This window comes from Malus domestica, chromosome 14 (assembly GCF_042453785.1).
Source record: "Malus domestica chromosome 14, GDT2T_hap1".
Classification (NCBI taxonomy): Eukaryota; Viridiplantae; Streptophyta; class Magnoliopsida; order Rosales; family Rosaceae; genus Malus; species Malus domestica.
The window spans coordinates 18,888,350-18,960,438 of NC_091674.1; the positions used below are offsets into that span (position 1 = coordinate 18,888,350).

General features: G+C 38.0%; 2 protein-coding genes and 1 long non-coding RNA gene across 3 annotated transcripts; 1 reads left to right on the forward strand and 2 right to left on the reverse strand.

The window, feature by feature from the left end:
• Positions 1 to 5,413: 5,413 nt before the first annotated feature.
• Positions 5,414 to 7,053, reverse strand: LOC108171481 (uncharacterized). The gene is given in 2 exon segments (XM_029098154.1): positions 5,414 to 5,419; positions 6,967 to 7,053. Coding segments are annotated over 2 exon segments (93 nt in total).
• Positions 7,054 to 39,901: 32,848 nt separating this feature from the next.
• LOC108172462 (uncharacterized) lies at positions 39,902 to 40,921 on the reverse strand. Its single transcript, XR_001789010.3, has 3 exons — positions 40,801 to 40,921; positions 40,397 to 40,460; positions 39,902 to 40,162 (listed from the first exon to the last, which is right to left on the reverse strand). It is a non-coding gene; the product is annotated as an uncharacterized lncRNA (long non-coding RNA).
• Positions 40,922 to 65,111: 24,190 nt separating this feature from the next.
• LOC103418646 (uncharacterized protein At5g41620-like) lies at positions 65,112 to 68,909 on the forward strand. The gene is made up of 3 exons (XM_008356750.4): positions 65,112 to 65,709; positions 66,378 to 66,512; positions 67,047 to 68,909. Exons 1-3 carry the CDS (start codon positions 65,245 to 65,247, stop codon positions 68,574 to 68,576), a joined length of 2,130 nt encoding a protein of 709 aa, XP_008354972.3. The 5' UTR covers positions 65,112 to 65,244; the 3' UTR covers positions 68,577 to 68,909.
• The last annotated feature ends 3,180 nt before the right edge of the window (positions 68,910 to 72,089 follow it).

Consider the following 72,089-nt stretch of genomic DNA (forward strand, 5'->3'; position numbering starts at 1 on the left):
TGTTCTTCATGAAAAGAATTCCTTTACTTTGAAAATGTGATGAATCTTTTCGGTACAAGTGAATCATAACACTTTCATTTCTGGCAAGCCATCTGGATTTCCATTCTTCAATGCACAAGTTATCTAACAAATAAGTATAATACAATATAGGTTCATATACAAGTCATCTAACATCACTCTTGGAAATTAGCTTCATCTACAATATAGGCATAATGTGATAGTTATTAATTTTGAACAAATAAGAATTAGACTCCGACAAAATATAATAAAGAATTAATCATCTTTGTTTATTTTTTTCTATTTTTTTATTTATGGAAAAGTAAATTTAATTAAAGAGGGAAACCTTTTGTACAACGTTTAGTACAACCAAACAAATAAACATTTCAAGCAATAGTGAGTAAGGACCCATCCAAAATGTTAGTGTCCTGTATCGAGTAACCAACACTAGTAATGACATCGACAAGAAAATAGGTATTGTATGGGTTTAAAAAAATATTTATATTTAATATCAAAGGCAAGTAGTTATACCAATAAGAAATAAATGCAAGATTATGGTTTAAATTGAAATTGCATAAATGTTGAGTTAAACAAAAAAGTAGCCCCATTACGTATTATTGCTAACCTATTGTGAGGTTAAGTCCACTCCCTCCTTCTTTAGTGTAGATAATATCGTTTGTAGGCAAGTAGCCCTTTTGCCAGAGTGATGAAAATGTGTTGAGCCCTTACATAACGGTATGGGTTCAAACTCCGTTGGTGGCTAATCTAACATCTATCTAATAAAACCTATCGTTTGACAAAATTAAAAATTAAAAAAAAAAAAAAATCGTTTCTGCCAAAAACAAAAACAAAAAAGTAGCCCCGTTACACAAGCTAAAAAAAAACCATAATTTTACAATTACAAACAAATGAAACCCATCGTGTGGGTATTTTTTAACGAGGCTTATTTATTTTTACGTTTTTTAATTGTCTATGATACTTTTCAAACAACATACTGTTTTTACTAAGATGCAATTCTTTTGTGAGGTGTGATATCCACACAATCCTTTTTACTTCTTTCACACATTTTTGGTTTTCGGCCGTCGGATCGGATGAATTGAAGAAGATCAATGGACAGAAATTAACAAGGGGTGTGTGAAAAGTAAAAAGAGGTGTGTGGATAGCACACCCCTTCTTTTTTATGACATTCATATTGGCTTTTAGATAGTTTTTTTTACATTTTTTTTTAAACAAAGGGACTGATTGACACACCCAGACCTAAAATCAAGGCGTGCTGGTGTGACAATGTGGTGTCGGCCAGCATAGCTCGATTCGGAGTCTTAATGGACATTCCGGGTCAAGGTGTGTCACTAATAGCCGGATAAAAGAGAAATTACAAAATAATGTAGCGTGGTTGAGAGACCTTAGAAATATCAAAAAATAATAATTCCTTACAAGAAGATGGAGCTTACTCAAAGTAGATCGGACTCAAAGGATGAGAGAGGCTTAGGTTGGCCAACTCATCCGCTACAAAATTCATTTCACGATAGATATGCCGAATATTACATTCTTAGTCATGTAGTAACATAGCATGACAGGCTTAAATCAATTCAGCAATAGAATGATTGTCAGCGGCACCATGTGATATCAGCTAGATAACAATTGCAGGATCATACTCCATCAAAAGGCACTGAATACCTTTATTCCAAGAAAGTTGTAAACCCAAAAAGATGCCCCAAATTTTAGCGTTGAGAATCTAACCACACCTAAGATTAACACAAAAACCAGTATCCCAAGCTCCAAAAGAGTTCTTAAGAACACTACCTGCTCTAAACAAATTAAGAGGGCCTTTTCTGCAACCATCCACATTTAGTTTAAACCACCCCTTTGGAGGCAGTTCCCAATGAAGGAAAGCAAGGGTTCTAGGTACCTTATGAGAAGTAATAATATTTGCTTGCAGCCATTCACGACAATAAGAGAGAATAATAATTTTGAGATCACTTGGGAAGACAAAATCACTTTTAAAAAAAAAATGCTCTTATTTCGCTTTTGCCAAATGAACCAACAGGTGACACAAAACTCACAACGCTAATAATAATGGTCACGGAAGAGACCCTTCGAACAAAAAAAATATTATGCAGACAATTAAAACATCCCCAGGGCCAAAAAAAAATTAATTTGGAACATTAAGACTATGCAATACTTGAATAGAAATAATATAATATCTACATATATGTGCATCCGCCTCTGATGATGGAAGTCACTCATCCAAATATGTGTGTGTGTGTGGATACATATAGAAGAGCCCAAGCACTAACTAATTAGTAATTTAATATGGCGCCAAACATTCGTGCAAGCTCATTTTACAATGATCAATCTTGCAAAAGTTTACTTAAATTCGGAAGTTTTATTGTTTATGTACAATACTATATTCGTCTACTTATTTGGTCACAGTCTAAGGGATTCCTATATAAGTGAAATTACCATATTTATCTATTTATTAGGTCACGGTCTAATAGGAACTTAAAATATTGACAATTCGAATCATAAAATTACTTCGTAGAGATGGCACAGTTGAGTGATTAGTTAGCATGGTATTACAATATCAACTAGTTAACACTCAAGCACTTATATGTATATTGAGTTCAGTAAATGTTATTGTGGATTTATGAGATTAGAGTTTTTAAGTTTTCCAACAAACTGTCATGTATGGAGTTTGACTAAAAATTAAAGAGTAATATACCTATCATGCATAACCCATAAAGTTTGGAATAACATAATTTTAACAATTAGGCTATTACCAGTAACATAATTTATCATATTGTTAAAAAAAATGATCGTTTATGACTATTCAAAGTCATCCGTTAAAATGAAAGGGAAAAAAAAGAACTGGGGAAGATATTATTTCATATATCATCCCTTCCTACACGGTCTCACTGGAGCAACCTATATGGACGGGCGCCGCCTTCTACCCTCTGCACACAAAGTCTTGCACCAAAAAAAAAAAAACAAAACAATAATGCCGTTTGACAACTTGACATGTCGGTCAGTATTACGAGAGCGACTTATACAGATCATGTTTACTGTAATTGTTGTGATTCAGTTTAGTAATTCATGTCATAGTACATGATAATATATACTTTATTAAACTGAAACACACATGATAGAAAACACTCTATACAAATCATCTTTTAACACGATAACTGCTTATCTTATTGTCTTTAAAAATTTAGACACAAAATTAACATTGCAAATATGTGACAGCATTTTAACAAATTTTTGATCGTACCATATGAATCCTAAAAAAATGACACTAGTTATGACCAAATAAGATCGTACCATATGAATCCTAAAAAAATGACACTAGTTGATATCAAGATTATATAATAATCCAGGGTCTATGGAAAACATAGACAAGTAAGACAAGTAGTTTAAGAGAAGTGGGATGAAAACGAAAGAATGAGAGGGGGATAGATCGAGAGAGTTCAGTTTTGAACTCAACACGACCCATAGTTTATTATAATTAACTTGGCTCAAATGTAGGAGTTTCTCCTTAATTTATTACATGACCAATTTACAGAACTTTATGCTTATTAATTGAAATCATTCATATTATCAAACATTTTATAAAAGTGATTTCTGCAAAAAAAGAATAAAGTATGAGATGTTTAGTCATCAAACTGTAAAAAAAAAAAAAACAGATGAACGAATTCTGTAAAAGCAATAAGAACCATATATTCTATTTGTTACAATTGATTGACTAAGCAACCTTAGTTTTAAGTATTTTTTTTGTAGAGATAATCTTTTTATAAAACTTTATAATTACAACAGTTCCAATTATAAAGATGAAGTTTCGTAAATCGGCTAATAAGTGAATTGAGGAGCCAAGCATTGGTCTATTTTATATGAGTTTGATAAATATCTAAGTATTGGCCAGTATGCAATTAAATTATCAAACATCATATGGAATTATTCTAGTTTGTTATTTTTTTTAATTAAAAGATGGCATTTTGTATCTCATCAAAGGCCAAAAGGCTAACTTGTCATAAGCAAGACAAAATCTTGGAATTGGATCCTCTCCTGAGCTTGGGCTCAGGAGCCTCCTAATCAACACATAAAGATCTTTGGATTTTGATCAAACGGCTAGAAATAAGGAACTCTACTAAAAATTATAATAATTATAATTGTTGGATCAAAATCCAACTGTCCTTATGTGTTGGTCAAGAAGCTCATGAGCCCAAGCTCAGGAGGGGATCCAATTCCCAAAATCTTAACATTGAGAACCTAATCATCTGTGGTAAATATTCGGTAGACCCTACCCGATTCACCTAGTTATTTTCTAATTGGGCACTGTGAAGGAATTATAAACTCCAAGGTCAATGATACGTAGCTGGGTTGGCATGGGACAAAGTCGTGCTTGGTGCCTTAGCATATGCACATTCACAAAAAAAATTCGTCCGATTTGATTATGCAATTAAAACTCGAGGAAGTTTAGGCTCTCTAAGAAACGACAAGTGCGTGGATAATCAGTCAAAACAAAATTCCTAACTAGGAAAGCGAATCTAGATTCACATTGGCATTCAAGTAAACGTTATACATGCATAAACGATATTGCTTGATAAAATTTGAATATATGATTTTCTTCAAGTGGGGTGCTACGAGATCAATGACCATAACATAAATATATATTGTTTCCATAGGCAACATTTTTATACCAGTTATATATGTAGCCATCTTTATAGATATACATCATGTTTTTAATGAGGTGTAACAATTTATAACAATTACAACTAGACGAGAGAAGTTGATGGCAATGTAAGAGGAACTAAATTTGTCATCTATATCTGTAGATATATTATATTCCACGTGCTTAGGCCAACTATAGGGAGATTTGAAAAAGAAAGCCAATCAGTAGATGATATCAAAGCTTTTAAACGTTTGGTGTTTATCATGAAACACGATCTTGTCCACTTTCTTAGGAAACGACTAATGATTTCACTAGAGAAATACAGTTCCTAATGAATGGCCAAACTGCAGGTTTGCTTTGGTGCACAAATATTAAAAATACAGTAATATGATTTATATATATTTTTAATAAGAAACATATATCCTATGATTTCCTAGATTATGAGTCCTAAATGATCAGAAGCTCTTCAAAGCGGCCTTTCAGATTATTATTAAGAGCAATTTGAAAAATACGAAAGCCATAAGTACACGAAGTATTATTAGTTGATCAGTAATGTTGTTTACATACATACATACAAGTTTCACCTCTATCAGGGAGTTTATCAATAAATGTGTCAAGTTGCGTGTACATATAGAATTATTGTCGATTTTATAGCTAGCTCATATAATTTGCATCAGTCCCCTCACATGTATAAAGGGTCCCTCAAATAAATGACCCAAGTTGTCTATATTTTAAATCACCACTCAAAGATCATATCTACAAGAACAAAAAAATTATTAAAACATTCAATTATAAGGAGGAAAATAGACGAATAATTTGAGTGATTTTTATAAATTAGAGAGACATTTAAAGATAATTTTTTAAGGAATGCCAAAAAATTAGCTAGTTTGGCTCGTTAAAATATAATGATAGGCACTATAAAGCGTTCTTCAAATAACTTAATTGAGAGATCTCTTAGCTGAAGCTGATGATATACTATATTGTCAACTTATAATATGAGGATGTCCATTTTCAATAAAAAGAAACGATCTTATTGTTAAGAGTCTATTGAGCAGCCCCTCTACAAAGAACACCGTGTTCATAAGGAAGATTCTTACAAAGATGCCACCGAACCGTGAAGACTCATTACTATTTGTCGAAGGTTAAGGCTTTCTTAGAGAAGATGGGATACAACTTGAGGCAGTTTTCATTTATTTTAATATAATGGTAAGCCGGGTCAATCCGTTATTCAGTTAAAAAAAACCTTGAATTATACTTTCTTAACTTTTCGAATTGAAAAAAGCTAAGAGACCATGCCCAACAAGACAGGGACAGGCGAGGTCTCTGGTTCAAGTCCAGGATGGCCCAGCTACGCCAAGGAAAAGAATAAAAGACGCATTTGACTCCTTCACACATGCTCCACTTGGCTCGGGGGATATAGTTATTGCTAGAGCTCCGCTCTTGCAATTGGGTTGTTGCGATTACGGGTTGAATTTCTAATTGTCCAGACTATTTTAATGTTATCTAATAATCTAAAATGTTTTTTTTTATGCAACAATCTGAAATGTTCAATGTTTAGGGATTTCTTCAGGAATATCATTTATGTTAGTTAAATAAATTAAAAAAAGATGTTTAACTCGTCGAATTGTAAGATAAACCATGTACATTAATTTAAGTTGGAAAGCTGTCGCTACGTACCCCACGGCTGCATATAAAGTGGAACTTCCCTCAAGCATGCATTCATTGTCTAGCAATTGTAGCAACCAATAAATTATATATATGAAGCCTTTAAGGGAAGGGAATCTTATTTTTTCTTATAAAAATGGAGATTAGTTGTGGGGTTCATATCGCATTGAATTTTAACCGTCTATTTTTCAAGTTGTACCTCATAGATCAGTGAAATTAAGACTTTGTTTCACCAATCAGCATCAACACATTCTCAAAACCGTAATGTGATCTAGTTCAAAGTTTTCACGAATCCACGAGCTAAGCCGGCTTTGTCTTTTAGGTCAATCCACATGCTTTTTCATTATAGCCGTTGTTGGTAGTTTAGGCGTAGAAGTTAAATCATAACCTTAACATTCAACAAAAAGTAAACTTTGGCTGATCAGTTTTGACAATTCATGGTTTCAATTTGGATTAGGAGCTTAAGTTGTTAAAGATGTATACGTACTAGAATTGTTGGTTTAAATATACATACATACCATAATACACACACACACACACACACACACTCACGTTTTTACACATATTTGACACGCATCTTAAAATAAAAGTATATCCTTTTCGGCCCTATTTTGTGTAACCTCAATTTTACCCTACACCCAGGGGAAGTCGAATCCCCGCTGCCTCCTTGAAAGAGAGATGTCCTAAACCGCTAGACGATGGGGGCAGACTTACATGACGGCCATAGTATCGTACATGGACGGTACTTGTAGTCGGCGGCTCTCCTAGGGTTCTCTCATCTGGGATCCCTGGGGAAGAAGATCAAGTTGGCCCTTACGAACAACTTGATGCACTATCTCCCTTCAACTCCTTGAGTTAAATGCAGCAAAAGGAAGAAAATTTCATGGGCCGACCCCATCGTCTCCACCCCGTAGAAATAACTACGAGATCACTTCAAATCATTTTATCGACATAAGTGTTTTATATCGAAAAAAATTCCAACTATTTGTTTTGAAACTATTTTTGTCTAAACTTATTAACTGACATTGTAGTAGAAAGAATACCATGTTGCATTTGAACTTCAAACGGTTTAGCTTTAACCCTGTTAATGGTTTACATTATTGGTTGATAGAGAATCAAAGTGGGCTATGCAAAATTGTGCTCAATTTCATATGCGGTAATTCCGCGAAGATCTCTTCTTTAGTTAGGGAAGAATCCACACAAATCGGATTTTTTAAGGAACATATCGAAAGAGAATTGGTTAGACAATGTGTGATTGTTAAACAATGATCAGCTTTTTAGCAAGGTACAGATTCAAATGGTTCTTGATTGTTTACATGAAGTTTTCGTATTTATACATGTATGCCGTCCTATGTTTATATTCGTCAAGTCTTTTATTCAATTAGATGTTAAGTGCCAAATAAGTTATTGGGCGTTCTTTTAATGGTTTCAATACCTGTGGGATTATTAACAGTACCTTTGTTGGAGAATGTTAATAAATTCCAAAATTCATTTCGTCGTCCCGTAGCGACAACCGTCTTTTTGATTGGTATTGTAGTAGCCCTTTGGTTGGGTATTAGAGCAACACTACCTATTGATAAGTCCTTAACTTTAGGTCTTCTTCTTTTTAATTGATTCAACTATGAAATAAAAAAAGAGTATATTATGATGTGTGTATCTAGAAGATTTAGTTTGTATGAATCGTTATTGGTTTAATACCAATAATGGCAGTTGTTTCAGTATGGTAAGGATACATATGTATCCGCGATTGAAAATTCATTAATGGTACATTTTTCCTATATTTCCCATACCATATCTGGTCTATGACGACAAAGAGATGCACGCATACATTGTTTTACATTCCATTTTGATACATGATACTAATTCAATGACATATCAATTAGATCTAGAATGAACAAAATTTTATTATTTTTGGTCTAAATTTTTATCTTTTTGTGAGTGAAGAAACCAAACCATACTTTTGTATCCCCTTTCAAATGAAACCAAGAAATATAGGCATGCCTACCATCCACACTAGAATAAATGAAGTTTTTCGAGAAAACTTGCTAGTGGAGAAAGACCACCTAAGGATAAGAGACATAGGGCTAAAGAGAGAGCCAAACAAGGATCCTTTGTGTAAAAAGCCTTGTTCTTCGGAAGATCTATCTCGTGTTTGGTATTGCATGGTTTCACTCTGCAAGAACTCTTAATCATTCTCTTGAAGCCCATCCTTTTCTTCCACTCTGCACCATCGGATCACTAAGGTTGACTTTCGTCCTTGCTCGACAGGTGGGTCTTGCAATCAAGCTCCCTTCTGCCTTTGAACTCGAGGGCCAATCTCCATTTGGCCGGAGGAAACCTTTGCACCCCTATGTTACCTTTTGGGAGGCCTACGCCTCATAGAAACTGTATACCTGAGATTGTCCTTTGGTCCGTAGGTTATGACACGAGATTAGAATTCTAGCTTTTCTAGAGGGGTATCTCACTTTAGCCAATGATCCAATCAAAGGAATAATTGGAACTATTGTATCAAGCTTCTTCGTAACATTATCCATTATAAATGAATTTTCTAACATTTGACTTCGTACCACCGAAAGGTTTGGTCACATACTAGTGAAACACAACGTTTGAATACTTTTGGTAGAAAAGAAAGTAGTATTCCTGATTATTCAGAATTTAATCGAATCATATATACGGGTCATTGTAATGTCATACTTCTTACTCTCCAAGCACGTTAAAAATTCGTCATAGAGTCGCTCTGCCGACTGGAACACTTAGAGGAGCTTTGGTGTCAATCACTTCCATTCCTCTCTTTAGACCATCGTGTACGAATAATCATTGAGTCCTCCTCTTTCAAACAACACATACAAAAAGACCCGCCAATAAAAAGCTAAGTAATTAGTGAACTTATGAGAGATGCTGAGAAGGAAATAAAGATATAAAATTCCTACCAAAATAACTGGACGTTCCAACCAATAAAAACCCTAATGAACCTAAAAAAATAATGAAGCCCAACAGAAATTACTTGTTTTTCAAGACCAGAGAAACCCTGGAATTAAAAATGGCAATCCTGAGCCAAATCTTGTTTTATGAAAATAAACAAGGGTAAACCGAAAATAAAAAAAGGATAGGTGCAGAGACTCAATGGAAGCTGTTCTAACAAATAGAGTTGGTTGCATTGTGTTAGTAAGGGAATCCTTCCATCGAAACTTTAGAAAGGATAAAGGATAAACCTACATATATATGTATAGTACTAAAATACTATCTCAAAATGATTAATGAAGACCCAAATATATATATATATATATATATATATATATATATATATTTTTTTTTTGGTTAAATTTTATTTATATGACTTGTTGTGAATTGATTAAAATTTGAAAAAAGGATCGAATATTCATTGATCAAACCATTCACTCCACCGTATAAAATTTTCCCATGAGTGGATTATAAATTTCTTATGAGTCCTAATTGTTAGCTATTACCCATTATGAGGTAGAGATAAATGTGTAGAAGAAGGTAGTATATTGATAAAGATTTTTCAAAATCAAAAGAGCGATTGGATTGAAAAAATAAATGACTTCTAACCATCTTGTTACCCTAGAATGAACATATATCAATTAGATGGAAACTTTTATGAAGTTTATTTCTTTGCTACAACTGATAAAAATCGTTATTTTGAACGATACATATATAGAAAGCCTACCCTTTGTTTCTAGTATTTATTAACGAATTTGCTCCTTGTCTCAGATCTTGCAATTGGCCTTTATCCCCTAAATATCGAGACAATTTACATATAAAGTAAAGGATTTACTTGTTACTAATATAGTCTAGCCTCTGTTCTTCTTTAGATCCTTTGTTTCACTCCGACAGTATCATAAATTGAGTCAATGCAGATGAAATGAATACATTTCTATACTATTTATTTGGATTGGAAAAATAAATAAAAATAAAGAAGAGTTAAGTAAAACAGTCGCCTTCACAATATACTATGACCAAGAATGCGGTATTAAGTAATTCCCGAAATCCGGTAGAATAAAGAATATAAAATAGCAAAAAAATTTTGATCATACATAATTCCCAACAAAAATTTGTTGATTTTTAGAGCTTGATGTTGGTACAAGTTATCCCTTTCATCACCATTTTGTGGAAAATCATTAGGTGTGAATATGTAAACATCTGTAACTCGATTGGGGAAATAGTATCTCTCTCCAAAAAAGCTTTTTTTTTTTTTTCTGCCACACAAAGAAAATATTTTGTTGCAAATGAACAAGATATTGAGATTTGAAAGTCAAAGAAATTATTTTATCTACTAATAGTGGACAAATTGGCGTATTACTGGGGCCTATTCTATAATGTACTTCAACGTTCCAACCATATGAACATTGAATTAAATTTAGAGTTTCATTCTAGAAATGTATTTGTCTATTTTCTTCACTACAAATGAATGTCTTAATGCTTTTGAATTTGTTTATTTTTTGGCAATGATGATTTAAGAGTGATGATGTTCTAAAATATAGATGATTCAGATTGTTGAAATACATCACCAAGTGAGTTCTACAAAAGGAGTGTCAGAATGTGTGTGAAAAATGTTTGTCCCCGAATTAGAGAAGTATTATTGGTACTCCAAAAATCTCATTCTACACTCCTCACAAGTGTATTTTTCTTTGGAGTGTAGTATAAGAATTTTAAAGTGCCAATAATAATTCCCCTAAATTATATATATGTATATGTACATGTATAGAATAATAATTTAATATGACAGTAACCACGCATTTGAGCCCACTCCAGAATATTATCCGCTCATCCGAACTATTCAATTTTTAAATTTTCATTCAAGAATCATATCCAGAAAAGTTAGCCGCCTAGGATAGTTAGGTCAACAATTATATTGTCTTAGTTCGAGCATGTGAGATGAGGCGATTGAACTCCTTGGTTTCTTCATAAGGAAATTAGTTGGGCATTGATGGTGCTTTGCTCAAAGAAGCATGCAAAATTCCTATTATTGCAACTAAATATTTGTATTAATTAATGAAATTATTTTTGTCAATTAAAAGAGAGTGAAAAGATTACTTAGTCTTCTATCACAAAAAAAAAAAAAAAATGATAGGCAATAATGTAATTTCACAGGTTCAAATTTTACTATTTTTTTTATTGAAGCCTCACCTACAAATGATGTTAAATTAGACCCGGCAGTTTTTGACACGACACCAAAACGACACGAAAATAACGGGTTTCGGGTCAACACGATAACTTATCGGGTGACCCGTTAATAACGGGTTCTTAACGGGTATACACATGGGTAACACGTGGGTGACCCGTTTCGACCCGTTAAGAAAAAAATTAATTTGATAATTTTAAAGTTTAATTACTAAAAGATTTATTATAAAATACAATAGCCATATTAATATATACAATATATTCTATATTAAATATATAGTTTTGTATTATTATTCTATATAAGTTATAAAAAAAAGTTTTAGTCATTATTTATTTTTAGGGGCTTTTAGATCTAGGTCCAAAAATATAGATGATTTTTAGGAGTGAGTCTAGTTATATAATTACATGTTTTTATTTCTTTTATACTCATTTTATATTTTTCAAAATATTAAAAATCAATTAAAATCTTCTAATATGAAGCATTTTTCAACTCCAAAAAATCTAATTAATATCTTATAACAGAAAAAACTAATATACTAACATAAATTATCTACAAAACATTCTACCTTAACACAAGCAACAAGTATATGAATATATATTGTACCTGTAAGCGAGATATGAAACCTAACTAAAAAGTAGGAAAAACATAATATACCTACAAGCGAAGCAAGACACATTAATCTGTAACACGTTAATTATAAAGAAGAATTTGTCATATAGATACATAAAAATAATTAACCTGTGATATAGGTTGATTATAAAAATTAAAAATAAAATCTAATGAGGTTTAAAGAGGGAGGAAGAACAAGAAATAACAAAATAATAATAATAATAATAAAAAAGATAATTAGGAAGAAATTTGATTTTTATAATAAATCTTATTATTGAATAGATAATTATTGATAATAAAATAATTAAATTTAAAGAATTGGACTTATTTTAATAAATTGGACTATTCCTACTATTGGCTAAAAAAATTGGACTTATATCAAGTTTCCCCTTATTTTTATTATGAGAGTTCTGTAGACATCGAAATTTCGGTAAATAAATGTTGACCGATAAATCAAAGTTTCAGCGCTCATGTATTACATAAATTTTACACGTAGCGTGTGTCTAAACAAAAAAAATCGAGAATCATCAGAAAAGTCATCAAACAGGTGTCAACACCTGGCAGAAATGACTTATTTCATCTGGAATATTATATTCAAAATTAGGCCTTGGAAAATTCTATAAATAGAAGCCAATTTCATTCATCTAAAAAAAAAAAAATTCATATTACACTTTGAAGCTCTGAAGCTCTGAAACTCCGAAGCTCTCAAGCATCCAGGTTCCCGAAGAATCAAGAAAGCCTTCTTCGTTCGTCGTTCATCGTTCTTCCAAGATCAAGCCCCGACGACCCTTGAAGAAAGTGTTCTTCGTTCTTCGTTCATTGTTCTTCCAAGATCAAGCCCCGATGGCCCTTGGATTAACAATCACCAACCCAAGATCAAGCCCCGACGGCCTTTAGATCAATAATCACCAACTCAAGATCAAGCCCCGACGGCTCTTGAAGAAAGTGTTCTTCGTTCTTCGTTCATCGTTCTTCCAAGATCAAGCCCCGACGGCCCTTGGATCAACAACATCAACAAATCCACACATCTAACCGTTCTTCAAGATCAAGCCCAAAAGCCCTTGAAGATCCGTTCATAACCGTTATTCAAGATCAAGCCTTAACGGCCCTTGAAGAAACACTCATCCTCAAGATCAAGCCCCAACGGCTCCTTGAAGATCCGCTCAAATCCACCTTCAAAGATCAAGCCCATGGCCCCCTTGAAGAAACTTCCTACAGTTTATCCAAGATCAAACCTCGACGGCCCTTGGATCAACGAAACATCCACAAATCAATACCTTACGGAGATCGAATCAGAGGATCAAAATAGAGAGAGATTGTAACCCTAAATCATCAAATACAAATATTTTGTTTGTGCACGTTCTTGTCGCTTTCGTTTCAGGAAATTTTCGTGTTCACAAATTGGCACGCCCAGTGGGACCATCTCTACCTCTCATCTCTTTCTCCGTTCAAGAAATTCGAGCACACTTCCAAAATCAATGGCATCAAGGAAGGCTCAAGCTGTTCCCACAACCAACACGAAGAACAAAAGCATCCTTGCCTCAGGTGGCGCCATTTCAGGCATCGTAACTCCAAGCAAGGCAAGAGCTCTTGTTGCCTCCTCTTCCACCCCTACATCAACCCTGCCAAAGGAACAAGAGTACCCGAGGTATGAACCTGTGATCACCCTGGCCTCGCTAAGGGCACCAAGGGAGGAAAGCCCGAAGAAGTACTCCGAGTCTTTGTTTTTCGATGCTGACTCAAGCGACAGCACATCCATGCAAGTTATGGCTACCAGAACAACTTCAATCGATGAGCAGCTGGCTCAGATGAATGAAACAATTGCAAGGTTAACCCGAACTGTGGAAGAAAAAGAATTACAAATTGCAGCACTCGTCAACCGACTGGAGACGCAGGATGGCGAGAAACCCAACCCGAAGATTGATCATCTAAAGAAGGAAGACGACGAAGAAGACGAGCCCCCGTTGAAGAAAATCGATGTGAAGCCGGAGCCAGACCAAGCAGCGGCACTCATGAGATCTCTTTCTATCCAGCAGCTGCAAGAGATGATCACCAACACCATCAAGGCACAGTATGAAGGAAGCTCTCATGCCTCCACGTTGTACTCGAAGCCTTACTCCAGGAAGATCGACGTCTTAAGGATGCCGAAGGGCTATCAACCGCCGAAGTTTATGCAATTTGACGGAAAGGGAAACCCAAAGCAACATGTCGCACATTTCGTCGAAACCTGCAACAATGCAGGGACGGAGGGAGATTACCTCGCCAAGCAGTTTGTGCGCTCGTTAAAAGGAAACACCTTTGAGTGGTACACAGACCTGGAGCCCAAGTCCATCAACAGCTGGGAACAGTTGGAAAGGGAATTCCTCAACCGCTTCTACAGTACCCGCCGCACTGTGAGCATGCTGGAGCTGACGAGCACAAAACAATGGAGGGAAGAACCAGTTATGGACTACATCAACTGATGGCGTAATCTAAGCCTCGACTGTAAGGACAGGCTCTCTGAGATTTCTTCAATCGAGATGTGCATCTAGGGCATGCAATGGGGTTTACAATACATCCTTCAAGGTATCAAGCCACGGACTTTTGAAGAATTAGCCACCCGTGCCCACGACATGGAACTGAGCATCGCCCACCATGGAAAGAAGGAGCCAATCACCGATTTCAAAAGGGATAAGGTGTTTACTTCAAGAGCAGACAATCATGGGAAAAAGCCCGCCAAGGAAGCTTTTACCACCAAAACCATCCCTATCAAGACCTTGTCCGCACCCGTCAAAATCTCCTTTAATAACAAAGCAAAGGAGATAAAAAAAAGTGAGCCTTCCCACACCCAAGATAGGTACAAAAACACTTTGAGGGAACTGGAGCAGAAGGTATACCCTTTTCCGGACTCTGACATAGATGCAATGCTGGACGACTTGCTGGAGAAGAAGGTGATTGAGTTGCCTGAATGCAAACGCCCTGAAGAGATGAATCGTACCAACGATCCCAAGTATTGTAAGTACCATCGTATCGTAGGTCATCATGTGGGTAAATGTTTTATCCTAAAAGAACTCATCATGAAGTTGGCACAGCAAGGGCGGATTGAGCTCGACCTAGAAGACACAGCCGCAACGCATACCACTACGATCGTGTTCGGGTCCTTTGATCCCGTGCCTCTTTAAGAAATACCCGACCATTCCTATCAATGCACAAGCTACACGGCACCTTCTGCACAACCATCATTGGGGGCAAACGACCAGGATGCACCTATCGATGATGAAGAAGGGTGGACATTGGTGACCTATAAGAAGACGAGGAAGCCAAGACCACAAGCTATAAAGCCAAAGGGGGAGCAAGCGAGAAAGCATCGTCGCCGCAATAATAGGAAGCCTAAAAGAAGTATAAGAGCTGCTAAGTCAACATATGCTGGGGAACCTATGGAGCAAGAGCCACGTATTCCTGTCTCCTTGCACGAATACTTCCCAGAGGACTTCTTCCAACAGTGCACTATCACTGCATGTCACATGGTCGAAGTAGAAATGGAAGAACCCTCAAAAGGTAAAGCTGTCACCACTGAGGGGGAAAAGACTCCTACAACTGAAGAAGGTCTGCCAACACACTTTAGCATCGAGGGAGCGCTCCGGTTGCCAAAAAAGATGAGAAAAGCACTGGCAGCGGTCTTGGCAAGTTCCGACGACCATAAAGTGCAAGAAAGCAAGAACGAAAGCTTGAAGCTTCAACCACATGAATGTGCCACATGCTGTGCCGCCGAGGACGCAATCCACTTCACCGACAAAGACTTGCTGCTAGGATCCAAGCCTCACAACCGACCTCTCTTCATCTCTGGTTACGTAAGGGAGCACAAAGTCAGCCGCATGCTTGTGGATGACGGATCAGCCATAAATATCATGCCAAAGTCAACAATGACCACAATCGGCATCAAGGTGGATGAACTATCCCTAAGCCATCTACTAATCCAAGGTTTTAACCAAGGAGGACAAAGAGCGATGGGCATGATTCAAGTAGAGATGACCATTGGTGAACTCAAGTCAAGCACAATATTCCACGTGATTGATGCAAGAACTTCCTACAGTTTGCTCTTAGGAAGGCCTTGGATCCATGCGAATGGAGTAGTACCGTCCACCCTTCACCAATGCTTAAAATTTTACCGAGAAGGAGTAAATGTGATCTATGGCGACACCAAGCCATTCACCGAAGCCGAATCACATTTCGCAGACGCCAAGTTCTACATGGATGAAGACATGGTGCCCGAAACTTTTCCAAAAGAGATCAAATCCATGGGCAAAGCAACACCTAAAAAACAGAAGTGGCAAGCCGTGCCTAAGAAGCAAGAAGAAGAAGCTATGCCATCTTCAAGCAAAAACGACGATGAGCTTGCTAAACCTGCAACAACCAGAGGGAATAGGACGCCTTCAAATGGACCAAACATACCCATTTTCTGATACATCCCAACGTCGAGAAGAAAGAATGGTCAATCCCCATTTGAAACTGCAGCAAGCAAATCCGATACACAGCGGCACATGGATAATGTAAAGTTGCTCAAAACAAATGCAGTTTTGCCTCTGACACAGCTAAGCGACATTAAGGTTGCAAGGTCATCACAAGGCTTCATAAAAGGCCTGCCAAAGGGGGTAGAACCAAGCTTTCTCCCAACCCAGAGGACCGAAGAAGGTTTTGATCCAAACGCCTACAAATTCATGTCGAAAGCTGGGTACAACTTCACCTCCTCTGCAAATTTGGGAAAAAAGGATTTGAACACCATCAAAGACAACGAACGTGATCTTACTAAAACTCAGAAGAAGTTGGATGAGCATGGTTACGGGGTCAACAACAACAAAGCTGAACTTGGCTTCACACTAAATGCACCGGTGAAGATCTCCAGCAAGGCAAAAAATGCTAGCGCTCAACACATCAACGTGAGCATTATACAAGATAAAGAGGAGCCTCGAACTGCCCCTCAGACGTCAGTATTCGATAGAATGAATCGTTCAAGGACCAGAGTTTCGGCACCTAAACTCATTGGCGGTCAAATCAGAACTTCCGTCTTCAAAAGGCTTAACACGTCAGTATCTCAAAGCTCTGTTTTCAAAAGGTTATCGAAACCTAAGAAGCAAAGCGATACGACTAGCTTTCCTCCACGACAGTCAGCTATGGAAAGACTTGGAGAAGCCAAAGAGCCTTCAAAAAGGAGAAAGACAACACCAGAAGTAGAAAAGATCGATCGTATGGCAGAAAAGGATGACGTTCGAAGTTCCATTCCTTCAAGAATGAAGCGCCAAGCAATTTTAGAGGTTAACACAGTTGGATCACTGAAAGTGAAAAGGCATACCATCATCCACACTGGACAATCTTCATACCAACAAGCTCGAGAGGTCAACACTGAAGAAGAGGCCCAAGACGTCTTCCACATCACAATCCAAGAAGGTGAAGAAGATGAAATCCTCGAGGAAGATGTCATTGCAGCACCGTCACAACTCAAAGATGGGGGGCAAGCCATAGTTGACGATCTCAAAGAACTCAACTTAGGCACAAGTGAGGAACCAAAGCCTATCTTCGTAAGTGCATTACTAAGTGCAGACGAGATAGAGAAGTATTACCAGCTGCTATTAGAGTACAAGGACGTCTTTGCTTGGACCTACAAGGAAATGCCCGGCCTCGACCCGATCATTGCTGTGCATCATCTTGCAGTCAAGCCTGGAACGCGACCAATAAAGTAAACTCAAAGACGCTATCGATCCGAGCTCATCCCATAAATCGAGGCTGAGATTGACAAGTTGATCGAAGCAGGCTTCATTCGAGAGGTGCAATACCCTAAGTGGATCTCTAACATCGTCATAGTTCTTAAGAAATCTGGACAAATACGTGTTTGCGTAGACTTCCGAGACCTCAATGATGCTTGCCCAAAGGATGACTTCCCATTGCCAATAATTGAAATCATGGTGGACGTGACCACTGGCCATGAGGCACTATCATTCATGGACGGCTCTTCTGGATACAATCAAATTCGTATGGCTCTTGAAGATGAGGAACTAATAGCCTTCCACACTCCAAAAGGTATCTACTGCTACAAGGTGATGCCCTTTGGCCTGAAGAATGCTGGAGCTACATATCAACGCACAATGCAGAAGATCTTCAATGACATGCTACACAAAAATGTAGAATGCTATGTAGACGATGTGGTGGCCAAGACAAAGAAAAGACCAGATCACTTGAAGGATTTGCGAGTAGTGTTCGAAAGGTTGCGAAAATACAACCTCAAGATGAACCGTTAAAATGTGCATTTGGCGTCACATTTGGAAAGTTCCTCGGCTTCATTGTCAAGCATCGTGGCATTGAAGTTGACCAATCAAAGATCAAGGCCATTCAAAGCATGCCCGAGCCAAGAAACCTACATGAGTTGAAAAGTCTACAAGGACGGCTAGCCTTCATCAGACGCTTCATCTCCAAGCTTGCAGGGCGTTGTCAACCGTTCAGTTGACTCATGAAGAAAAATGTTCCATTCGTATGGGACAAAGCATGCAACAATGCTTTTGAAAGCATAAAGAAGTATTTATCAAGTCCACCTGTCCTGGGGGCACCTGTACCAGGGGAACCGCTCATATTGTACATCGCTGCTCAGGAAAGTTCAGTTGGAGCACTCTTGGCACAGCAAAAACAAATCCCAGAAAGAAAGAGCGCTCTACTACCTCAGTCGAACGCTCACCGGCGCTAAGTTGAACTACTCCCCAATAGAAAAAATGTGCCTTGCCTTGATGTTTGCCATCCAAAAGCTTTGACATTACATGCATGCTTACACCATCCACTTGGTTGTTAAAGCTGACCCGGTCAAATATGTCATGTCCAAGCCAGTTTTGACAGGATGACTAGCTAAATGGGCATTGCTTCTCAATCAATACGAGATCATCTACGTCCCAGCTAAATCCATCAAGGGACAAGCGCTAGCAGACTTCCTTGCCGACCATCCAATCCCAGCCGATTGGAAAATCTCAGACGACTTGCCTGACGAAGAGGTGTTCTACATCGACATATTTCCGACATGGACGATGTTCTTCGATGGATCTGCACGAGCAGACGGAGCGGGGGCAGGAGTAGTATTCATGTCGCCACAAAGGCAAATACTACCTTATTCATTCTAACTAAGCAAATTATGCTCCAACAACGTCGCTGAGTACCAAGCACTGATCATCGGGCTCCAAATGGCAATCAACATGGAAATCATAGCCCTTGAGATATATGGCGACTCCAAGCTCATAATCAATCAACTCTTGAATGAATATGAGGTTAGGAAAGATGATCTCGTCCCATACTTCCGACTGGCAACGCAATTGCTACAAAGATTTGAGGCCGTAACACTAGAACACGTGCCAAGAAAAGAGAATCAAATGGCAGACGCTCTCGCCAACCTAGCCTCGAGCATAACGTTAGGAAAAGACGAAGCCACAAACGTGCCAGTCTGCCAAAGATGGGTAATCCCGCCTGTCACTGAAATGGTACTAAGTGATACAAATGTTATTTCCATACTTCCGGTCAACGTTGAAGAATGGAGACAGCCGCTGATCAACTACTTGGAGCATTGAATACTCCCAGATGATCCAAAACACCGTTCTGAAGTACGTCGATGAGCGCATCGCTTCCTCTATTACAAAGGGACACTCTACCGGTGATCTTTTGAAGGAGTACTTCTGAGATGCTTAGGCGAGGAAAAAGCCAATCAAGCCATGGAAGAAGCACACTCAGGAATATGTGGAACGCATCAGTCCGGACCGAAGCTTCATTTCCAGCTCAAAAGAATGGGTTACTACTGGCCAAGCATGGTAAAGGACTGCCTAGAACACTCCAAAAGGTGCCAAGCCTGCCAATTTCACGCCAACTTCATACATCAACCGCCTGAACCATTACACCCTACAGCTACTTCATGGCCATTCGATGCATGGGGATTAGACGTAGTAGGACCAATTGCGCCAAAGTCATCTGCAGGAGAAGCTTACATCCTGGCTGCAACAGATTACTTCTCCAAGTGGGCTGAAGCCATACCCCTGAAGGAAGTCAAGAAGGAAACTGTCGTCCGTTTCATCAAGGAACATATCATCCACCGATATGGCGTGCCTCGCTACATTGTCACTGACAACGGAAAACAGTTCTCCAACCGACTCGTCGACGAGCTCTGCGAGAAATACAAGTTCAAGCAGCATAAATCCTCCATGTATCATGCTCCGGCCAACGGTCTTGCAGAAGCATTTAACAAGACATTGTGTAACCTCCTGAAGAAGGTAATCGGCAGAACAAAGAAAGACTGGCATGAAAGAATAGGCGAAGCACTTTGGGCATACAGGACGACATATAGAACGCCTACCCAAGCTACACCTTATTCTCTTGTATATGGCGTGGAAGCTGTTCTACCGCTCGAAAGTCAAATCCCCTCGCTAAGGATGGCTCTACAAGAAGGCTTGACTGACGAAGAGAATGCAAAGTTGCGCCTTCAAGAGCTGGAAGCCCTGGATGAGAAAAGACTCGAAGCCCAGCAACACTTGGAGTGTTATCAAGCACGACTCTCCAAGGCCTTCAACAAGAAAGTTTTCCCTCGTTCTTTTCAAATGGGATATCTCGTCATTTCATTGCGTAGGCCTATCATCACAACTCACAAGACAAAGAGTAAGTTCACGTCAAAATGGGATGGACCATACGTAATACAAGAAGTCTACACCAATGGCGCCTACTTAATCATGGCGGAAGACGGCTCGAAGATCGGCCCTATCAATGGCAGATTCTTAAAGCGCTACTACCCTTGAAAGGCGACAACTCATGCTCTTTGTTCGCACGAGCCTATACTGCATGAACCAAAGCTCCTGGCCCGCAAGAGCATAAACTGTGTACGGTAAAATCATCATCAAAATCACTGTTAAATTCATCACTCATTTGAACTACGTTATGACTTGATCCCTCCTCAACAAAGGGTACGTAGGCAACTTGAAGCATCAAAACTTCAAGTACAGTCACACCATCTAAAAAAAATATATATATAACACTTTGAAGATTGAAAAGCAAATTTAAGAACATAAGTGCTTTATTTCTCTAGAAGAAGGAGTCGGCTCCAAAGCCTTATTATTAAAAAAAAAAAAAAAAAAACATAAGGTACTACTTGAAAACTATGTCCTTAAAACTACGAAGGCGCTCTTCAAGCGAGCCTTCCAAAGTCTTCAAAGTCTTTACCTCGATGGGAGACAAGATGGGCAACTCCATAGCCATGCCTTTCTCTCGTTCTAGGTGCGAAATCTCCTCTTGGTACTGAGAAAGTGCAGTTCCCTGCTCCGCAAGAACACTTTCAAGTTGCGATGCTTCGATTACCAACTGCTCCCGCTCTCGCACCGATGCATCTAGACGCCCCTGGACAGAAGTTAAAGAAGTCTCCGTGACTTGATAATTTCCTGAAACAGCTTGTTGAAAAGACTGGACTTGAGCCAGTGACGAGTTTATCGTTGCTAGCTGATGAGCTCTAACAACTGGACTCAACTTCTCCAAGGAAATAGCACGCAAGGAAGAATACTCAGTCGAGGCAGCCATAAGTTCGGCAATCTTGATTTTCAAGGATGAGGAATCAACGTTAAGGTTGTCAATCGCAGAAACAAACTTCAACAAATCCTCATTGAGCAACGTAAGGTATTCCAGTGGACACTTAGAAATCCTTGCTTCAATATGGCCCTTGATCTCCATTGTCGCACCAAGACTGATACGATGGATGAGTCGCTCAGTACCGCTAAGGTTCGGCCTTCTCAAAGAGATCTTAGAGCTAGCTGGCAAAGGTGTTGGACGCATGACAGGTTCTTGCATACCTCCACCTACACATGGCAAACTCGGGAAGTTCGACGGATTTGGAACAAGCTCTACACCAGGCGGATCCCCGATCTCTCTGTGTAGGTAGGCCGCCTATAAATAGCATCTCCGTATAGGAATAAACATCTGCAGTTGCCAAATCAAAATGACGGGAAGGCCCAACCTAAAGACAACAAAGAAAGATGTTAGAAACAAAAGCCAAAATCATAAAAGCAGAAGAAATCATGAGAGAAAATAAAGTACATACATCTCTCTCAAATGGCGCACGGTCATCGAATTGAGGAGGTCTAAACACTTCTTTCTTCTTATGACGAAAATTGACATCACTGTCAGCCTGAGCATCCTCAAGTGGTCGCTTGTTTGAAACTTGTTGACGCTGCTGCAAAATAAATCCATCTTCGTGCGAGTCACCTTCATCTCCTGCCTTCTCAGAAGCATCCGAATGTCGAGGAGACAAGCATGGGCGTTGAGGAGCTAAAGCTACAGGTCTATCTCGCAAAGGAGTGACACTCGCACAATCAAAAGGTACCAACTGTGTAGGAACCACAGAATAACCCTCTTTTAACGCATCATGATGTGAATGGGAATAATTGGTACCACTTGCCGTCCCTAAATTCTCATAATATACCTTTGACCACCAACGTACGTAAACACGGGTTACTGGATTACTCTTGAACTCGTCCTTGGTCGGCAGGGTGATAGAAGCATTTGTACATGCACGGGTACACGACTCCCAATGCATATACACGGCTTGCAAGGATTCTGATCGAGCTTTCTCCCTCAACGTGCCTGGCACATTTTGGACAAAACCAAATTGCCTACTAAAGCGATGAGGACTGTACGACTGAATAATACATCGGTCTTCTTACCGCAAAGAAACATACTCTGAGCGGAGACTTATAAGGTAAGACAAGTCTGAAAAGTGGATATGTGAATCATCTATGATGTCTCGTCGCACCGTGCCAAACCTCGCCAGGCGATCCATCTTCAATCCTTCACAACTTCTAAATAATGCTTGCACCTGCTGATCGTCGAGACTCTTCGCAGAAAACACGCCAGAATACTTCGTCATCAAAGGTCCTAGCTTGACTACGGAATGCCCAGAATTGTCTAAAGTTGACGAAGAAAAATGAGTACCAAAGTACTTACCCAACCAATCGTACACATAATGGTAAGGAAGTACCGCATCACGATCTTCAGTGCTTGCCAAGTCCGAAACAACTCTTAAGCCGTCGTAAATATTGGCTAAGACCGGTATAGCAAGGCTAAAAGATTCGCCTGCAGCCATCTTGCTAGCAACTTTGAAGACTCCAGGACGAATCAAGTTGACATCGTCTTTAGGGAAGACAAACTTACAAAGCCAACAAGCTAAGAATGCAGCTAAGTAAGATTCTTCCAAGTGCTCTAACGCCACGCCAAGATCCTCAAATGTCCTTAACTCGTTAGGGGTATGGCGCCCAGCTAGACCAATGACGCCTGACGGATCAGAATCTCCCTTAGGCCTGGTTGTTTTGTTACGACCATTTTTTTTCGAATGCCTCTTGTACTTCACGGCATCCCAATACCAAAACCGGATCCACGAAGAAATCTTCACGCTTGACTTACCGGGGGCTTTTTGGAAAAGCTTATGGTACGCCCAGAACAAATAGCGGCAGCTCGCAGGCAATCCTCGACTGTTGCGACAAGAAAACTCCTTCACACTAGGAACAACCTCGTCATAAAATTTTCCCTGGATGGGCAGACCCCCTAGCTTGTGGAGATCCCTAAGTGAAATCGACATCTCCCTTTGAGCCGTGTGAAGCGTGTTGGTCGTTGAACACCAATGCTCAAAGAATGCACGAATGACGGAAGGATGGCGATCATAACTAAACAAAGATGCGTATACAGCATGATAAAGGCCTGTGTTGGTAAGTACATCTTTGGAGCGGCTCAAGACATCTTCAAGCCATTCCCAATAAAACTCAACGAAGGCGGCTCCTCCAGTAGTCGACAGGGTGCTATTCCAAGCTATAGCTCCGCTACGGATACGATCACCAAGAAACTTAGACTTAACCAAAGGGTTGGCACGATCATGGTGCGAAGAGTTCAAGATAAGAATCCTCGATCTGCACAGCTTCCTCTTTGTAGTTGGTCGAACGGAGTCTACCAGCTCCCAAGATACCTCAGAAGACCACGACTTAATATGCATGGAGTTGTCTTTTATGGGAAGAACAAGTGCTTTAGGGCCAGTCAGTGGCACATAAAGCTTCAATATCGTTCCACTATCTTGTGGATCGCCTTCCTTCGCAAGAATGGTGATGGTGTTGTTTTTACAACACTTAAGAAACACCATGACTGCAACGGAAAAGTCAGCCACAAAGCTTGAATAGGCACGGCAAAAGTGGGCAGCTACAAGACGGTCCTTCAAAACACGTTACAGTAGCAAAGAAATCCATCAGTGAGGGCACAAACACACTGTGTATAAAAATAGACACATTATATGGTTATGTGTGTGCGTATATGGGTGTGTGTGCACATATATATATATATATATATATATATATATATAAGACACGGCAACCAAGTTCCATATACAAATATATATAATGTGTACACAATGATGGTGATGGGACGATTGAAGGAATGTATATATATTCTAGCATCATAAACAGATTATATATATATATATATATATATATATATATATATATATATATATATGAGGTCCAAAAAAAAAAAAAAAATAAGCCTAAAAAATACCTAAAAGCTTGCTGTTACTGCACCACGATGTCACTCGTCTGCATCCTCCCTCTGCTCAATCTTCTGCCCATTGCCAAGCAACCTATGGGGGTATTTATAGGAAAAAAAAAGGAGAGGGTGATGATTAAAAAAAAAAATATATATGGTGCGGATTGCACCATCTAAAAAGGAAAAAAATATAAAAATATAAAAAAAAATATAAAAAAAAATAATAAATAAATAATAAATAATAAATAAATTAAAAAAAAGGGGGGATGGTGCGGATTGCACCATCTGAAAAGAAAAAAAATATAAAAATATAAAAAAATAAATAAATAAATTAAATAAATAAATAATAAATAATAAATAAATTAAAAAAAAGGGGGGATGGTGCCGATTGCACCATCTGAAAAGAAAAAAAAAATAAAAAAAAAAAATATATATATAAAATAAAATAAAATTAAAAAAATAATAAATAAATAAAAAGGGGATGGTGCGGATTGCACCATTGAAAAGAAAAAAATTATAATAATAAAAAAATAATATAAAAAAAAGGGGGATGGTGCGGATTGCACCATCTGAAAAGAAAAAAATTAAAAATTAAAAAATTAAAAATTAAATAAAAAATTAAAAATTAAAAAAAAGGATGGTGCGGATTGCACCATCTGAAAAGAAAATAATAATAATAAAAAAATAAATAAAAAATAAAAAATAAATATATAAATAAATTTAAAAAAAAAAAGGATGTTGCGGATTGCACCACATGAAGAAAAAAAAAGAAAAAAAAATGCATTGAGAGAAATAAAGTCCATTTCATTGATTTCTCTGGAAAAATTACATATGGAACATTTGCATACCAAAAAAAAAAAAAAAAGTGCAAACAAACAAAAGCCTTCATTGATCAGGTGGCGCCTCAGTACTCGGCGGAGCCCCAAATCGGAGAGGCACCAGAGGGTGATTATTCAGAGCATCATCACTCAGCGGAACCCCAGAAGGAGAAGGCATCGAAGGTTGATCATTTGGAGCTTCATTACGCGGTACAGCCCCAGAAGACGAAGGCAAATGCTGTTGGAACAAACCCACAAACCTCTGATGATCAAGTAAAATCTGACCATCAGAGTCTTGCATCTGGTCAATCTTCCTCTTCATGTTTGTCGCATAGCTATGTGCGAGCTTATGCAACTGTTTATTCTCCTGCTTGAGCCCTTTAATCTCCTGTTTGAGACTCATCACTTCAGCCGCTAATGATTCAACTTGACGGGTTCGAGCAAATAGACGTTGGGCCATATTAGACACAGAACCTGCACACTGCACACTGAGAGCCAGAGAATCCTTAACAGCCAACTCATCAGACCGTTTGGAAAGTAGTCTGTTATCTCTGGGAGTGACAAGGTTTCGGGCCACCACCGCAGCGGTCATATCATTCTTCACCACCGAATCCCCAACGGTAAGAGGACCAGTAGGGGATATGAAGGATGGGCGCCATATGTTGTCTGGAGAAGAAGGGACTGCCTCTTCACCAAGATTCAAGTCAAAACGATGTTCGGAGGGTCCAGACATTTTTCAAAGTGTTGAAGAAAGAAGAGGACGGACGAACCAAGATCTTAGAAGTGCAAGAAGGGAGTTTCTACAAGCGAAAATTCAAGTGCGCTTTGAAACGAACTGCGTGCCTCTATAAAAATCAACACTCGACGGGATTTCAGAGATTGAAGAGGCGAGATCAAAATTCGAAGAGGCCAATTCAAAAAATCGAAGAGGCAAGCTCAGAAATCAGAGAAGCATCTTGTTTTTCCAGACTCGTTAGCACCCGTCACGCATAAACTCAGCTTTGCGGGAATCACGGGCAATTTGTTAAAGCGCCAATCCCAGATATCGAAGAGGCGCCAGTCTTTTCCAAACGCGTTAGCACCCATCACGCGCAAACTCAGCTTTGCGGAAATCACGGGCAATTTGTCGAAGCGCCGATCCCAGATATCGAAGAGGCGCCAGTCTTTTTCAGCCTAGTCAACACCTGTCACATGCACACTCAGCTTGACGAAAATTACGGACAATTTGTCGAAGATTTCTGATAAAGAAGAAAGCACGTGAAGCCATACTGATCAATCACGCATTGGTTGCCGACACGAGTAAAAGAATAGTACCTCTACAGGTACTAAAGAATTTCCTATAACTGTCCACCTTCACCCTCCATAGCAAGGCAGACATACATAACCTTTCTTTATCTCCGAGAACCTTTCTTCATCTCCGAGAATGCCTTCCCAACCAAGCCTCTCGAGTCACTCAGTGTTTCTTATTCCTTGGGGTACCTCTGCAAACAAATGACACCAAAGCAAAAGTATCTCATATCACCAGGATAGAAAGCAAGAGTATCTCATATCATGCTTTCTCCCTGTCATTTCCTTTGTCCTTGTTCTTACCTACAAAGACAAGGATAAAGAAAACAATATGCCGGAACCTCCACTCAAACTCGAGTAAGGAACCGACTGCTTGGAACCCTTCCCTGATTGCCTACCTAGCACTGCTCTCGAGTACTCGTCTCCCACTGCTGCTGTACTTCCAAAGAAGCTGCCACATTTTCCTGGAGAACAGATAAGGCAAGTGAAAATGATACCTTGCAGCATGTGGAGACAACGTGCAGAAGAAACAAGCAGAGAATAATGCAGTCTTCACAGTCAGCTCAGCAGAAGGAGTCCGAGCTGAGGAACTCAAGAAGCTGCCACATCTGCCTGAAGAAACAAGCAGATAAGAATGCAGCCTGCACAGTCAGCTCAGCAGAAGGAGTCTGAGTTGAAGAACTCGAGAAGATGCTACATTCTGCCAGAAGAATAGATAAGATAAGGGAAAATGATACATTGAAGCATGTGGAGACAAGCACAACAAAACACGTGTCGATTCATCCACTACCTCTTCAAAATCAAAAGTATCTCATATCATCAGGTTTGCAATCACTCTAGGTGGATGACTCGTTTTGACCCTCAAATTCTTGGGTCGACTTGCTAGGCGTTGTGGGCTGCATGTGCCGTTTTACCACCCTTGAATCAAATCCTTAAAGATCAAGTCACCAACTGGAAGAGGAGCCCATCAATCTTGAAGATCATACCGTTGACCAAACTGCTCAGGTGTGAATTAGAAAGATTGAACAAAGCAACAAGTCGTCACCTTCACCTCGTGCCTGCTTGCCATGTGTTCGAGTCAACCTTCAAGAATCAAGCCTCAACGGCCCTTGAAGAAGTTTCCGGCCAAATTCAAGATCAAGCCTCGACGACCCTTGAAGAAATCACAAGTCCGATTCAAGATCAATTGTCTACCACTCTTGAATCAAAACCTAGTTCAAGAATAAGCTGTGGAAAATCAACAATTGGATGAATCCAGAAAATCCTCCAACCTAGTTCAAGATCAAAGCTGTGGAAAGTCAACAAAGCGCAAAAAAACAAATACGTGCTGATTCATCCACTACCCAAGCCAAAGATCATCTACCACATGAAGCTCCTTGTGGTCCAATTTCAACCTTCAAGATCAAGCCTCGACGGCCCTTGAAGAAATTCCAAACAAATTCAAGATCAAGCCTTGACGGCCCTTGACGGCTCTTGGATCGACATCTACAATAAGGGACTTCAAAACACATCTCCTACACATGACAAGCACATGTATACGACGCGCCTTGAAGTGGGGGCATTTGTAGACATCGAAATTTCGGTAAATAAATGTTGACCGATAAATCAAAGTTTTAGCGCTCATGTATTACATAAATTTTACACGTAGCGTGTGTCTAAACAAAAAAATCGAGAATCATCGGAAAAGTCATCAAACAGGACACGTGTCAACACCTGGCAGAAACGACTTATTTCATCTGGAATATTATATTCAAAATTAGGCCTTGGAAAATTCTATAAATAGAAGCCAATTTCATTCATCTAAAAAAAAAAATTCATATTACACCTTGAAGCTCTGAAGCTCTCAAGCATCCAGGTTCCCGAAGAATCAAGAAAGCCTTCTTCGTTCGTCGTTCATCGTTCTTCCAAGATCAAGCCCCGACGGCCCTTGAAGAAAGTGTTCTTCGTTCCTCGTTCATCGTTCTTCCAAGATCAAGCCTCGACGGCCCTTGGATCAACAATCACCAACCCAAGATCAAGCCCCGACGGCCCTTGGATCAACAATCACCAACTCAAGATCAAGCCCCGACGGCTCTTGAAGAAAGTGTTCTTCGTTCTTCGTTCATCGTTCTTTCAAGATCAAGCCCCGACGGCCCTTGGATCAACAACATCAACAAATCCACACATCCAACCGTTCTTCAAGATCAAGCCCAAAAGCCCTTGAAGATCCGTTCATCACCGTTATTCAAGATCAAGCCTTAATGGCCCTTGAAGAAACACTCATCCTCAAGATCAAGCCCCAACGGCTCCTTGAAGATCCGCTCAAATCCACCTTCAAAGATCAACCTCACGACCCCCTTGAAGAAACTTCCAACAGTTCATCCAAGATCAAGCCTCGACGGCCCTTGGATCAACGAAACATCCACAAATTAATACCTTACGGAGATCGAATCATAGGATCAAAATAGAGAGAGATTGTAACCCTAAATCATCAAATACAAATATTTTGTTTGTGCACGTTGTTTTTGTTGCTTTCGTTTCAGGAAATTTTCGTGTTCACAAGTTCTTTATTATCATTACTAATTTACTAAGATAATAAATTTTACTTAACAGTTAACATGTTCTTGTCCAAAATTAAAATAAACTAGTATAGTATTTGTATAGGTAAGAACTAAGAAGACATACATACAATACAAGTATGAAAAATGTGAAAGAATATATAAACACTTGCGATTCATCATTATTCCTCTACGAGTAGATAATGGTTACACTTTATCGTTTAGATTTTTAAAATCCTCCCAAACCCTCATGAATAATGTTTTTTATTTGAGGGCAAAATTAATAAAATTAATAATAATTATTGTCGAAGTGTAAAAAATGTAAAAAAAATATCGAATCACTTATAATGATAAGCTTTACAACTTTCATAAAGGGGTCAGCTTCGAAATCCAACACTATAATCCATAAACCTTCAATTTATATTTAATCGTCGATTGTCATTTACGCTTTATTCTTGTTACTGAATTTCATTTTTGAAAACATGATCATCTGGTGGATGTAAGAAGATGAACGGTTCAGATCTTTGATATCACGTTTCGATATTTACGGTTAATTGAAATATGAGTCGATGTCATATAGTTTGTAGAAACTTTATAAACATCAAGCAATATTTTCACTAATCGTAAAACTCTGAACATAATATCAACGATCCAAACCGTTCATCTTCTTGCATCCTTTAATAAATCATGTTTTCAAAAAACAAAATCTGAAAAAACAAAATTTGATGAGAAAAATAAAGTGTAAATGTAAACAATAATCAACGGTTCAATTTTGATCTATGATTTATATGATTATAGTGGCGAATTTCGAAGTTAAGTTTTTCACGAAAGTTGTAAAGCTTGTTATTACGAGCGTTTCTATATTTTTTCTATATTTTTTTATACTTTTACATTAATTAAAAAACTATTAAAGACTTTACTTAAATAACAGCTTTTAGATAAATGAGATTAAATTTGTACCATTGGATTCTATTTCAATTATATTATTACAATTTTTTTGGACAAAAAAACCCCCTCATATTTTCCATTGTTTTCCATGAGTCTTGACTGATTTGATCAAAACAAAAAAACCCCACCGCCTAGCCCTAAATTCTTTCTGTCTAGTCTCCCCACTCCCGGCCATAACCCTCTCTCCCAACCCGCCCGCGGCGCTGTCTGTTCCTCCTAGCCCTTCTCGGCTCTCTTCCGTCGTCTTTCTTCCAAAATTCCGACAGCCACGATCTTCTCGTCTTCCATTCGTACGACATCTTCCTATGTAAGTATTTCTCCCTCTTCAACCTTTCTCTCTCTTCACTCTTTCTACGCTCATATTTCCCATTTCTGACCACGAATGATTGACACAGCTTCTTGCGTTGGATTCCTTTCCTCCTCTTGTTGATCTCTTCAATGTTAAATTGTCTAGGTAAGAAATTCACTGTCATCATCTATTGTTGTTTTTTTTTTTATGAATCAAGATTGGACACCCAATTTTCCCCTCGCTTTGAACACCCAGTTTTGATATGCGTTCATGTCCGATTACACTTGGTACAATTTTGATTGTTTTGTTTTCAATTGTGCATTAAACATCTAAAACCTAAAACTTGGATAACAATATTTGAATGAAATATGGTGTGTGTGCGCTATGTGTATGTGTGTGTAATGTCTGTGTGTGCGCTCTGTGTTTGTGGGTGTGCTATGTGTGTGTGTGTGTGCTCTGTGTGTGTGTGTGTGTTGTGTGTGTGTGTGTTGTGTGCTATATCGAACTTTGGTCAATCATTATTTGGCCGGCTCATGCACTCATTCCACAACCTTTTGAAACACTACTTTATATGAATTAGTTTTTTTTTTTTTTTCATATCTAGCTAACATCTAAACTACTAGATCATGCATGTCTACTCTCTTTTTTCACTTCAAATGAACTTTTAGTTCAAGTTTTAATTTATTTGACCAAAAAAATTCAGTCATTCTGTGAGTGGATGGTTGTTGGTTCATCGCTTTCACGTGCACCAAACAAGGAAAAAAAAAACCCCTAAAAATATAGAAATTTAATTTTGTGGACGAAAATGTCGTGACCTAACGTGAGTGGATGAACTGCTTTTTCTGTGAGTGTATTGCAACCCACTAGACTGTGTATGTGTGTGTGTGCGCGCTGTGTGTGTGTGTACTGCAAGTCTACAACCCACTAGTAATATCCTACTAGTTTAAAAAGCTATTAATTAATTTATACCCATTTTGATTCAGAAGCAATGGATGCTAGAGATTCAGATTCAGTAAACGATGAGGAGTCCGTGGAGATTATAATGGGAACAGAACAAGATCTTGGAAGCGAAAGTACAGACAATACAAATTCGAGTTCTGCAAAGAAAAAGCCTAGAGCAATCAATTTAGGTAAGCGAAAACTTCGATCTCCTGTTTGGAACACTTTCACTAAATTGGATACTATTTTTGAAGATGGTAAAAGTCGTGCTCAATGCAAAGATTGTAAGAAGGTAGTGATAGATGATAGTCATCATGGGACAGGAAATATGAAAAGACATTTGAATACATGCCCTGCAAAGAATAATGTTGAATTGTTTATGTCAGCATCTGAATTGTGTTCCCAAAAGTTTGATCCTCTGGTATTTCGTGGCTTATTAGTAGAGGCAATCATCAAGCATAATCTTCCTTTTAATTTTGTTGAACATGAGGGAATTAAGGCTTTGTTTGCATATGTATCTCCTGATATTAAGCTACCATGTCGAAATACTATCAAAACTTGTGTGTTGAGGATGTTCAAAACTGAAAAACAAGCATTGCATAATTTGTTAGGCTCGGTTGAAGGTAGAATTTGTTTGACATCAGACTTATGGTCATCTCATTGCACTGATGGGTATCTTGCACTTACTGCTCACTTTGTAGACAAGGATTGGAAATTGAATAAAAGAATTATAATTTTTGTCACATGCCTCCTCCGCATACTGGTGTTGCATTATGTGAGAAAATAAGTGCGTTGGTAACTGAGTGGGGGATTGAGAAGAATTTATTTTTTATTACTTTGGATAATGCTTCTTCAAATATTTGTTTTGTTAACATTTCGAGGAATCAATTAAATATTAGGTCTTCTCTTGATGAATGGTGACTTCTTTCATGTGCGTTGTTGTGCTCATATTTTGAATTTGATAGTCCAAGATGGACTTAAAGAAATTGATTCTTCGGTGGTAAAAATTCGTGAATGCATCAAGTATGTAAAGGGTTCTGAGGCTAGGAAACCAAAGTTTCAAGAATGTGTTAAGCAAGTAGGGATATTGGATAGTAAAAGAGGTTTGAGACAAGATGTCCCTCCTAGATGGAACTCAACCTATCTTATGCTAGATAGTGCCATTTTCTATCAATATGCTTTTATTAATTTAGGGTTGAGTGATTCAAATTTTGAAAGTGGTCCTTCTTCTGAAGAGTGGGATAAAGTGGTGAAGATTTAGAAGTTTTTGGGATACTTCTATGATGTTACATGCTTATTCTCTGGGACAAAGTACCCCACGCCAAATTTATTCTTCCCTAAAGTGTTCGTAATTCAGCTTCAAATTAAGGCAGCCATTGATGATTGTGATAGTTTCATGAATAAGATGGGAGATTATATGCACATGAAGTTTCAGAAGTATTGGTCAGATTACAGTTTGATTATGTCAATTGCAATCATCTTGGATCCTCGTTATAAGCTACATTTTGTGGATTGAGCTTACACAAAGCTTCATGGCGTGAATTCTATGGAATATAAAAATGTTTATGCCACATTGACTTCTCTCTTTAGTGTGTACTCGGAAATATCTGCTCATCTTAATTATTCAAATATTCCAATGAACTCGACACCTAATCATCAAACAGTAGGTGGAGATGCTATCTTTGAGGTAACATAAAGTTTGTATTTTCCTTTTTATACATAGTACTTTAAAAGTTTAAAACTATTAATATTATATTTGAAATTGGGTTATGCATAATTTTTATGATGTTTTTTATTTTTTTATTTTTATGATGTAGGATTTTGATAATAATTACAATGGTCCAAACTCAGTTGAAAAAGGTGAATTACAGAAGTATTTGGATGATAAAAGACTAGATAGAAGACAAGATATAGATGTTCTTTCTTGGTGGCAACTGGAGCGTTTTCATTATCCAATACTTTCTCAGTTAGCACGAGATGTGCTAACAATTCCTATTTCAACTGTTGCGTCAGAATCTGCTTTTAGTATTGGGGGTAAAGTGCTAGATCAATATTGTACTTCATTGTTGCCAGACATGGTTCAAGCTTTGCTGTGTACACGGGATTGGCTTTTTGGAAAAGGAGGTAGTATATTGTTATATAATATAGAACTATTTTTTACTTCTTTTCATAATTATTTTTAGTACCCATAATTTGAATGGTTTACTTACAATGTTTGATTTTTCTATGTTTAGTTTATGCGGTAGAGAGTGCTAATGTGGAAAGCCTCAATGAAAACATCATCAATATAACTCTTGAAGATAATATATCAGGCCAAAGTTCCAATACCTTTTCCAATGGTGATTAAGGAAAATTGAAGGGTTTGATTGGAAGAAAATGTTCAAGATGTTCTAATGTTCCAATGTCCTTAATTTTGCAAATCTTTTGAACATTTGATATTTTGTAATGTTCTAATGTTTTTTTTATTATGCTCTTATTTTGGATATGTAAATATACACTTAAAAGAACAATGTGTTTTTATGTTTTGGATGTGACAATACTTAAAAGAAAAATGTGTTTTCACTCAAAAAAAGTATTAAGTTTTTTATTTAATTATTTATTGGTTTAAAATATATTTTCCTTAACAGGTAACTGGTCAGGTCATATTACCCGTTAATATTATTGAGTCGATTTCGGGTCGGATCATTTTACCTGTTTATTTTAACGGGTGTTACACAACACGACTTGTTAAGATATTGGGTATGACACGAAAATGACACGAACACGAGAAACATGACACGAATGCCAAGTCTAGTTAAAATATCTCCAATATTAAAAAAATAAAAAAACCAAAAACAAAAACCTCCCACTCCCCCCATATTCTCTCTCTCTCTCTCTCTCTCCCTCTCTCCTTCTCATTTTCTAAAAATAATGTGTTCATATACACAAAGTGTGTAGGCAAATGCTAGTATATATGGTGAGAACTTCCATCGCGCAATTGTTTTAATTAGACATTGCATCTTTTGGTAAAGAAATAATGTGCTTATGCTTCATGGCTTTCATGTTAGTTCAAGAAGATATTCATCAATATCTTACAGCTAATATATCATCTCAAGTGCGTATCAAGTGCGTATTCTCACTTCTCATTTCAACCCAAAAATGTAAATTCTCAATAAGATGTAGCTATTTCAACAACAAATATAAGTATTTCAACCTAAATGTTTTGAAATTTCCACATTAACAACGAATAGATATATAGGGCATGAGTATCATTCTCATTCGTGTGTTCACTAATAATCAAGGATTTGAAAGGAATATGTATGATTCTCATTCATGTGTAAATTCTCAATAAGATGTAGCTATTTCAACAACAAATGTAAGTACTTCATCCTAAATGTTTTGAAATTTCCACATTAACAACGAATAAATATATAAGGCATGAGTATCATTCTCATTCGTGTGTTCACTAATAATCAAGGATTTGAAAGGAATATGTATGATTCTCATTCATGCGTATACTAATAACCAATGAAAGAAAAATAAAGGATCTCTGTATCTCATGTTAGACATATTTTGAGTTGTTAATTAATTTGTAAACCGAGTTACTTAAGAGTCAAATAACTTGGCTTTTTAAAAACCCTAGCCGCTCTTGCTTTTCTCTCTCGCAGGAACCCCTCCAAATTCCCAACCTTCATCGCCGACTCCTTCCTCTGGTTGGAGTTGGCCAGCTTTCCCTTGCTGCTACCCCTTTTCTTCTCCTCTCTAGGCCGTTACCCTCACCCTCTGGTCATCCTCTTTCTCCCTCCACCCTTTTCTCTCCTGCTGCAACCTAACTCGTTACCCATACCATCAAGTCCTCCCTCTTCCCCTGTCACGCTTTCCCTTTTCTGTTTTTTTCCTGCGGTGCTTTTTTTCATTTTTCATTTTGGCTTTCTTTGAGCTTTGTCTTAGTTTGTTTGAGCTTTGTCTCAATTCTCTGAGCTTGTCTCAGATCGAAACTTGTAGACACCTTCCTGCTCCGATGTTTCCTTCCGTCATGAATCCACAACTACCAACCACTGCTACTCAGCCCCGGGTGCTTCTCCTCGGTAAAGTGCTTGGGTTTTGGGTGGCTATTAAAGTGCTTTTTGCACTATTTGGTAGGGTTATGGGAGCGCTCACAGCTCTGGTGGCTCGCTCATGCCCATTTTCCGTTGATCTGGTTGCTGTTTTTGGTTCGATTTTTGGTGGTGGTGGCTTTCTGATGGAGGCACGTCAGATTTGGTGGTGGCTGCTGGTTTGCTCTTTATTTTTAGGGTTTCTATTGTCTTTTAGCTATGCCTTTTCGGCTTTGTATTGTATTTACTTTTTCCTGCTGGGCTTGTATTTCAGTTGTGAGATGCTTTTTAGGCTCTTTTTTCCTTGTATTAGTCTCTTTGTTTAATGGAAAAGTAACTTAGTTTGTCCAAAAAAAAAAAACTAACTTGGCTTCCAAGTTATTGATTCTCAATGTGATTTGTGGTTTGATTGAAAGATTCACAGAGCCTTGATTCTTTGGCTAATTATATGGAACCCTTATTTGGAATGACATATGGCACATGCCTTGGTAGGACAACAATTTGATTTAATAGTGGTTTAGTAATAGGCGGTTTTAGAGGAACCCTAATAACTATGTGTAAGATTTTTCCATGCTCTCACAATAAGCGTTCTAATATGTGCTAAACCCTATTCATAGTGGGAACATATTGTTTGGAGAGAGTAGAATAGATTCTTATGCATGCCCTGCTATACATACAAGTCAATTAATTGGGTTATTGTAGTTCAATTTATTGAATCTATGATCCGAATATCTTGTTGTGATTTCATAATATATTTTACATCTCGTACATGAATGTACCTAAAAAAATAAAAATATAAGATTACACGAAAGTGAATGTGATATATCCCATACTCGGTCTTTTGTATTATCACTTCTTCATATTCTCATAACCATATAGACTTGGACGTGGGTGGAATAGGAGACGTTGATTACCGGTGGATCACATGTTTCTATGGTTTTCCAACAGTTCATGATAGGTACAAATCTTGGCAACTGTTAAATGTGTTGCAGGAAAATGGGGACAAACCTTGGTTGTGCTTGGGCGACTTTAATGAGATTCTACAAGCTATCGAATATGAAGGGGGCAACCCTTGAAGAACATCTCAAATTGAGGGTTTTCAAGATAGTGTGCTGAGATGTAATTTAAATGACCACGGTTTTGTTTGCAATAAATTTACTTGGTTTACTACTAGGGATGGGGGTATTAAGGTTAGACTAGATCGGGCAATGGCAAATCAAGTTTAGATTGACCGGTTTTCAAGATTCAAGGTATTTCATTTAAATAAAACCATATCGGATCATATTCCGATCTGGGTATGTTGGGATGGGCGGGTTCTGTCTAGGAGAAAGAAATTATTTTGCTATGAAAATTGGTGGAGCTCTCAGGAGGGTTGCGGAGAGGTTGTCAACCAAGGATGGGCATGTGAGGTGCAGGGTGTTCCAATGTTTCAGATTACCGAAAAAATTAAAGCCACTTGGTTGAAGCTATCTCAGTGGACTAGACAAAATGAGCGACTGGGGCTTAACGAGATTATGGAGATTGAGGATAAGCTTACAAGTCTTCTCGGTCAACCATTCACGGATGAAACAACAAAGCAGAAAAAAGAGTTGACGGGTAAGCTCAATATGTTACTTGAACAAGAAGAAATGTTTTGGTGGCAACGCTTAAAGGAAAATTAGTTGAAATCGGGTGAACGTAACACAAGATATTTCCATCAAAAGGCTAATCGAAGACAAAGAAAAAACTTTTTGTATGGGCTTTAGGATGAGAACGGTGATTGACATGATGATAAACGAGGAATGGAGAAGGTTGTGGTGGATTATTTCTCGAGGTTATTTGATACAAATGGGGGAGAGAATATGGCTGCAGTACTTGAGAATATTGCGCCTAAAACCACACCTAAAACCACGCCTAAAACCATACCTAGGTAGAGCTATACAATCTTACTTGCAGCTATGTTGGTCCGCCCAAAGCCTATGCCACCCAACCCTTTTTAGCATTACAATTGGTTACACTTGGCCTTTCATACTTAAGCATTTTAGGTGCTGACCCTATGTGCCCATTGCACTGCTGCAATGTACTAATATGGGCCTTCATATAAGCATGTGAATCATTGTTCAATCATGATTCTCTGTCAAGCTTTTTAGAGCCTTTGCCAGGTGATCTCTCTACTACGATTTTGTAGATTGTCACTTTGATGAGACAGTCTTCTCATTGTTAAAGGGAGATAAGAACGTCAACGTTCCTGAAAAATGACGCAAATTATTTAGACGTCCTCACTATGTGTCATCTTAAGCATTCATTTTACATATTGAAACAATCCAAGTGGATTTGGTATCCCGTTTAGGTGAGTATTTGATTAGTTAGGGATATATAAATAAACTATTACCTTGAGTGTTCAAGTCATATTCCAAAATTGCTAGAGTTGTAGTCTATGTCAATGAAATGAATCTCAATTAGACTCCTAATGAGTTTGAGAAAACTACCTCGCACCTGAAGTTAGAGTTTGAAATGAAAGATCTTGGAAAAGATCGCTTCCACCTTGACCTAAATTTCAAGCATTGTTCTAATGGTAAGTCCACCAGTCGAACTACACCCAGAAGATGTTGATTTCGAGTATACCCATTGTTGTCCATACGCTGGATGCAAATGAGACCCCTGAAGAGGTTATGGAGCTCGAAGTTCCATATCTAAGTGCAATTGGCTTATATTGTACTTAACTCAACCCACTCGATTAGGCATTTTCTTCGTTGTTAATCTTTTGGCAAGAACATCAACTACACGCCACCACTAAATTGGTGATGAAAGAAGTTTTTTCGTTACTATGGATTTGAGCTTATTCTATCTTTATGCATCTCAAAATAGATCACACCCTCTCTGGATTTGAGCTTATTCTTCCTTGTTAGTTTACTGACGTCAATTACTTGTCTATACCACACAAGGTAAGTTTCCTATACGAATTATGTCTAATATTAGAAATACCACAATATCTCATATGTCCACACAAGACCTTAGTTGCGACATCATTGAACCATGCCAAGCTCACCTCCCTACTCAATGCTACATGTGTTTGCGAGAGGCTTCGTAAAAGCACATTTAAAGCACTCAAAGACCTTCATCCACGTTTATGTCCCAACAACAATCCATGAAGACGATGCCGCATGTATTGACCAGATCAAGTAAGGATACATAAACAAAGTCGACCCAAGCTTATTGCATGTACATCACATCAGTAAAGTATCAAAAGATTTAAGTCAAATAGATCATATCCCAAGACAACCTTGCCGACATGTTATATTAACTTCAATTTTTCTCCTTAGACTATGAGTTTTGTCCCTTTAGGTTTTACCATAGCCAACTTTTGGTGAGACTATGCAATCTCTATTAAAACACACATTTGCCACTTTTGTCGACTAGACAAAACAATTTCATCAACTGCTTCTACATTTATCTGATGCGTCGACTGCTTGAGTATTTACTTAATCAAGTAGATGTTGTAGTTTTTAATTAGATAGGCGATTGTGCAAATCTTGGTAGAATGTGCGTAGATATCCTACGAAAGCTAGAAGATCTTTCCTATTAGTGTTTGCATTACTTGGAGTGCAAGCTTCTTTCTCCCTTACTAGTATAAATAAAGGCACAAGACATGAGGATGTCATCACCGAATTCCTCAAGCCTCTTTTCTCTCTCTTCTCAGCCGCACTCTCTCTACTTTCTCTCTAAAATAGGCCTACTAGAAAAAGGACTTGTTTGATTGTTTTGTATTCTATTTCTTAATGAAGCATATATAGGAGGAGTTAAGAGAAACTTAAAAATGCGGACATTACTAGAAGACTAGTGCTACACTTACCATCTATTTATACCATTATTATACTCTCTCTCTCTCTCTCTCTAAGACCATCTCCAACCTATGGGATAAGGCTTAAAATATAAGCTTTAAAACCCCCTCAAACCATCTCCAACTACGGGCTAAAATAAGCCCATGGGAGAAAATATATTTCTGGGCTAGATTTTTCTCAAGATTTAAGCCTGACTTAAATTATTTTGGACCCATCAAACTATCATATTTCAAACCTTTTTTGTTTTTAAATCAAATTTAACTTAAAACTTTATAAATACATATGTATTTGTATGATTTTTAGTTACTTATTAGAATTTAAATATTTTTAGACTAAAATGTTCATAAAAATAAATTAAGATAATCTATATAAATTTTATTTAAAAAAAAAGTTACTAAAAACAAAAAGTTAGGCTAATTTAATCATCACGGGCTAAAATTTTAAGCTACAAGGGTTGAAGGAGAAAATCAGTTTCTGGCTTATGGTTTAAAATTTTCTGACTTAAATTTTTAAGTTTTATCCCTAAGGGTTGGAGATGGTCATAGAAATAAGGCCAGCTAATACATGTGGGGTCCAATTTTTATTAGAGAGATGATATAAATAGATGATAAAAATAGCATTTTTGTTACCGGAATTATAGATGCTTACTAGTCATAGTGCCCGCGCGTTGCTGCGGGTGTTATAAGTGTGTAAAACATGTAAATAGTTGGACATTAAAGTACAAAATATAGAACAAAATTAGTGTTTTCAATATCTAAGTCTCTGCCAAAATGATCTTGGATCTTCAGCTCATGATGTAAACCTGGGTACTAAAACAATGTAAAATATTGTTAACATCCTCTTCGGTTCTATAAAATCAGAAAAAGAAAATTTGCACAGAAAACCCATTTTGATATTCATATTTAATTATAAACTCACATCATGTGACATTTTTCAGATGCAAGAAAAAAAGAAGAACAAATGAATTCCCACGAAGGTACGTCTTAAAAAAAAATAATTAATTCTACAACAAAACCCAAAAGCAAGCACCCAAAGTTTCTCACCTTAAGCACAAATGTCTTCCAAAGCTGCAGACAAAAGTTCCAGAAAAATAAAAACCTGAATCCCCTGAAATTCAAAAGAAAACCTGATTATACACCCACATGCAAAACCCGATGACACAAAAAAAAAAAAAAAACCAAAAAGTGAGAGAAGAGAAACAATTTCAACAGAAAATCCATTTACAATCCATCTGTCAAGAGCCATAACACAACCTAACTAAAAAACTCACGGATTAAAAGTTTCTCCCTAAAAACCCCATCTCTGTCATCAAACGAAAACTCCGAAAACAACAACCCATTTAAAATTGAACCCAAAAATATTAAAAGCTTCTAACATCTAAAATTGAACAGAACACAATCATACAGTTGCATAAAAAAGTTTTAGATGCAAGATTAGAAGAACTGACCACAAAACTAATTACTTTAAGACCAACAGAGGCGAAGAGAGGAGAGAGCAGATGGCTACAAACGAAGATAAGCAAAAGAAATGGGAAAAAAAAGGACCAAAAGCAGTGAAAAGGAATCACTGCAGAAAGTAGGAAAGAAAAGGATCCAGACAAAAATGTTGAAGGGCAAAGTTGAAATAACAAAAAAGAAGCAGGGGTGAAAATGGAAGAACACTGTTACTTTCACTGTTCATGAACAGTGTTCCACCCGTTTGGGTTTTAGTATATATAGAATATATAATATATATGTGAAACAAAGTCTAAGCCAAGCATAAGCAGCCGAGAGCACCAAATGAGGGCAAAGCTGTAAATTTACTATTCTAAACAGGGAAAAAAGCCTCAGACTTAGCAGGAGTGAAGGGCAATCACGTCAAAACACTGTTATAGAACAGTACCACCCGGTTTGGGTTTTAGTATATATAAATATCATAGTGATTCACGGCTGCCTGCATGTGTTGTGTCCAGCACATATATGGTATAAGAGTAAGTGGCCAGGAGCCGCGCCATTACTCAGTGCCCCAACATATATCATATGTGCACCCAACAGATAACGTGCATGCATGGAATACCTTTAGTTTTGCGGCTGATGAACTCCATCTTGATATATGACCCCAAAAACGGGAATTAATTATGCGTGTTGGTCTCTGCGAATCAAAATCACTGCTATAATATATACGTGTGTGTATGCATATGTCCAGAATAAAATCCAGTTTTTGTCTAGCTAGGAGGAGGTGCAATTTGGCTGGCGTAAACGTAAATTAGCAAAAAGTTTCTTCATGTGCATGTGCATCTTTCCTCTTGATATAGGATGAATACATTAGAGGGTCATATAACTATAAATTGGTCGGGCTCATTATAGAAATAGAAGAAGAAAAGAAATCAACAAGGCAATGATGTTATCCTCAAGGAGCATAATTTTTTTTTTTAATAAGGATGATAATGGATTAGGCGAGTCGAGCTACGTATAAGGCTTGGTCGTCGGACTATAACAGTAGAAAACTTACTCTCTAAACCCGCACAATGCGGAAAGAAAGAACAAAACCCCAGGATTAGCCGTTAACTACAAGTAAGCTACTTTCTTCCTGCTCAGAGCGATTAGAAAGAGCTAACTCCTTGATAGAACGACACCCCCCCCCCCCCCGGCGTCCCCTATCTCAGAATTTATTAAATAAAGAAAAGTAAACAATATAAGCAGGGGACGAAGCCAAAACCCGCTAAGGGAAAAACAAAGAAACATCAATGAAAATAAACAACAAGAAGAAATTCAAAGTTAGCATGGTGGCAACCGCAAAATCCAGCACGAACCGCCTCAATGAAAGTTAATACTTTTGCAACTATCAAAGAAACTAGCAAAACCTAAAATTAGGTCGTGAAGAAAGGTTATGAATGTAAGCAGAAGTTGCACAAGGAGGACAAGAGTACCAATATAAGCTCCCAGAATGATCCACAACAAAATTAGCCAAAAAGTTGGCAACTGCATTACCCTCTCGAAAAATATGAGCGACACGAGAAGAGCAAGGCAATTAATCCAACGAACACATAGACGCCAAGGAATATTGTGAGAAGTGGAAGAAAGAAAAAGGACCGCTAAAGAAGAATCACATTCGATCCACCAATAATTCCAACCATTTACCCAAGCCAAATCCACGGTATGAATAACCACATGCAACTCTGCTTCTAAAGAATAAGCAATTCCAATGGAAGCTGCAAAACAGCCTAAACAACTGCGGAAATGATCTCGAAAAATATCCCCAATACTCGCTAAACCATGAGCACCACGAGCCGCACCATCATTGTTCAGTTTAATCCAAGAAATAGGAGGTGGCAGCCATAGAACCTCATGAATACGAGGAGCTTTGGCTAGACGACCTTTAACTCCAATGGCACGAAGAATACAAAGATCAAACACAGAGTTTTTCACGGTACCAGTGCTCAAAGAATCAATCTCAATCAGTTGCAACTTAATATCACGAACAATATTAGAAACATGAGTAGATAATTCCTCAAAACGCATTGCATTGCGGGCTGCCCAAATAGAATAACAACCCGCGCCAATCATCCCCCACCAAAAAACTTGAACTTGAGAGCCAAAACCATGTTCAAGAGGATAGGAAAAAATACTTAAAATGTCATCAAAAATTATGTCCACCTGAAACCAACGCAAACATGAAGACCAAATTTGGCGAGAATAATTACAACCGAAAAATAGGTGAGGTGTTTCAATTTCTGAGCAACAGAATGAGCATATAGACACCAAAGAAAATCCTCGATCTTACAAAAGAATATTTGTGACAAGTTTACCATAATTGATAGAAGGATATATTGGTTGTTTATTTATATATGCAAAACTTAAGGGTTTTAGAAGCATCAATTTAAAGCCTATATCTGAAGGTACTATGAATTTTTTATAGGGAACTTTAACGAAAAGCACCCGGTACTGTTCACTTTAACGAAAAACCATATTTTTACACTAAAAAGTCAATCCTGGTACTGTTCACTTTACCCTTTATTTTGTCCTTATCATTAAAACTCAAAGTTTTCAAGCCCTTTTCATTAGTTTTCCTTTTTTATATGGCTAACTACATTTTACAAATTTTTTTTTTTCATTTTACACTATAAAGTATTGAGATTGTATGAATTTATGTTTTTGGTCGGATAGATTTTTATATCATACATTAATTGATGAAACAGTGATTATGAAGTCCTTATATGGGCTAACGCGTATGCCCTGTACCACATGAACAAAAATAGCATCAATTTCTAAAGGATTAAACGTTCAACTAGACAAAATATATAAATATAGCAATATCTCATGGTGCAATGTGAGAAAGTTAGAACCTCATGCCTCATTTTGAAAACTAGTTAAAATCTAAAGGGTGCAAAATGTAATTAACCCTTGTTTAAATACATATAATTTTATAATTTCCATCAATGTTGGCATCTTGGTTTTTCTTTCATTTTTTTACAAGCGACAAGATAATCTATATTAAACTATGAGGAAGGGGTTCGAACACAAGACCTCAGATGCAAGGGAGAGTACTCTTAACAACTAAGCTATAAGTCACTTATAATTATTTTTTTCAGTTATTTTAATGTTTGATTAGTAAATTTAGACAAAATTTGAATGTTGAGCCCATTAGGACAAGACTAACTAATCAATTAAATGGACTTATGTCCATCTTATGTTTGGAACTTACAAACAATGGGACTAGACTAATTAAGTTAAGCAAGTCCAATCTAGAGGACTAAAACTTTATAGAACTGTATTAGAGTCAGTCCCAAACCTATCCAATCTCGAACCGCATAAGCACTTGTTTTCATATATAACACCAGCACAATTTTACAACCAACTTTGTGTTGCTTGTGAACCTCAAACCACTTCAAAATGGTACAAGTACTCGTTTTTAGGAAGTAAACACCCGCTAATTCGTTTTATAGTAGCCATAAGTTAACGTAACATGTTGGAACCAAAATTCCGCATACTGTGGATTATTGAGTTGTGCAAGATCTGCCGCCTACAAACAAGAGCAAACAACTGTAATTAATCTAAGGTATCGGTATGGTACTGGCCAAAGGTTCTCTAACAGGCAAGTTAGTTAAATCTTAGAACTTAAGCAATAGGTGTTTGGGTTAAATATTTGAACTTTGGGCTGAAGGAAGAGAAGCCCGAAAAAGAAGCCCAGGAGGTAGGACTCTGCCCAAAGGCCCAACATCAAACCTATCCGTCCAGCCCAAGGCAAAATGATGATTCCACATTAATGCAAGAGCAAGTAGGAGTAAGTTGCCTATATGGAAGTGACACTTGATGGAAATCAACCTACTCTCAATCCAAAAGCACCTTCTGAATGGTAAAGTACGTAAATTGATGATGAGCCACTACCCCTTATATTGCTTTCGAGCAGGAACCATGCTGCAAGCAGTTAGGCTAATTCGCCTATAAAAGGAGGAAGAGGGCCCAGAGACAAGGACACTCAACTAATCAAACAAACAAATACACAAACTCTGCTCAAGCCAGATTTGCATATGAAGCTGTAGTCAGCCCCCAACCTCAATCCTTTTCAGGATCAGCCCTCACAAAAGCCATCTTTTGTCTAGTTTAATAGCTCTGCTGCTCACCAGTAGTATCGATTCTCTTGTGTAAATTTATTTGTCATCCATTCTCTCTTAAAACCCTCAGATCCCTATAGTTGCATAGAAAAAAATGGCAAAAGGTCCAGCCTTACCCGACAAGGTTCAATCTTGTCCGATTCCCTTTGTTTTATCTTTTAGTTAATAAATCTGGTGTTGTAATGAATTCCCTAATATGTATTCAAATCATTTTAGGTCTTTTAATGATCTAAAGTTCAACTTACTCTCAGATCTGGTTTTAGTTAAATGGTTTTACTATCTTAAGAGTGAATCCACTTAATGCCTTGATTAGATCCGGACCTCTGCCCTTTTACAATACAAGGTAAACAAAAGTCCTTGATCTCAAGGCATAGAAAAGAATCTAATGTGGACTTAACCCATCCACGACAATCATTTGATAATGAGAAGTCAAAGTAACTTGGGGCACAAGTAATCGGCTTAAATCTACTCATTTTACATATGCCATACTGAGATGGCAGTGGCACGCCTCAGCATTTAAATTAGTTTTGATTGTGAGCCTCACGGCCTATACTTAGGGCTCGACAAAGGCACCTTTCATAATTAACTTTGTCCTCTTCTTGTAGCCCGACGAACAAAGCAAGAACCCGACAGTCAACCAAAGTGACAACTCCGCAGGGAGCTGTATGCTCGAGCCAGAAACGCCTATAGGCAACATTCCTGCCCAAACATAGTTTTGGCACGCCCGATGGGACCAAATCTTGTATGCCATGAAGACAAACGAAAGAACAAACCTTCGAGTGGGGATCAATGCAAAGACTGCCCCACTCACACTGAGATCCAACATGACAAATCTCCCTGAAGATTTACAAGGACCTATCTTGACGAGAAGTCCGACCCCTTCTGAGAAATCAAATGAGAGGGTTACAAAAGAAGATCTACAGGCTACCCTGATGGCTATCTTGAAAAGCCTAGAGAGATGTTCTCTAAATATGGAAAGGAACTTTAGGGGAGCTAAAGAAGAAATGGACAAAGGCTGTTCCATGAATCCGCAAAAAAGGTCAGATCTGGAGCACTCTACTCCAGAAAATGATAATGTTGGAAGGGCAGCAAATCAGACTAGCCTTATGAAAGAACCAGTTGTTTCCTTGTTCCCTTTACTAAAAAAAGAATGGGATAAGGAAAAGAACAAGGAAGATACCAGAGCCAGCCAGTTAGCTTTGAATGAGATTAAGAAGCCCAAGTTGTCTGACCCTTTGTCGTTCTCATTGAATAACAGGGGGCAATACAGGCTAGAAATAGTGCAAACATTGGGAGAATCTCAAACTAATGCGGTAACAGGTGCTGATCCTTTTCTACAAGCCCTCGTAAACATGATCAATTTAACGTGGGCAGAGAAAAGGAAAGAAAAAGCTACCAAGGAAGTAAGAGCTGAAAGGTGACAAACTGATAGGCCGACGGAAGAAGCTATCAAGTTGCCTAAAAAGCTTAAGGCAGCAATAATCAAAGGGGTGGTTTTGTGCAATAAATGTCAATGTGAGTGCGAGCTAGAAGTACCAACTGCAGAAGCCATCTTCGATAAGAAATTGATTAAGAGAAGAGGAAAAAAAGAGCAGGAATCCCGCAGAGATATCATGTGGGCAGCCAAAAAGGAAACCTCTCGGAGCGTCTTTCAGAGGTTGGGAGGAGACTCTCAACCAAAGAACTTGTCAGAAGTATTCAGAAACTATGAAGCTTCAGAAGAAGTAGAAGACAAGAAGGCCGAGACACCAAGGTGGGTAGACGTAAAGCCACCTCAATCAAGTTATGCCAGTGATGTTAGAATAAAAGAAAAGACAGTGAACCCGGTCACTAAAAAGAATGTTGCCCGACTCGGGCGGAGATGGTATATAGTTGGAAGGGACGGAAAACCCGTTAAAGAGATGGGAGCTTCCATGATCAAGAGAGTCCAAAGGCAACATAAAGCCCACATGAACTCATTGAAGGTCCCTACCACCTCAGAAACCTATAAAAAAAAGGAGAGGTAAACAAGGTACATAATTAAGGAAATAATCAAATTTGCTGGAGAACCAAGAAAGAGGTAGAGAAAGTCAGTAGTAATACTGAAGGGGAAAAAGACCATGCATCAACGAGCCTTCACCCGGGAAAATATAGAATCCTAAGAAGAGCTCATGAAGATATGGTAATGATGCCAACACCTAAGTTGAGCCCAGAACCAAGCTGTTTTGGAACAATCTCACCCGAGAGAGGTAAAGAAAGCCTGGTTAGATTGGTTTATGAACCACATAGGGGGCAAGGAAGGAGATGTACCTGGGCCCAATGACTTCCATGTAAACATGACATATTTTTTATCAGCCATGTTTCACGCCGAGCATGATCAATCATGGAAGGTGATTACCTGGCTACAGAACCCATGATGGCGCATGTTAGTGTTGAGGATATGGGACAAGGAGAACCTAACCAAACTGGATTGCTCGAACCATCAATAAGGAAGCCTGAGAGGATATACTCGGACAAAAATGGTTTTTGTCCACCCAAATTCAAGCATGGCCAACCATCTCAAGCCCATATAAGTAACTGCACACCTGAAGGGAGTACCCTTCAAAAGGGTCTTGATCTACGGTGGGGCCGCAGTTAATATGCTACCATACAAGCAGATGAAGAAGATGTGTAAGAGTGAAGGGGATCTTATTCCCACCGATCTTACAGTTTTTAATTTCTCCTGAGTTATCACCAAGACATATGGGATACTACCGTTAAAGGTGGATTTAGGATCAAAATAAATTATCTTGGCCTTTTTCGTTGTGGACAGCATTTCCACTTATAGAGTTTTACTAGGCAAAGATTGGATTCATCAGAGTCTCTCTGTGCCATCTACTTTACACTAATAAACGGCCGTCTACCATGAGGAATGGGAAGCAGGACTTGGATTTTGGGAGATGGTAGAGGCCGAATCACGGCCATTTCTCCCTACAGCTAACTTTGCAAAAGCCAACTTCTATAATCCCAGCATTGGGATTATTCAATGTTCAGGAGCTGATAAGAACGGCCGCCCAACCAAGGTGATGGCCCAAAAGCTTTTGGAACAAGGGCTAACTTTTACAAGGGAAGAATGGGATCGGCCCTATATCATCCCGACTCCCCAACACTTTTAAATGTCAAAGCATAAAAGAAAGGACCAAGTGATCACAGTCAGGTCTTTAATAAAAATATTGTTGGTATATGGGAGAGAGAAAAAACAGGAAAAGGAAAGCTCAGCCAAAGAAGAAAATGGCTAGAGCAGAGAAGCCTCAAGTAGCCAGATGATTAAAGAGGATTGTTTTGGGAAAAAGCTAGAAGCGACCATCCAAATAGCTGAATGTATATATGACTTGGACGGGCCAGAAGATTTGCCTGAGAGTTCAGAACTGGTTGAGTTTTTGTGTGCAGAGCCTGACAAACCGACCCATAGGTGCAAGATCCCTTGGAGACCATTAATCTAGGGACGGAGGAAGATCCAAGACATATATAGATCAGTGGTTTGTTGAAAATCAAAGATCGGGCAGGGATTGTCAACCTTCTGCATAAATTCAAAGATTGTTTTGCTTGGCATTACATTGAGATGCCAGGTTTAGACCCAACCTTAGTAAAACACAAGATGCCTATTAAGGAGAGGTTTAAACCTATCAAGCAAGCACCACGGAGAATGTCAAAAGAAATCGAGGAGAAGGTTAAAAAAGAGATCAAAAGACTGGTAAAAGCCGGATTTATTAGGCCTACCAAATATGTTGAGTGGTTGGCCAACATTGTTCCTGTATTAAAAGCCATAACTAAAGCAGTTAGGTGTTGTGTTGACTATAGAAACATTAATGGAGCCACGCCTAAAGATGAATATCCCATGCCAATGGCCGACTTATCTATAGATGCAGTAGCCAAACACAAAGTTCTGTCTTTCATGGACGGAAATGCAGGATACAATCAGATATAAATGGCTAAAGAAGATATACATAAAACGGCGTTTAGATGTCCAAGTCATGTTGGAGCATATGAATATGTGGTGATGTCATTCTGGCTCAAAAATGCTGGTGCCACTTATCAAAAAGCAATGAATGCCATTTTTCATGACCTAATTGGCCATAGCATGGAAGTATATATTGACGATATTGTGGTGAAATCCAAGACTGATGAACAACATTTGGTAGATCTCAAACAAGCCTTAACAAGAATGAGGATCCATAAGTTAAAGATGAATCCTAAGAAGTGCACTTTTAGAGTAAGGTCGGGCAACTTTTTGGGATTCTTCGTTCATCAGAGAGGAGTAGAGGTCGATAAAAACAAAGCTCGGACAATAGTGGAATCACTTTCACCCACCAATAAGGTACAACTGCAAAGGTTGCTAGGAAAAGTCAACTTCCTGAGGAGATTTATTGCTAATTTAGCGGGCAAGATTCAGCCGTTAACTCTTTTGAATGGGGCCCGCAACATTAAGAAACTTTCAATAGCATAAAAGCTTACTTAGCCTCTCCACTAGTGCTTATGCCACCTCAGATGGGAAATCCATTAAAACTTTACATCTCTGCCTCGGAGATATCAATTGGAAGCTTGCTGGCCCAAAACAACAAAGACGGAAAGGAACAAGCCGTATATTACCTCTTTACTGAGGTGGAGACAAGATATACCTCAGTGGAGAAACTATGTTTGGCTTTGTACTTTACTGCTTGCAAGTTAAGGCATTACATGTTACCTTGCCGCATCCATATCATCTTCAAGATCGACGTGATTAAATACATGATGGCGAACCTATGTTGACAGGAAGAATTGGGAAGTAGAATTTGGCATTGTCCGAATTCAGTTTTCAGTATGTACCTCAGAGGGCAGTCAAAGGGCAGGCAATTTCAGACTTTTTAGCCCAGCATCAAGAGTCCCAATGAGAAATAATCAACATCTTAGGAACCTTGAAGGTGGCTAACATCTTGATCTTACCAAGCAAAGCCATCGTGGCAGAGAATAATGGATTCAGCAAGAGGTATAAAGGATATCCAACCCTTGGGTTATCCCATGGAAGCTGTATTTTGATGAATCTTGCACCCAAAATGCTGCTGGAGCTGGGATCGTTATTATTGATCCTAGAGGTACTCACCATTGTTATTCATTCTTCTTGGATTATCAAGAAACTACCAACAATCGGGCAGAGTATGAAGCCTTGATAATTAGCCTAAAAATCTTGATAGAATTGGGGGCAACTGAAGTTGAAGTGTTTGGTGACTCAGAATTGGTAATCAATCAGTTAAATGGGGAATATAGATGCAGACACATCACTATGGCCATTTATTACTTGGCAGCCACCCAATTATTGAGCTATTGTGGCACAGAAATATCAGCTGCCTATATACCTAGAGAAGTCAATGAGATTGCCAACGAGATGACACAATTGGCCTTGAGAGTACAGATCCAAGAAAGGAAGTTTGAGAGAGACAAAGAAGTCCAGAGAAAAGATCTCCCTTCCATTTTGGATAGGGGATTTAGCCTAGATGTAATGATTGAAAAAGTGGAAGTCGAAGACTAGAGGACATATGTCCTTCGGTATTTAAAAGATCTTTCCTTCCCTACAAGTAAGAATGATAGACAACAAGCGACTAAGTACGTCTTGTGGGAAGAAAATCTACTAAGGAAGACTCCAGGCGGGTTAATGTTAAAATGCCTAGGCTTGGAAGAGTCTATGAGAGTCATGGCCGAGGTGCATGAAGGAATCTATGGAGCTCATCAAGTTGGAACCAAGATAAGGAGGCTGCTTAGGATATATGGTTATTTCTGGCCCAAGATGGAGAAATATTGTAAAGATTATGCCCGAAGATGTGAAGAATGCCAAAGACATGGGCCACTCCAACATGTGCTTTCAATACTTTTGAAACCTGTGGTCAAGCCTTGGCCCTTTAGAGGATGGGCAATGGACTTCGTTGGGCAAATTCATCCAGCTTCTAGTAAAAGACACACATTCATAATCGTGGCCACAGATTACTTCACCAAATGGGTGGAGGCTTTAGCTGTTAAGAATATTACTTCAGCCACAATTAAGAAGTTCATTGAAACCAAAATTTTGCACAGATTTGGGGTGCCCGAGGTAATTGTCACAGATTGTGGACCATCTTTTATTTTAAAAGAAGTAAAAGAGTTTGCCGACAAGTTTAGAATAAAGATGGTTCAATCTAGTCCTTATTACCCTCAGTCAAACAGGCAAGCGCAGGCCAGTAACAAAATTCTGGTAAGTATCATTAAAAGAACGGTAGCCGAGAACATAGAAAAATGGCATGAGAGGTTGGGGGAAACTTTGTGGGCATACAGGACATCCAAAAGAACGACAACTGGAACAACCCCTTACCATTTGACTTTTGGGCAAGATGCTGCGATTCCCATGGAGATTAATGTGGTTCAATCAGCATTCAGAATCAGTCCGGGCTACATAGTGAAGAATATGTTCAATCTATGTGTTAAGAGATTGAGGATCTTGATGTAGCCAGAATTGAAGCTTTAAACAAGATTCAAAAATGAAAGGAAGTTATTGCCTGAGCATACAATAAAAAGGTAAAATTGAAGAATTTCAAAGAATGAGAGTTAGTCTGGAAAGCAATCCTCCCTTTAGAAGCACAAGTTATGGGCTTTGAGAAATGGAGCCTGACTTGGGAATGCCCTTTTATTGTTAATCAGGTATTGGGCAAGGGTGGATACTACTTGGCAGATGTGGAGGGAGTATTACAAAAGCATCCAATCAATGTTCAGTTCTCAAAAAGATATCATCCGACCTTATGGGATGTTAGAGATTGCTACATAGAAGAAGAATAAGCAAGCCTGGGGTGTAAGAGATCAGTTTTTACGTTCATCATACGTAAACCTTAAGAAAAATACAAGATAAAGCAATATGAGAAAATCTTATTCATTTGAGCGAAAAATGAAAGTTACATCAGATCTAGCTCAATGGCTTCATATTAGTACAAATCCTAGAATAAGGGTGTTACATTTTTGCTTAACCCTTTCCAAATGATGTTCCAACTCTCTTGATTCTCCTGCATTTTCATCCACAAAATCCGATCGAGTTGTGCGGCCAATAAAAGCCTGATGACTGGCCCCAGAACATACCCCCATGGAGGTGATGGTGAAGTCTGACTTATGGGGGTAGCAGGTAAAGTGGTGATTACTCGACTAGCCTGCAAGGTTTCAGCAGACTTAAAGCGAGCAGAGCACCTGACGGAAGTTGTTGAAAGTAGTGATTGTTCCTTAAGCATATTGTTTCCAACAGAAGGGAAGGTTAGAGAATACCATGCCAATTCTAGAGGATACAATCCCTTATCTTTAGAAGAAAATCTAGAAAACAAGGTTACCCGAGGACGATGAAGACCATCAAGAGGGAAGGACTTAATAGCGATCCGTTCAATAAACATGGAAGAATGAGTTAGGCTCGTAGAGCTTCGGTTATCATGGTGAAAAATTAAAGGAATGAAGGATCAGGGGAAACTGAGAGGTATCACAAAACAAGTTGGGAAATATTCGAAGGCTTTGAGGGGGTTTTTTCTCGAGGAAATTTTGGGAATATGAAGAATCAATCGGTTTTAAAAACCCAGAAGCTGAAATTGAGCCAAATTTTATAAAGGGGACCAGGTGACGATTGAAATTCATGGAAAGAGGAAGGACCTAAGTTTGCATTAGCTACGTCAGAAAATGCAAGTTCCGAGTGAAGCGTGCGAGGGTATGACGGCTGTTCAAATCATTATTGGTGCCTAAAGCTTAAAGGCTTAACAACAATTAAAGGGGGCACTGTTTGGGTTAAATATTTGAACTTGGGGCTGAAGGAAGAGAAGCCCGAAAAAGAAGCGTAAGAGGCATAACTCTGCCCGAAGGCCCAACATCAAACCCATTCGCCCAACCTAAGGTAAAATGATGATTCCACATTAATGCAAGAACAAGTTGGAGTAAGTGGCCTATATGGATGTGACACTTGATGGAAATCAACCTACTCTCAGCCCAAAAGCAATTTCTGAATGGCAGAGTACGTAAATTGCTGATGAGTCACTAACCTTCATGTTCATTTCGGGCAGGAACCAAGCTGCAAGCAGTTAGGCTAATTCGCCTATAAAAGGAGGAAGAGAACCCAGAGATAAGGACACTCAACCAATCAAACAAACAAATACACAAACTATACTCAAGCCAGATTTGCATACGAAGCTATAGTCAGCCCCCAACCTCAATTCTTTTCAGGATCAGCCCTCACAAAAGCCATCTTTTGTCTAGTTTATAACTCTGCTGCTCCAGTAGTATCGATTCTCTTGTGTAAATTTATTTGTCATCCATTCTCTCTTAAAACCCTCAGATCCCTGTAGTTGCAAAGAAAAGAAACGGCAAAATGTCCAGCCTTGCTCGACAAGGTTTAATCTTGCCCAATTCCCTTTGTTTTGTCTTTTAGTTAATAAATCTGGTGTTGTAATGAATTCCCTAGTATGTATTCAAATTATTTTAGGTTTTTTAATGATCCAAAGTTCAGCTTACTCTCATATTTGGTTTAAGTTAAATGGTTTTACTATCTTAAGAGTGAATCCACTTAATGCCTTGATTAGATCCAGACCTTTGCCCTTTTGCCATACAAGATGAACAAAAGTTCTTGACCTCAAGGCATAGAAAAGAATCTAATGTGGACTTAACCCATCCACGACAATCCATTGATCTCAAGGCCTATACTTAAGGCCCGACAAAGGCACCTTTTAGAATTAACTATGTCCTCTTCTTGCAGCCCGACGAACAAAGAGAGAACCCGACAGTCAACCAAAGTGCCAACTCCGCAGGAAGCTGTGTGCTTGAGCCAGGAATGCTCACAGGCGACATTCCTGCCCGGACAATAGGTAAGCAAAGTATGCAGTATGTGCGTGACTAGTGATATTCCCCAAGGGTTGTATTTATACTAGTAGGGAGAAAATACTTTTAGGATATTGAATCCATATTAAATCGAGAGAATTCTAAAGGATATATAGAATAAGATTGTTTTCTTGTAGGAATGTGATTACTTGTGCTGCACGCCAATCTCTAGATTGTAGAAATATCCAAGAATATAGGAAACCAATATGATCCACAGTCATATTAGGTTTTTGTGTCTTGCGAATAATGGTCGATCTTAGCAGGGTCAACGGGCTTTGATTACCAAAACATAGCCTAACAGGGTGTGGTGTCCCCGATTGGAATCGTTAAGTCTATAACTGGTTTCTGAAGTACTTGTATTTAGATCCACCTTATTACGGCACAATAAAATAAATGATCCTACAAATGCCTCCAGCAAAGCTTCCAAAATGGCGTTCCTTTAAGGGTGAATAGTTTTCCAAGGACCATACCGTCAAAGTGGATAAAAATAACTTACCATTCAAAATTCTTCGACACGTGTCAAATCAGTTCCTCTACCAGTGTTAGGCAGTGTAGACACTCCAAATTTGAGCGTGGGACCTTGAAGGTCGTCCCTTTAAAACAATGAAGATGATGGGTCGTCGCATCGTATGTGCACACAAAAATGAGAAACGACATTTTACGTTTTCGATAGGTTCCAACCGTCGGATATACGAATGTCGAAGTGAATCATTACAGATTCTATGGTAGTGTGATTCTAAAAAGCCTCTATAAATTTTCCCTTCTTTATCCTCATTTTCTTCATATCTGTTAGGAAAATTACAAGGAAATTGTGATAAAAGTTACAAGAAAATAATATTCTTCCAAGAAGCATATAGACAATTAGGCTAAAGCGCAGGTATCTCGCTTTTTTTAAGAAGGTTCAAGCCCATTGTAGGTTGACAAAGTCCACAAGCCCGTGCAATAGTATATCCCTTGACTTGTTCCCTCTAGGATACAACACCTCAATTGAATCGTTGTATGACTCAAACCTATTTGTATAAAAGGAAAAGTCCAAAGCTCCACCACACGAACACCTTTTTTGGCCAATAAGTAAAAATGAAAAGATAGAGGAATGGAGAGAATAATTGTTGCAGAAGAAATTGTGTACTGGAATAAAATAAACTGATAATGGAAAAAATGCTATTAATTATAGGTTTTTTAACCATTAATGAATAGATAAACAAAGATTAACAAGACAAAAGTTACAGAGTTACATAAGATGAAAAGTTAAAAGACTCCATCTTAACTTCCCATTAACGACAAATAATGACAATTTTAAGTAGTTTGTTTAATATTAAAAATGCACAACATACTCCGACTCTTTTTTAATTATTAATTGAGAAGAAATAATGAAAATAGTATTGACCAAAGATGAATCATTATGCATCATGAAGGTGTTGTTCTGCATTGAACCTCCATTAGTGAAACAATAGTTCCTACTCTAGAGTTGATAGTGGTCTCAGACTTAAACTACAACTACTTAAGGGAAAATAAGTTACCGCTCATGCATAATAATCTAGGTGTTAATTTGAGCTTTAATAGCTAGCACGTTACTGCCTTGTGCTTAAACCTGTAAACGGGTCGGGTTTACTGGGTTTGGGTCGAGTTCAACCCCGACCCGTTAAGCTAATGGGTCACCCGAACCTAACCCTTTAAGCTAACGGGTCACTCGTTTCAACCCATTTCACCCATTAACCTTAGGGAATTTTAACGAAAAGCACCTGGTACTGTTCAATTTAACGAAAAACCATATTTTTACACTAAAAAGTCAATCCTGGTACTATTCACTTTACCCTTTATTTTGTCCTTATCATTAAAACTCAAAGTTTTTAAGCCATTTTCATTAGTTTTCCTTTAACCTTATTCTTTCTCTTTTTTTTTATTTTTTTTATTTTTTTTTACATTGTGTAAGAAAGAAATCTTAGCATCCTAGTGCTTGTGCTAGCCACCTCCTTCTGTCATTATGTTTGTGTGCATATGCAAGTCATGGAGTGATTTGATGAACACCTGGAGCTTTATTACAAAACAACTGAGTGAGCAATAATGTAACAAAACAATTGAGTGAGCAATCATCATATAATAGAGTTTTGTATTGAACTACATCAATCAGCAAATTCTGATCACAACCTAATTCATGATTTAGCATATAGATATGAATTATTGACATGTAAGAGAGAGAAAGTTGGTGAGACGTACATCAATCGATCAGCATGTGCACACCAAAACATTCAGGAACCAACAAAAAAAATCCAAGACCCTAAATTTTTCTGCAAATTCTAATCAAAACCTAATTCCCGAGAGGTCGAGACGAATGATGCTCTCAGCCCCTTCACCACCGCTGAGGCGGCTTCTTCGTCATGGAACATAAAGTAGCTCTCAATTCTAATAAAAAACTGAGAAAAATAGTCGAAAAATATAATCTGCAGAAACAAAAAGTAATCGCCATGGAAGAAAAGTTGAAAGGGAATCGGAACTTACCGGAGAGATGGTGGCAAAACTCAGTGAAACCTTGATTTTTTAGGAAGAAGATGAGGGAGAGAACGGCAGCCCCGGAGAGGAACGTGCAGTCCGGGTTCAAACGTGAGCGAACAGACAGAGAGTTAGGTTTTCTATTCCAACTTTGAAATTACACAAAAGTCCTCCCTAATGGGTGTTAACGAGTGCTAATGGGTGCTAATGGGTTTCACGGGTTGACCCAAAATGACCCATGATTTAATGGGTGACTAACGGGTTGACCCGTTAAAAACCCAACCCGTTAAGCACCCACCAAAATACTAGTTTTAACAGGTCGGGTCGGGTCGAGTTCAAAATGCCAGCCCTACTTGTGCTAATCCCGATATTCATGAATGTCTTTAAGAACAAGCCTAATTCTCATAGAAAGTGGACCGGCTCTCACACTCATATAGGTAAAATTTGTCAAGGATGGTCCTATAATTGTAACATCTCACTCAAAACCAGCTACAGATTTATTAATAGTTTAAATAAAATTAACCTCCAAAAAGTAGTTAGAGATCCTCAGAACTAGTTTCAATGGAAAATATGAATCATACGATGACCGTAAGAGATGCACTATTATTTTTCTCATCCTTATGGTGTACGTGCATTGATCCTATAATGCTTTTGAAGGTTGAGTTTATTTAAACTATTAATAAATCTGTGGCTGGTTTTGAGTGAGATGCTACAATTATAGGACCATCCTTGACAAATTTTACTTCTCACACTCATATAGGTAAACTTTGTCAAAGATGGTCTATAATTGTAACATCTCACTCAAAACCAGCTACAGATTTATTAATAGTTTAAATAAACTCAACCTCCAAAAACATTACAGGGTCAATGCACGTACACCATAAGGATGAGAAAAATAATAGTGCATCTCTTACGGTCATCGTATGATTCATTTTTTCCATTGAAAGTAGTTTTGATGATCTCTAATTACGGGGTTGGGTGTCCCCAAACATGGCTCATGATTGTATAGGCTTTAATCTCATCCCCTCGATGTACTCCAGACCTTTTCTCTTACCAAGGCCTTGGTTAATGAAGCTACAAGATTAACACCAAATTTAATATAATTCACAGTAATGCTATCATTGCTCAAATGAGATCTCATAACTCTATGTTTTCTTCTTATAGGTCTAAATTTATCGTTGTAGTAACAATTTTTACCAAGCCAATACCAGTAGTGTTATCACAGTGATTTACAATAGGTGGTATTGTTTTTTTTTTTTTTCCAAAATGGTGTCTCATATAAAAAATCTCTCAACCATTTTGCTTCTTGAGTGGCTGATATCAAAGAAATAAGTTCATCCTCCATGGTTGAATAGAAATAATAGTTTGTTTCTTTAGTTTCTAACAAAAAGCATAACTACCTAATGCAAAAATATAACCAGTAGTAGAAAGAAAATCACATGAATGTGTTTTAATCAGCATTACTGAAATCCTCAAGTACTACAGGCATTGTTCTAAAAATCATCGTATAGAGCCACATAGGCGCTAGGCTGCTAGGCACTGCCTAGATTAATGCATAGGCATTTGAAAATTAAGAAATGGTGTCTATACCTGTTAAGACACTCGCCTAGACCGCCTAGGCACCTACCTAGCCCGGCCTAGGCATTCACCTAGATTACGACTCACTTAGACAGAAAATAGATAACTTTCATTTTGCATTTTATTTTATTTTCAATAAATTGTAAGAGACTTGTTGAATACTTTAATGAACACACATTATATGTTCGTTCCCCATGTTTTCATTATGTTCCAATGCTTCATAATATATATGTCATTCTATTTTTTAGTTTATGATGAAATTATATATATTTTAAGTATAAACAAACATTTATTTACACGAAATATAATAGATTAACTTAAATCCGCCTAGTCCGTTTAGGCGCGCCGCCTGACTAGCGCTTAGCGTCTTTTAGAACCTTGACTAAAGGATATATTTTTATAAAATAAACTATAATTCTTAGTGCCAAGTAAATACTTCATTACTCTTTCTATGGCATGTCAATGGTCTTTACTGGGTTACTAGTAAATCTGCTAAGCACTCTAACTCCATATGCAATGTCAGGTCTACTACAGTCATATCTCAAACTACAAATTATGCTAGCATAATCCCTTTGATTAATAACATCATTTTCTTTTTCAACTGAAAGTAAGTGAACACTTGAATCAAAAGATGTAGAAACATGCTTGCAATCAATATAATTATAGCTCTTTAACATTTTCACAATATAGTGCTATTGGTCAAGAAAAATATCATCATGTTTTTGTAATTTCATGCCCAAAATAAAATTAGGCTTACCGAGATCTTTAATGTCAAAATGGCTCTTAAGCATATTTTTTGTTTTATTAATCACAAACAGATTTGAGCCAAAAATTAATAAATGGTCAACAAAGAGGCTAATAATAATATGTGAATCATCGATGATTTATAATTTATGCACTTGTCTCTTTTATTACTTTTATAACCATTATTGATCACGTAGGAATCAAAATTTTCATGCCTATATTTAGGTGCATGCTTTAAACCATAAAGAGCTATAGTTAACTTACATACCTTGTGCTCTTGTCCAGGTTCAACAAAACCTTCGGTTTGGTCCATATAAATTTTCTTCATCTAAATTGTAATTCAAAAAAACTATTTTCACATCTATTTGATGAATAATCAAATCATGAATAGAAGCAATAACAATAATCAATCTAATGAATGTTACTCTAGTAAAGTAGGGGTGGGTTCAAAAAACCGAAAACCAAACCGAACCGAAGCTGAAAAAAACCGAACCGAAACTGCCAAATCAAACCGAACTGAATTTGGCTGGTTCGGTTTCGGTTTTTGAGGTCCAGAAACAGAACCAGACAACCGAAAAAAAAATCATATATAAATATTCAAAAAGATGTTGACGTGGATAGTTGCATCAAGCCAACTTGACCGCAGGCTTTCTGTTGTTGTTGTTGTTGTACGCGCAAAGTATTTATAGGTTTCTAATATTTAATGCTTTATAAAATTTCTCAAGTTTACAAACCCTAGCCGTCAATCACTCCAATTTCAGTTTTCATGTTTTCTCACTCTCTTTCCTCCCTCCGCTGTTTTCTTCCTATCTCTCTGCTCTCTCTCTCTCTCTCTCTCTCTCTCTCTCTCTCTCATCTCTTCCTCTAAGTCACTCTCTCCAGTCTTCTCATGTCCTCTTCATATATTCCTTCTTCCAAACCATAATTTTCCCTCTCCCTTTTCGAATTAGAGGAGGAAGGCAGAAAACTTCAACTTGGCCCTGCAATGGCCTTGCACTAGCGCATAAGGAGTTCGATCTCTTCCTTATTTTAACTATTAATTTAAAAAAAGATTGATTTTTTTCATTTTGGTTCATTTTAATTTGGTAATTTAGGTTGAGTTTTCTATTTTTGGTTTCTGAATTAGTTTTTTCTACTGTTAGGTTTTTCTTGTTTCAGCTCAAATGCTCCAACCGTGTTTACTACTATTGGTTTTTGAATTCGTTTTGGTTGATTTTAATTTGGTAAGTATTAAGGTTTTGTATAATATTATGTAATGCAGGGATGAAAACTTAAAAGCATGAGTTAAGTTGACTTCTCAGTTATAGTTCAAATATGTTGATTAGGGCATGTTGTAGGTTGATTTCTCACTGAGGAATAAGGATGCTCAAGGTAGGGGAAGCATGTGCTTCAAGCTCCAGATATTAAAAAAAAAAAAAAATCATGGAAAAAACCGAATAGGATCGAAACCGAAAAAAATTTGAACCGAACCGTTTAGAACCGAACCCAGCCCTAAAGTAAAGTATCAAAGAAATCTAGATCAATTTTTTGTTTAAAGCCCTTTGCAACAAGTCTAGTTTAAATTTATTATACTTCCATCTGTTTTGAGTTTTTTCTAAGGACCCATTTACACTCTAGTTTTACAACCTGGTGGTAAATCTATTAGTTTCCAAGGACTATTGGAAATTCGTATTTATATTTCATTATTAACAGTTTCTTTCCAAAAATAGTAGCATGTGAGGATAGAGAATCTTTCAAAGTAAGTGAATTTTTCTCAACATTATAAACAAAATAATCTGGGCCAAAAAGCCTAAACAACCCCATACAAAGGTAAAATGAATTGATGAAATATTATTTTTGTATTTGAAAAAAATTGCAAATTAGCATTCTTATATACTTAAAGTGAAAAACATCAAATTTAACTATTGTGAATGACGAGTTTAAATTAAATATAATTAATTATGAGTGGGCATGGTCCAGTTTGGCCATGTTCAACTCTAAAATTTGAATTGAAACCGGAAAAATATCAATTATTCAGTTGAGTGCAGTTATATATATATACACACACACATATATATTTTCTAATCTGAAAAAAAAGGATTGAAAGGAAGAAGAGAAGCAGCCTTCATTTTTAATCTGTCAGCCTTTCTTATTTCTAGTTCGTGACTGTTGACTGGAGGGGACACATATGACCATTTCTTACCTCATGACTGTGGAATCTCTAAGGCTCTTTCTGTAAGGGTCTTTTCCCTTTTTTATTTATTAAAAGCCAAAATTGAACCGGAACCGGCTCAAGACGGTTCGGTCCGGATTTTATTCAAATTGTGACCAGCTCTGGTCAACACGGTTTTTTTCAATTTCCGCGGTTCCCTTTTTATGGTCCACCCCTATCATTAACCCAACCAATATTGCAGCATCTAATAAATTATAAAATTTGAAGTAAAAAAACAACTCTGTCGACCACCAAGAGGACCCATTTACTTGTCAACCAGAAGTAACACACTGTCCCCTCTGAAAGCAGAGGCCTCAGTTTGTTTTTGTTCTTGGTCCAGTTACTTTGAGTGCAGAATTTAAGATATAGACCTGGGTCAGTCAGTATACAGTAAAATAGGTGTCTGTGTACAGAGGGAGCGTTTTGGGAGAGCAAAAGGTGCAATTGCACAGGCCCAAATTTGAAAGTCCTCAAAATTTTTATCATCTAATGTTATGCAATGATTTATATATTTAGAAAATTATTTTTATTAGTACTTTAAAATCTCATTGTGCATTCTTTATAAGAGTAAATTTTTTTCGTTTCTAAATATAAAAGGGTAATGATAGTAAGACTAAATTTGTTAACTAAATGATGAGTCACCAATAGGAAATAATCAAGTTTATCAATGCTTAAGTAATAATTCAATTATCAACTTACATGTCATTTAATTTACAAAATTTTGTCTACAAATTTAATATTCTTAACATCTCACTCAATATAAAAAATTATAGTGCAATGAGATATTCTGATTGTCAATAATAACATCCTAAAAAATGATATTTTTCCAATTTTATTATATAATAAGGTTATATATTCAAGTGAACTTTAAAGTTAGAGTTTTGATTTTTTTTTTTTAATGTTTGGTTGTTTAAGATTGAGTTGCTTTTGATTATCTAGTGAATGTTATGTTTGTAGCTTTTTTACTTACGATTAATGACATTTGTAAAATTGCAATCGGTGAGTGCTAAAGTTTATTTTGATTTAAGTGATTGTTTTCTAACATCAATACATTGTTTTACTTTTTTTAATACTATTTTAAGGAGTGGCCCTTATACAAATTTCACACAGGCCCCCAAAATCTCAAAGACTACCCTGTTTGTGTGGACAGATTTTTTCAGTGGGACTTGAACACGAAGTGGTAAATCACGTGTCATTATACCAATGGTAGAATGTGTGTGCTAAAAAGTTAATAACTTAAAAATTTTAATTTTTTTCATTATTTATATAAAAATAAGTAATATATCACTCATATTTCCGTCACAATAAAAAAATTTCTTATGTGTAGACGGAAAGTTATAAAAACGCACGCAACATATATTTTATCAGCCCCAATCTGCACTCCGCACCGCTGGAAACTGATTCGACTTAATTTTACTGTTCCTGCAGAATTTTCTACTTCTCATGTTGAAGTGTGTGACTTTCAGTTTCAGACCTAAAATAAAATGAACAAAAGAAAGAAAATATATGACCATTTTACAAATTTTAGTTACTGAAATAATGAATTTTGATTAGTATGTCTTTTCTGTTTTACTAATATACTTTTGGTATTTAATTTTGTTTTTCATATTTGATTTATATGTCTTATTTCATTAAACTACAATTAATTATGGTCGAAATCTTGGAGAAGAACGTCATAAACGAGTAAGATTTTTCCTTCAAATTACCTAACGAAAATCACTAAATAAAATATTCTTAGCTAGATGATGGGCAACACAGTTAAAATGACTGCAAACCAAAGATAATTCACCTCCTGTAACAGGAAAGCCCAAAACTTAAATATGTCTGTAATATTTTATTTTGATAAATTTAACAAGTAAGACTTTATTTTTAACCATTGTAGCCAATTTTACAAAGAAAAATGCAAAGAATATTCAATTGTGAATTATTCATAGAAGTAGCAGCACTAATGAATTCAACTTTTACAGAAGGAGGTAGCCACTGGCCAGGAAAATGAAAGATATGGCCATCCCAAGACACGGATCCCTAGACGTTGCAGGCAGTAAACCCTCATGCTCTATGAGGGTCCGATTTGTAGTCGGAAGATTTGAGAGAGAAAGAAAATCAAGTATAAAACATTGTATTTTGTTGATAAATTGAAGCTGTAACTCGTGTATAAATAATTAAATACTATACAATAAGGCTTTGGGTTCTTATTTTCCTTTCCTTTTAAGTGTCAAGAATATAGTAACAAAATAGTTTTTACGAAACATTTCTGCAAACAAAGTTGTGCATGGGAAGAGTTGTAACCAATGGTAAAGTCAGGAATTGTTGGGGAAAGAGTGAAATTTGAAAGAGTAAAAGGTCTCAAAAATGTAAACAACCAAATCTTTGTAGATAATAGACAATATTAATATCATTGATAATTTATCATTACAAACAAGTTATTATTGTTGACCGGGATATTTCACGTCATGAAAACGCCACATGTTAGACTCATTATCAACAAAACCAAAAACATCTCTTTCAATGCAAACAACTATGCTATCACTCAATCATTGATCTCCTATTTTGTCACGCATTGGCGTTTCACAATATTCATAACAAAAAAACGTTCTCTCCACGGAAGCGGATGCAATCGGTAACACCAAAATCCAATGTAAGAAACTTATACACTAATTTGTTGCTTTCACACCTCCCGCTCTTCATTAATTCCTTTGAAAGATTACTAATCCATTATGTGGGACCATGATTTTTCAGGGCTAGAATAAGGTAGATTGAAATACAATTACCTTTGAAGTTCGGTCATGGACTCAACCTCTCCGGGCAGTGGTGCCACCATCATCCTGTTCTGGAGCAGTGCGCGAAGTCCAAATGACTTCAGTGAGATTGACCATGTTTGTTCTACAAGACACGTGAACCTGATCCAACACATAATCAACTGGGTTTCCTATATTCTTGGAGTGCTTAAAATCTAGGAATTGGTGTGCGTGGCAAGTAATCACATTCCCAAGAGCATGCAGTATATGCTCCTAGATATCCTTTGGATTCTCCAGGTTTAATACAGGATTCTATTCTAAAAGGGTCTTTCTCCCGACTAGTATAAATATACCCTGTTAGGATTCGTGTCTGGTATCACAATCATCACACTCTAATTCTCTTGCCCACTGCTTAAGTCTTGTACTTTCTTACTAACTTGACCGTCGGAGAGCCTTTGTTGGCATAAAGATCGGGAATTCAGTATAGATGACAGTGTATTTTTGAAATTATTAAAAGAATTAAAGCTGTTGCGTATCTTCTAGATCTACCAAAGTTACGCTCCCTAGTACAGGGAAAACTCTCTTTCTCAGCCTTCGCGTTTAGAAGTGGTGGACAAAAATACTAAGTCCAAACCATAAACTAAGATTTTCATCAACACATATCTACTACACTTGTTGGAGGAGGTACAATGGACTTCATGAGTGAGGTTTTATCTCTAAGGGCTTGGTGTAATTAGAGGATTCGCACTTTTAAAGAGTGATGTGGTCATGCTGTTCTAAAAAGAAGAACTTACGTAGAACATGTTCATTAACATATAGTGTTTTAATTGAATAATGTATCAATATGTAAAAATTTATCTCCACATGATAATGTATGAATCGAGATGTCGCAATATGGTGAACTCGTTCTAAGTTGTTTTCCACCTTAAAGCCTCTTATTAGCTTTCCTCTGTCTTTCCTCCTTGGTTTGAGGACATATAAGTTGTAGGAAGTGTGCGATAATAAATTAAAGACATTGATGCAAGTAGTAGTGGACCACTTACATTATAATAGTGATGTCTAGTGCTCAAGAAATGTATAATCACTCACTGATTAATATGATATCAAAGGTGTAGATTAAATAAATGTACTTTTGACGGTTTAATCTCAACATCTTGATAGCAAATCTAATAATGAATGACCATACATTTGTAGTTATCAAGTGACTAAAAAAGCTTGACTCTATACAACAATGTGAAACTTATACTAGTTGATATTTATATCACGCCAACTGACACGAATAGTATGGAAATAAGTCCATACTTATACAGAGCAAGTTTTTTTTTTGTTTCCGAACACATTATGTTATCTACACTAAGGGAATATGAGAGTATACTAAGCTTCACAATGTGTTAGCAATAATATGATTCAAATTAACTTTTGACGAAAATCAAACTTAAAATCTCGCATTTACTAATGAAAATGAATACCACTAGACTTTAAATTTATACAAGTGAACAAATAGCAAGTGGCTACTGGGCAATTATTTTGAAAAATAAAAAACATATAATCAAAAAAGAAAGTGCACACTGTGTACTGCACAACATTCTCAACTGTAGTTCCCAACCCAAAAGGAAGTATTTCAAAAAAAAAAAAAAAAAAAAAAAAAAGATGAGAGAGAAAGAAGAATTGGGGAAAGGAAGCCTAAAAAGGTAAGAGATGAAAAGGGAAGGAGAAAGTAGGGAAGGGGGAGCAGAAAAGGAGGAAAATTTGGCAGAAAAGTTGACAGTAAGGAGGGGAGGAGTATTGATTAGAAAAAGCACAGGTGGTGGCCCAACCACTCCAGTAGTGTCCTCATGGAATTGGAGACCTTGTTGCCCTTTTGACCTTGATCCCATCATTAAAGACTCCCCCTTTACCATTGATACCAGCTCCTCCTCCTCCTCTGTCTCTGCTAGAAAGCTAGCTGCTGCTCTTTGGGAGTTTCAACACTTCCAATTCCTTCCAAAGATGCACAGGGCTTCTCACACTAATGGTGGTGGCGGCGATGGCAGTGGTGGTGGTGGTGCTCCACCTCCTAGGCTGAGACACCTTCAGCTCCATCACCACCACCCCAGCAGAGACAAGAAGGCTCTTGATCTTTCTCACTTTTTGGCTGATAATTGTCCTAGTTCTCCTGACCAGGTCTGCTGCTGAATTTCTTTGTTTTGTGTGTGTGGAGATTTTTGTATTCATCAATTGGCTTATTGGGTTTTTGCAATTTTGTTCCTTTATATCCGATTTAATGAAAGTGGATTTATTTCTAATATATATTGTTTAATTGTGCCTTCTTGATGGCTACTTCATGTCTTTTTCTGTTTGCCTTAATTTATTGCAATTTTATTTTTTGGAAATTTATGGAGCTTTTGATGATGGTTACTTTTGAGTGATGATCTCTGATTATTACATTTATTGTTATTATTATTTCTCCTTTTCTATTATTTCAGATGTAAATTTCAAGCTTTTGTTTATTTGTTCTGAACTTAGTACTTCACCTTGCAATTTTCATTAATAGATGTCAAGTCACTAGCATTATAGATGCCATGGTTCTTTTAGTATTCATAAGAATCAGATGAATTCCATTTAGGTTGCACTGTTTTGATTCCGGCGATATTTTAATCTATATATCTGAACTACTTCATGTCTTTAAATTTGTAGATACTGCATTCAAATTAGAGCCCTATCAATGACCATGCATATTCATTGATTTCTGTGCATGTCATAGAGGCTGCTATACCTTAATGTTTGATCAATGGATTTTGAAGTTGCCCGGTTCGAATCTCCACTGATTTTTATCTCATTACTTATGCCAGCCGGAAAGTGCAAGCAGTTTAAGGAGGCATATTGCAGCATCGTTGATGCAACATCACCGAACGATTGAAAGGAACAGATTGAACAATCACATTTTGCAGCCTGCATCGCCTGCAAGCTACGGTAGTTCCCTGGAGGTAAGCATCTGTTACGCTTAATCATATTTTTTCTTTTCCCCGTTAGTTTTTCTGCTGATGTATACTCTTTATTTGAGTAGAAACAAGGCAGAATTGCGGTTCGCTGATTACTCACTAGGGTAAATATGATTTGATGCCCACAGACTGATAAGTTATGGACTGAGATTTACAGTCATAGTATCTGGAAAACAATGGACTTAATATTCCCGAAATTTCAAGAAACTGCATCCTTGATATATTGAATCAGTAATGAAAAGAAACATTATGTAGCCACAATCTGTAATTATGACCGATGTGGGTTGTGTTGTAGTCATTCCCGATTACAAAGATAAAAAATGGTAAATATGGTTTCAAATTTTCCAAAACTTGCATTACACTATCTAGGATATCTTGTATCGTTCGGTCTATAAAGTGTTTAACATGATGGGAGCCCTGTCTTGATATCTACGGTTATGAAAATTTTGTCTTTCCGTGTGCCATGTACAACATATATTTCCATGATATGATCAAGAATTTCATCCACTTGCTTTTCAGGTGGCTCCGTATAACCTTGCAGTCACCCCTAGCGGTTCTTTGGACTTTAAGGGAAGGATTGGCGAATCACACTATAATCTTAAAACATCTACAGAACTGCTAAAAGTTTTGAACCGGATTTGGAGCTTGGAGGAACAGCATACATCTAATATAGCATTGATAAAAGCGTTGAAAACAGAGTTGGATCATGCTCGTGTTAAGATCAAAGAGTTGCTTCGGGTTCGGCAAGCTGATCGACATGAGCTAGATGATTTGGTGAAACAAATTTCAGAAGATAAACTAGTTAGGAAGAACAAAGAACAGGATCGAATCCATGCTGCAGTTCAGTCGGTCAGGGATGAGCTAGAAGATGAGAAGAAGTTAAGAAAACGATCAGAAAGCCTACACAGGAAGTTAGCGAGGGAGCTTTCTGAGGTCAAATCCTCTCTTACTAATTCTGTGGAAGAGCTTGAAAGAGAGCGGAAATTAAGGAAGTTGTTAGAAGACCTATGTGATGAGTTTGCTAAGGGAATAAAAGAATATGAACAAGAGGTGCATTCTTTAAAACAGAAGACTGACAAGGATTGGACCGGAAGGTCTGACCGTGATAGATTGATACTCCATGTATCTGAATCGTGGTTGGATGAGCGGATGCAGATGCAGCTAGAAGAAGCCGAGTGTAGCGTTTCAGGAACAAACTCAATAGTGGACAAGTTAAGCCTTGAAATAGAGACGTTTCTTAGAGCTAAACATATGAACACTCTAAAGAATACTGAAAATCTGATGACAAGAAACCGTAGGAATTCAATGGAATCTGTCCCTCTGAATGAGGCTGTGAGTGCGCCTCAAGACGCAGGTGAAGAAGAAGATGATTCTTTAGGAAGTGATTCAAATTGTTTTGAGCTCAATAAGCCAACCAACAGTGACTTCACATTGCTTGGGGATGAAGCTGTCAATAATCATATCGAGGAAAAGGTTAGATCGGATCCCTCAAAGAAAAACTCGGTCTCTTCTGACAGGGTAAGAAGTCGGAGTCCCTCCCGCTTGCAAGTGAAGTTTGAAGAACAAATGGCTTGGGCCATGTCATGTAATGGAAATAAGAAGTCCCAGATGGAGAATCCAGAGCAGGGGAAAACTGAAGAAGGGAAGCTGCCCGAAATAAGCACATCCCAGAAATCTGAACGTTGTGTAGCCACTGAAGACACCGCTTACAGAAAAGGAAATAAACAAGATGAAACTCATGTTTCAAATTCGAATCACATGGCCGAAAACCTTATAAGAAGTCAACTAGTGATGTCGGATGGTGGGGGGAATGTACATGAGGCTTCCTGCAGTACTACTGGCTGGAGGAATCAGGCTAGTCCAGTAAGACAGTGGATGGCGAGACTCGCATCACCTGTTTGTGACATGTCCGAGTCTTCTTCAAAGTTGCCTCCACGGATAAGGGAGAACACCCTGAAGGCAAAGCTTCTTGAAGCAAGGTCAAGGGGACAATGGACACGTTCAAAAGCTTCCAAAACCACATCTAAATCATCCGAAAGGGTTAACTGATCCTGCATCGCCTGCCGGTTGGAAGTTCATATTGTGAATATTGCCGTGGCACAATCTCGGGAAATGAATATCTATGGTTTCACTAGGGTTCTCTCTCTCTCTCTCTCTCTCTCTCGTAGTTTTTGAATTTTTGAAAAGGCAGTTTGTAAATGAGTGTAATGTTAAGAGTTGAAAGAGCAACAACAATTTTGGGTTATGCTATTCTGGGCACCTAACGTGCCACGAATGTAGATTTGGAAAGAGAGTTAAGGAAAGTAGACATTTCTAGTAATTGTAGCCTCTTCACTCCAAATTGTATGTTCTACAAGTTTATTGGACTCAGTTGGAACTGGACTCGGAGTGTAATATTGTCACCCATTGATCTGGTCGGTTTGGTTTGGTTCACAGACAAATGACGGACAAACAAAATCATTAACGTGACAGGCATACCAGTTTCAAGCAAAATATAGTTTCTACATAATTTATTCAAGAAGATTAAAAAACGAACTTAGACATCAAGAATATCATCAATTTTCTGAAGAATGTAAAGGAAAAGTGGGTGAAAGGAAAATGATGATACAGTAGAGTTGACTCTACCATGAAAAAGGGAAGACGATGAAAACCGAAAAATGGGCTTTCTAAGCCCTTCTCTCTGCAACCCGAGCCCCCGAACCCTAGATCTGTAAACCCATAGCCGCGGGCTCTTGCTCCGGCTTTGAGTCCACGGCAGCCCTCAATAACACTGCTACAAGAATGATGATTCTCATCATCAAGGAATTCGCCAAATTAATTTAATTTAAATTCCTTGTGGGTAGCCATGAAATTGATAGAAATCCTTTGATAGAAATGTCTTCTAAATAATTTTTGTAACCCAATAATACTTAGCAAATATTATATTTACCTTCATTGGTAACAGTTAAAAATATCGTCCACAAACTATTATTTCAATTATTGGAATGATATAAGGACTTAAAAAATTAAAATACGGAAATGTATAATGAATGTACCTATAACGGTGTTTAATTATCAAAAAAAAGAAAATTATGACAATTGTTTTTTTAATTTTCAAGTAGTTAAAAAACATGTAGACGGGTGAAAAAGGGGTAATGGTAAAAAAAAAAAAAAAAGAAGATAAATGTGTTGTAAACATTCTAATCCTAGATTAGATTTGATTCTAGTTATCCTTTCCTATTACAACTTGTATTACTTGGAGGAGAAGGAATATCTTCTCTCCCTTTACTACTATAAATAAAGGCACAATGTAGGAGGGATAACAACACACACATTCCCCTACAATTCTACAAACACACATCTCTCTTCTCTCTCCCACTGCCGCCGGCCCTCTCTATTTTGTCAGATAAAAATAGACCACAACACGTTATCAGCACGCTCCTACCGCTGCGCTTAGGAATCTGACGTTGGAGATTTTTTTTCTGCATCAAACCAGTTCATCCATATCATCACGCAATCAGGTTCTTTCCAAACAACGGCTTTTAACTCAATATTTTGCAAGCCCTGATAGCATGAACATTCACCATGATGCATGACCCAACTTTACGTTTAACGTATTTTAGATTCTACATAAATTGTGTATGCTTCTGTTTGGGCCCAAAATAGCAGTTTGGGCCGAGGGAGGTATCACTTTCGGCCCGGGAAGACTACGGCGAGAAAGTCATGGGGGCTTCAGCTCATGGGCTTCTAGGCCTAGATCGGTTAAATCAGAGTGCAAGTCGAGTCCTAATACAATAGGGACCCTCGACGAGATCGGTAAAACTAGAAGGCGAATCCGGCTCAGTTAAGGACTAGATTCGTAGTCCTAGCAGAGGTAGGACTGATTGAGGTAACATTAATCCGGAGAAGGAAACCTAGTTCGAATAGGATTAGAACTCGGGCTCGGTGTTCTGCTTCTATAAATACAAGACATTCAGCAATGGAAGAGGCCCCACAAACATCAATACAAAATTGCCCTGCGCAAACTCTCACAACTTGAGATCTTTTTCTTTTCTTTTTTCGCTGACACATCTTCCGTTGGCATCAACAGCACTGTGGAAGCAACCGGTGATATCTTAAGTCGGCATAGATAGCTCTGTCACCGTAGAGTCGGTCGGTCTCGCAGTATCTTCCGTTGGCATCAACAGCACTGCGGCGAGAACGGTCGATTGCCTATCCAAGTCTCGGTCGAGAAGGGTTTTCGAATCCTTGTTGGTCGAGGTCATCTCATTAGCCTTCTCGGCGAGGTGAGGTGTTACAGTTATTACATTCGGCACATTGTAAGCCGAATTCGGTTCGTGAACTTTGTAAGAAATAGCAGCCTTGTCTTCAGGCTCGAGAACCCAAGAGGCCGAGACGCGTTCCTTTCTCGGCCGCAATCGCAAGACGCAGAAGTCAGTAGCGCGACCCAACGCAGCATCATCAAATTTACTCCTCGGCCGAGCCTCGGCCGACGAGTTGGCACGCCCCGCAATCACCGAAGGACGTAGTTAGCTTAGAATATATTCGGCCTGCGCGCCACGTAGGCTTTGTAATTTCTAGGGTCAACATTTTGGCACGCCCGGTGGGACCCAGTGCTAAACTACGAAGTTCATGCCAATTGAAACACGATCGGTAAAAAAAAAAACAGCTATGGGAAAGTCGACAGCCGATTTACCGAGTCAGAACATAGGACAGAGTGTGCCACAGGCGCAGAATCCCCTTAGCGTTGGGACACCTGAGTCCACGAGCGCAACTCGCCGAGAGAGAGAACTTAATCTCGGCGGTCAACTCCGTGGTTTAGAGATCCCAAACAGAAACACATGCGTTCTCAATGAAGGGATAATAGAGGAATGTGATGAGGATGGTGGTGAAGGAACAGACCCACCAACGAGGTCATTCCTCAGAAAGCGACTGGACGAGCAGTCTCGGTCAGTCGAGCAGACGTTCAGTCGAGGCATTGACAAGCTGCAGGACGCGATACTCAGTGCCAATGATCGGCAAACCAAACTGCTCGAAATGCTGGTTAGCCAAGTTGGTGGCAGCAGGCCTTTCGATCTTCGCCAAACTTGCTTACCAGAAAACAATCCGGCACCGATTGTACCGGCCGGGCCTATTCTTGCCCCGCTCAAAACAATTAACTTAGAGAAGGGAGGAGGGTCGAACAGTAGGTCAGACGGGACCGACCAAAGGGTCGAGGCAGCATCTGTTGATATGACCGAAGTTCAGCGGATGATCGACTCCGCTATGAAGAAAGGGCCGAAGTTTCCCAAGTTTATTCATCCATACCCAGCTTACGTTGAGACGTTTGGATACCCGAAGGGCTTCAAGATCCCAGATTTTAGTCTTTTTGCTGGTGAATCGTCCCTGTCTTCGTTGGAGCACGTGGCTCGTTTCACCGCGCAATGTGGAGATGTGAATAGTGATTTCCACAAGTTACGGCTGTTCAATTTTTCATTGACCGGCTCGGCATTTGCCTGGTACATCAATCTCCCGCCTAATTCCGTCCAAAACTGGGAGGAGTTGGTCGAGAAGTTCCACGAGCAATTTTATCGGCCGGGGATG

Bases quoted from the DNA above. Each gene is read 5' to 3' on its own strand.
- LOC103418646 (XM_008356750.4), top strand. From the start codon at position 65,245: ATGAAAAGGGAAGGAGAAAGTAGGGAAGGGGGAGCAGAAAAGGAGGAA. The intron at 65,710-66,377 runs GTCTGCTGCTGA...TACTTATGCCAG, and splicing joins GTCCTAGTTCTCCTGACCAG to CCGGAAAGTGCAAGCAGTTT. The intron at 66,513-67,046 runs GTAAGCATCTGT...CTTGCTTTTCAG, and splicing joins GCTACGGTAGTTCCCTGGAG to GTGGCTCCGTATAACCTTGC.